This window comes from Indicator indicator, chromosome 12 (genome assembly GCF_027791375.1).
Source record: "Indicator indicator isolate 239-I01 chromosome 12, UM_Iind_1.1, whole genome shotgun sequence".
Lineage (NCBI taxonomy): Eukaryota > Metazoa > Chordata > Aves > Piciformes > Indicatoridae > Indicator > Indicator indicator.
Window position 1 is genome coordinate 7,476,890 of NC_072021.1, and position 71,423 is coordinate 7,548,312.

General features: G+C 44.3%; 2 protein-coding genes and 1 non-coding gene across 3 annotated transcripts; 2 read left to right on the forward strand and 1 right to left on the reverse strand.

The window, feature by feature from the left end:
- Positions 1-2,895: 2,895 nt before the first annotated feature.
- RDH10 (retinol dehydrogenase 10) lies at positions 2,896-30,204 on the reverse strand. The gene is made up of 6 exons (XM_054385392.1): positions 29,916-30,204; positions 29,245-29,480; positions 6,829-6,927; positions 5,339-5,484; positions 4,927-5,058; positions 2,896-3,037 (listed from the first exon to the last, which is right to left on the reverse strand). The coding sequence occupies exons 1-6, from the start codon at positions 30,202-30,204 to the stop codon at positions 2,914-2,916; spliced, it is 1,026 nt and encodes a 341-aa protein (XP_054241367.1). The 3' UTR covers positions 2,896-2,913.
- A 2,047-nt stretch (positions 30,205-32,251) lies between these two features.
- RPL7 (ribosomal protein L7) lies at positions 32,252-39,696 on the forward strand. Its single transcript, XM_054385375.1, has 7 exons — positions 32,252-32,280; positions 32,759-32,861; positions 33,523-33,689; positions 34,715-34,852; positions 35,664-35,773; positions 36,815-37,025; positions 39,637-39,696. Exons 1-6 carry the CDS (start codon positions 32,267-32,269, stop codon positions 37,021-37,023), a joined length of 741 nt encoding a protein of 246 aa, XP_054241350.1. The 5' UTR covers positions 32,252-32,266; the 3' UTR covers positions 37,024-37,025; positions 39,637-39,696.
- A 20,672-nt stretch (positions 39,697-60,368) lies between these two features.
- LOC128970467 (U12 minor spliceosomal RNA) lies at positions 60,369-60,516 on the forward strand. The gene has a single exon (XR_008489190.1). It is a non-coding gene; the product is annotated as a U12 minor spliceosomal RNA (small nuclear RNA).
- The last annotated feature ends 10,907 nt before the right edge of the window (positions 60,517-71,423 follow it).

The following is a 71,423-nucleotide window of genomic DNA, read 5'->3' on the forward strand; positions in this document are numbered from 1 at the left end:
CTTTTCCAACCAAAACTATTCCCTGATTCTATTGCAGGGTATCAGCCACAACCTTGAAGAGACACAGTAATTATTCTCATAGTTTCTGATCACAGTGTTGAAGGAAACTCTCAGCAGGACATATTATTTGCAGCAGTTTAGGGTAATCTAAACAGGGGAAACCCCAGATCCTACCCCATCTCCAGTAACAAGTCTTGTCTTCCTGCTTCATTAGAGTCACTCATGCAACTGGGAAGACATTAGGTCAACAGGAAACCCTCTTGGACAGGTGACCAACTTCTTAATGTACTATCTTTTTAAGGTGTGACTAGAGGTGACAGAAGTTTCAGGGTTGTTTCTAAAACAGCTCATCTGTGTCTGTAAATACTAACCATTTGAATTTGTTTTCATGGAGGCTTGAGCTGGACTGAAGCTCAGTTTGCCATTCTGCAAGACAAGCCCTACTCATTTCGTAAGGTCTGGACCATGGCTGTCCCCAAGGACGTGGTATGGAATAACCTGACAAACTAGAATAGCACAAAAGGAGATACTCCCCAGAAGCACTTCAGCTCTTCACACCAGAGCTACCAGGTATCTGCCAGCTCCTTTCTCTCTCTGTACCCAAGTGACTTTTGAAGAGAGGATCTGAACAAGTTTTAGCAGCATGCTGACAGAACACACCTGTCAGGAGCCACCACTCAGCCACACAGCTCAGGAGCTGAGCTGGACCATATATCTCTGGAAGGGTGGTAAACAGAAACCAGGGTGACAACACATTCAGTCATTACAGCAGAACTTGGCAAGCCCTGCAACTTTAAGTCTGTAACCAATATAAACTGGCATGGTTTACAGAAACTTGGTATACAGGGCAGCTTCTCTTTTATTTTTTTTTTCTCCTGTCAGGCTAATGAGTGTCTTGGACTCAATCTCCAGAGGTCCCCTTCCAACCCCTAACATCCTGTGAGAACCAATATATCAAACTTCAAAAGTGGCTTCATAGTCTGAGACAGCAACATTGAGACATCTTAGAAAACCAAATATGCATTAAAATGATGCTATGTGGTAGCACAAAATGTGCTCTGCTTGGGCTCAGTGCCTTTATTGTATGAACATGGGAGTTAATTTGGCCCTGGGGAAGTCACTAAAGCTTTTTCAAAAGAGCATGGAATATGGAGTAAGGGTTGATGTAGAGAGTTTCTTCTACTTGAGGTGAATTTCTAAACAGGCCTTTAGTTAACACTACTCTCCACACAGACACTGGTGGCCTTCATTTTTCATGTATGCTATGCATAGATGCAGTAGTAAGGATAGCTGCACTGAAACTGGAGTTAGCTTTTAATTCCCTAAAGCTGCAGCCACACCAGGTCATTTTTATGTAGATCTAAATGGAGTTCCATAGAAAATCAAATTCATGTTCTTCAAAAGCTCCTTGGCCAGTTACTTTGTTGATGAGTTTAGGAAATACAGAAAATTGTCAACTCCTAAAGGCTGATTTCAGAGGACTTAGTGATAGATGTGAAATGACACTGGAAGCCATGCAGCTGCCAAGAGTGGAGACAGGAACTGAGCAGTAAATATTTGAACGGTGTGAAGACTGAGGAGCTACACACCAGGCACAAGTAGTTTCCATCAGTTTGCTCTTTAAAAGGAAGCATTCCAGTCACAGCTTTAAGGAAAAGGTGGCTCACTTTAATAACCACAGGCACTGGTCACTATTTAAACAAGACATTCTAAAAAAGTAATCACAATTTGTCCCATAGTAGTTTACAAGTGGATGGTATACATCAAGATACAGAGGTAGAAGTTCACTTTTACAATGCTTCACTACTACAGATTACCAAATTCAAGGCACGAAATTGTTTGCTTTACAAAAAAATACTGTAAAAATGTCATTTGCTGTTCTACAATGTGAGTACAACTTAAAGAAAAATCTTCACACTCTTCTTTATTCTGCATGTAGAGTTGTATCAGGCATTATTCTATTTTTCCTTTGCTAATAATTGGCATTTGACCAGCACTTATATGAACAGTTTGTATTTCAGCTGAGTTGCTTTGTCTTTTAGGCACAAGTCCAGTTATAGAAATGTAATACAACAGCTTCCCTGGGGGAGTGGGAGAACTCTGTCAGGAGTAAGTAGGAAGAGAAACATACAGTTTGTAACTCCAGATTGGACTCTGACACATGGAAGGAAACAGAACAGAGCATATATGACTTTAAAAAAAAAAAAAAAATCATCAGTTTAAACTATAGACTGCATTCCTAGAAAAGCAGAGGCCCAGGACTAATTTGCTCTGAGCATATTTGAGACATTCACTGGTCTTTGAATCAGCAGAGACTTACTAATTTCTTTTTATCTTTGCTGAAATAGAACACACAGTCACTACAACAGAGTGACATCACAATTTGGCCATGTGTCCTTCAGAGTGCTTGGGTGAACGAGTGAAGAGATGCATTCAGAAACTTGAATTCACTAAAAGGTCATGAGCAGTAGCTGAAGAATCAAGATATCCCTCCCTTCCCAAATAACAGAGGGAAAGACAAAACTTCTGAAACATTGCTTTGTGGAGCTGGAGAGGGTGCTTAGGGGCCTTGGCAGGCTGAGGAAGAGATCTCACACAGTGCATCTCTACAAGAAGTATCATGACTGGTTCCCTGTACATACAGTGATATTCTAAAGGACAATGGTGGCACCTACATCATAAATTCACTTTGCTTATCTATCACATTTTCCAAGTACTAGTCAGTTTTTATTTACAGTATATAAAAAAAAAAAATCATTGATTTTTTTAGAGTTCAGTACACAGGTTTAGGACCCAAGAGAATGCCACAGTAAGATGTTGGCATTTGCATCTGTTAGATGCAAGTGCACTTCACCATTCAGTCATGTAACATGATCATATTCACCACACCACCTTAGTCCACCCAAAATAGTGTCAAATCCCATTTTTTGCTTCGTTGTTGTTTGTAGCCTGCTTCCTCTGAGCGATGAAAGGGTACATACACTTGTCTGCTCCCAGGAATCGGTACATGCACACCACTGCCTCGAAGGGCAGAATGCTGGCAAAGAGAGGTCAGCAAATGGTTAGAAGACAGCACAAACAAACCTCTGCTTACATGATGTACTCACTCTCCTTAAAAGACACAGTCACTCCTGGGGAGGCTTCTTAGAGATTTCAGTGATTTTTATTTCATGGGGGTACTTAGAGAATTGCAATTCTAAAGTCTTAACCACACAGGCAAGCAGAAAGGAGGAAGAAGCTACTTATTCACATGCCTCCATCTTACACTAGATTTTCTGCTGCTGCTTTACAAGCAGTGTGGTGGCCTGTCTTAAATGGGGATGGGGGCAAGGGAATCACAGAAGGCCTAAAAAAGCAAAGCATCAGCAGAGGTCATCAGACATTTCAGATATTCTTTAATGTGGGATTACTGCTTAATGCCATTCTTTGATCACCAGATGTCTAACAACCTTGACTTATATTCTAAGCTCAATCATCCATCCTCAGAAAGTGAGGTCTGAAGTAAAGACAGAAATTTCCATTTCCCCGTCACCAGATAAAATTCCAAGAGGTGACCATGTGATGGGTGTCTGGCTACAGACCCTCCTCTCCTTCCCAAATCCATAAAATATTACTTCTGTTTCAAGTGTAGTGCTCATGCAAAGGACTAAGATGGGATTTCCTCATCCCTGGAAATAGAGGCAGACATTCAGTGGAAAGCAGCACACAGAATTTAGCCATGAGTACTGACCACTGAAGCACTGAGAAGTAGATGTCATCAGTACAGGTGTAGCCCACTGCCAGCAGTACTGCTTGTACAGTAGCCACTGGAAGGCCTTTGATCTGAGTGCTGCTGCCTAGGGCATGGATTATGCAGAAGCTTTGATCTCCCTGTTGGAAGTGAAAGTGTTGAACCAAGACAAACCTAAGTGCCTTTGATGTGACTGCTGCTGCATAAGGCACTGCTTGTGTAGAGAGCACTGAAGCACTCTCTGAGCTTCTAAGAAGTTAGTTCTTAAAGATGCTGACAGTGGCCTTGATTTGCTGGAGAAGTGACATGTACATAACTCTCCTCCAGGGAAATGCTGAGCAGTGAAGGCTCCTCTAGTCTTTGGTGAGCCTGTCCACCATAGGAGAGAAGAACCACTGCCTCGCAAGGGGAATAAAAATCAGTTTCAGCAATCCTTTGCAGAAGGAAAAGACAATGCTACATTTTAAAGGTTCCTCCTGCAAGCCAGAGATTTAAAAGGATAACAGAGCTGTGAATCTGTTCTCTAAAGCAGACTGCAAGTGATGCTGTATCAGCAGGTCTGAGCCAGCTCCTGTAGCATCATGCAGCACTGAACTTTTTACCTGCTTACTAAAGAGAGTGTAGTAGTTTTAGGCTGTGCCTAAAAATTTTTCTACAGATCTTGAACAGAAAGTGATAGAATGTAAATAAATTACCATTGGATGTAAAAAGGAAAATAATGACAAGGTCTAAATAATGCCATTGGACAGATATCTAACATAAGGTTAGTAATGTAAACTAACTTTCTGGTTTTTTCCCCACTTCCTTCACTAGAGAGTCTGCAGGCAGGGCCTCCTACACACTGGTTCTACAGACAGAGCTAGAGGTTACTTTGCTGGAAGCTGCCTCGTTCCTCAAGAGAGACCCAAACAATGGAAATAAAAGTCCGTTGAAAAGAAAATAGGAACTTAGAGAATGGAGAATACCAGAAGGATAAACCAAGATTGCGTAATACATGAGATCTCAGGTTTGTGGAGCCTCCCAAGCAAGCAATCTACACTCATGCAAGCAAAGAACGACTTGTGAACTCTAATGAAAGAGCACCGATGGCCTGTGTGGGTGGGAGGCTGCTTGTATCCAGAAAGGGGCCATGTCTCATATATTTGACTGGTGTTGTGCAGGTTGTACTGCCAATGAACTGGCACTTCAGCTCCTACCTTTTCATGAAGGTGACCATATACATGAGGCGAGGTGTGCAGATCATTGGCTGGTCTGTAAGGATAGCTCTCATAGCCTGCTTCACACAGTATTCTGGTTTCAAGGGTGGAAGGAAAGGTTCAATTTCTTTTCTGAAAGAGTTGATTAAGACATATAATAAGACACAAAGAACTACAGACTCAATCAAGAGCTTATGAACCACTTTCTTTGGAATGCCTCAGCAGGGACAAAGACTTCCAATTTTTCAGATTCACTCTTAAGTCACAAAGAATGAATTCAGAGTCTCTTTTCAAGTTTAACACTGACATATTAAAGCAAATCTAATTATTAATTTAATACTTTCATGCAATGGTTTAGTTACCTGCAAGTACTTTTATGACACTACAAACAGAAAAGGAGAATTTTACTCACCTGATCCTGCATCCTCTAAACATTCCTGTATCTACAAGATAAGGGCAGACTAAAGTGGTTTTGATTCCGTCCTTTTCAGCAGCCTTCAATTCATGGCTCAAAGACTCATGGAAACCTACAGCCCCAAATTTGCTGGCACAGTAATCCTGTGTTAGTAATGAGGAAAGGGAAAACATGGAACTTAAAAAGGACATAAAAAATGAACTGTGTTCAAAGCCAAAACATAGCTGGGGTGATTCTGCACAGGTTTTCAAAGCAACAACTAAAAGGTACCCAGTGACTAGAGCATCACATGAACTTGTTTATCACTTTATTTTTGAGGCAATTATTACATCAGGAAAGCTGAAGGTAGGAGGATATTACCTTGGATTCAAGTCTTTAAATCAGGCAGGCTTCACAGGGCAAGTTACTCCAATTACCAGCTTGCTTAATATTAAATGGTGCAACAAAGGACTGAGACACCCAATCCTACCTTGAGTCAGATTTGAAAAGGTTGGAGAGCTGGCAGGGCATAGATGTAAAAATCTTAACTGCTTTGTTTCTCAGGTTAGTTTCAACAGAAGATGCCATGGAGATTGGAGAGCATTATTTAATTTTCAGAAGCGCATACAGCTTGTATATCACAGAAAAACATTACGTTCAGCAACATGAAAAAATATCTGCATAGGCAGCAGCAGCTGAGCTGCTGTTGGAAGTCCAGCTCTGCTGGTGGTCACATCCACAGACTAGGGAATTCTTTGTAGCTTTCTGAAGACAGTAAATACTCTCCAAAGCCTGAAGTTACACCAGCTTCATTCATTTGTTACGAAACACTGCAGCTTAAGGTTGTGGACTGAGCCTTACCAATCTGCAGAGAAGCCTGTGCTGCTGGGGCTATATGACCATTATTCTGTTAGACACGTTAATTTTCACTAACTAAATGCTTTTTGTTCACACTTGTATTTGTGCTAATGACCCAAAAAGCAAGATGAGAGGCTCTAATACCACTCTAGTTTTATGTACCCAACAAGTTTCACAAACTGGTGTTCTCAAAGCAATGAGAACAATCTAATGCTTTTAACTGAGTCCAGTAAAGCACAGACCCATATATTCTGGAAGAAAGTATGGAAGCCATTTCCTCACAGAAACACAAAACACTAATTTTGAAAACCTTGCCTTCAGCCTCAAACTTAGTACTGTACATCTTGACAGGAGTAGGTAGGGGGGGCACCTCTCAGGTTCCTTAAATATATCAGGCAATTCAAAGATCATTTAGCATTCTGAAATCCTTAGCCATCTCAGGCTTCCTTTCAAAGTAGCAAGTCTACATGCAAAGCAGGTGAATACTGTGTCTGCTCAAGACCTATGGATCCCATCCAGGGAGTCATGTGTTGATATGGTACTTGACACCCTAGCTTCCAAGTATCTTTTAAGATTTGACTTAATTTTCTCTAGCTGATCATACAAAAACCTCATCCTAAGCAAGAAGTGCTACTTATAGTCCAACAAACCTCCACTCCTGCAGTGCTGAACAATCCCAAAGAACTTGCAACTGTCACAATGTGTCCATGATTCATTTCCAGCATCTTGGGAAGGAACGCTTTAGTGGTCTAGAAAGTCAAAAAACAAACCAACATAATAAGACAAATAAGCCACCAACATTCTACACTTTCTGTTCATTATCAAGGATTGTGAGGTATGATCATTACAAAGCCTTTCAACTTCCAGGTTTGCCAACAGAAAATCTGCACCTTCTTTGTGAATTCAGACAGCAAAGATTGCAGCTCCAGAAATCCTAAGGTTAAAGGATCAGTTGAATTCAGACATATTTATTCTTCTGCAAGAGATTAGTTATCAGAAAGTGATAATTTGAACCTAAAATTGAAGTAATTTTTTTTTCTTAAGACAGAAAAAGGAATGCAAAGTGTTAATTGCACCATGCAGCCCATCTCTTAAGAGAAGTGCTGATTATCAGCTCCAGCTATTGGCAGCACAGTTTGTAAGTTAGATATGGCTACTTTTATCCCATTAACTTATCACCCTGGGAATTGTACTTTCAAACAAGTACAAGGGGAAGACCGTTTGCTGATGTTACTTTTCACATGTAATGCAGTATATATCTGCTAGTCTAAATTACTTTGTCTTTATTAGCATCCATAAACATTGCTTTGACTAGAAAAGACATTTCTATGATCAATTATACTTTTCTATTATCAATTCCTTAAGAGCTTCAAATTAAACCAAAAAGCAAAAGCAAGTTTCAAGATGAAACTACGATTTTAGCCTTTTATGTTTTAGTTATAACAAAGTTTGTTTCTGTTTACAAGCCCAAGATTTAACACCTTGAAAAATTAGATTTTAAGCAATAAATTGAAAGTATTTGCTAGAAAATCACTCCTGGTAGAATCCCTGCTTTTGTCATATGGTTTCAGAAGCTGACTCAAAACTTTCCTTTTTCAATAAGTATTAAACAGAGCACCATATATGCTAAATAATAACAATAATAATAAATTAATGAAGTAGTGAAGTCGTATGAGCAGTTCAGATCTCCCCCAGATTCCAGGTTGCCAGTGTACTATGAGATCATTTCTAAATTGCCAAAGAACTTCAGGCAATGTTTTTCAATCACAACCATGCCCAGTTACTATATACATCTCTTAATGACAGAGCTATTCTTTTCTGATTTGCTGAGTACCATGAATGCTGGAGCCTCCCAGAAACCTGGTCTTCCCATGTAAATGGGATCCAAACAGAGCACACAAATGCCCCGTCAGTATTTGCTGCTTGCTTGGTTGCTGGTCTGAGTGGAGTCAGCTTCATTCTTAAAAAGACATGCAAGTTGCAGCTGAAGACATCTAATTCCATTCTTATGCTGTCTGCATTTTCCAATCACAGACGTCAGGACAGTTTTGCTCTAATGATTTTCACATGTTCTTGTACAACATTTTTGCCTGCAGGTGTTAAATGACTAATCCAGACCTCCTGACACCACACAAAAGAGTGTTTTCACTGGACAGCTGGCAGACGAGAGAAGATTAACAGACCTCCTCACTCCTTGCCTTTTCTACCGTTGATTCACAGAACTCCTAGATTCTGTCATAACTGCAATAAAGAAGCTAATTACAAAAATAATCTGAGAGCAACTTGCCTTGCACTTGTTTGTTTACTCATGGCAGGGATTGCTAAACCTCTTATAGAGAGCCTCGGACAAGAGTTTTATTTGCTGTTAAACTAAGCTGTGCCAGTCACACCAAGTTTCAGCCTCTCTTCACGTGTTGCATGGCAACAAAGGCCAGTCCTCAGAGGGCAGTGCCATCTGGAAGGGTGAGAGGAACTTGGACAGCAATGAATTTCTGCAGTGCGGTGTTTGTCTGCAGCCTGCCTCAGACAGCAGCACAGCGATGGGGTACGCTGCCCGGACACTCCATTCTATCTCTGCAAGAGCTCCATGCTCCCAGTTCAGTCCTGCTCACAATTTACTCCCCTCTGGAGCATTAGTCAGCTCCACCAGCAGTTCCCACTCACGCTTCAGCTATCTGTCCACATCACATCAGAGTGACTGATTGCCACCTCGCACTGCCAGAAAGCTTGATAATGCAAACTGAAGCCCTGGCTGAAAACCACAGCAACTGAAGAAAGGAAGGGGCACTCATCTTGGAGTTTGTCTTGGGGGACTGAAAGAAGGGGAAAAAGATTTATTTTCCAATCGCTTCCAAGACATGAATCAGTCTTTTCTTTCAGCAGAAGTAAACCAAGCTTTGTTGGACTGCCTTCTCTATTAGCTTTACTATTCCACTGCCTTTTTTTTTTTTTGTTTTTCACCTACATTTTTCTATTTTTAAATTGTGAGGAACTAGAATGTCCATTAACACCTATATTTATCTAAGCTGAAGAAGATAATTTTCCCAGGCATATATATATTGGGATGTGGAGAATAGCGAGAACAACCGCAGAGCAGTGGCTTTCGGAAAGCCTGCTCAGATAAGCTGCACTCCATCACAAAGATTACTAAAACTGAATTTTTAGAGCTTGTGACATTTTCAGCCAAGAGGAAAGTGGCACATGATGAACCATTCCTGTTGAAGACACTTTGGGTGACATCTTTGGCAGTTCAAGTGCAGACTGAACAACTCCCAGCAGCAGGACTTCACATAAGTCAACTCTTAAAAAACCATTTATTGCCCCACAGGAAAAAACACAGCTCCTGTGCTCTGAAAACAATTAGCAATTCATGGAAATCTTTGCATGACACTTCAGTGTTCTGAAGCAGCCTGTTCAGAGCAGGCCCCTGTGCTTTATCATGAGATATCACCCTGCAAATCCATTTAAAACCTGGAGCTGAGGCAGTCTATAAAGATAGCACAACTGTCAACTATCAACATCTCAGCTACTCAGATCTCAGAGAAAGTAATTTTGGTTGCTGCCATTCTCCAACCATCTGCAACAGCTGGGAGTCAGTACTGGAAAACAAGCACAGTCAGAGGCAGACACACCCTATGAGGGGATGCATTTCCAGCCTCAGAGTGAAGACTTGCCCACTGCTCCTCCCAGCCTCCTCTTGCTGGGAAAAACAACCCCCAACTGAACTTACTTTCTCTCATGGTATAAGCAATCCCCAAAGAAAGCAGTGTTGTTACTGAGCCTCCTTCCTAGATTGAAGCAGCTTCCTCCATACTCTGGTCCTCAGTTTTTCTGCCTGCCACATAAACTAGGCTAGTTTCTTGTTTCTAGTTTCTTTCAGCTTCAGCTACATCTGCCTACCAGACCTGAAGTCTTCTGTGTGCTTGCTGCGCTGCTGAGAAAGTAGTTAAGAGTTTGGCCAGCTCAGGGCAGGATGCCTCCTGGGTGGCCTTCCCATCTGGAGTTTGTCTGAACAGGTAGCACAGCCCACATCAGTCTGAGGTGATGCATGGACATGCTAATCCTCCATTTAAAAAAAAGTATTAGAAGACACCGAGCAAGAAAAGTGTTTTGACCACGGCATTAAAGGTCATGAACCAGGCCCCCAAAATAATTCAAATCAACTCAAGTGATTTAATCAAACTATCTGCCTTCTAGTTTCATCCTTTGGCTTCTGGTTTTACCTCTTGCAGCTGCAGAGGAAAACACATAACCAAAACATTTAAGTACTTGAAGTCAGAGCTGAGCCTCTTATTAATGACAAACATAACAGACTTCGACACTGAGGAGAAACTAGTAAGCAGAATAGCGTGGATCAAAGGAATTGTGATGAATCAGGGAAGTGTTCAACATCACAAAATTGAAGTTAAGCACTCTCTTCACTCAAAATGAGCTTTATCTTTCCTTTTTTAACTTGAGCATCCTCTTCACTCAAAATTAGCTTATTTTTTTTTAATTGGAAAAAATGGACTTCCCCCAAAAGCATGGTGCAAACATGCATATTCCAGCTTACATTTCTATCCTAGAGAAGCTACAGCAACTAGGCAGGCTAGCCTAGAACACAGGAAGCTGTTCTGAACCGAGAGCAAAGCCGTATTTCCAAGATAGTTTAGCCTTTAAGTTTTTTGGCGCCTGCAGATCAATTCCTAATCTTCTAAGCATTTCCCCCTATGCTTCTGAATATCCCAGCTAGAACAAACTATTCCCAGTAGCTGTAACCAAACATCTATTTCATGTGCACACAGCTTTAATGACTTACTTCTCACAAGTGTGAAACTGAACAAGCATTTTCATGTCACTTCATAGCTTTCGTAATCTGTTCTCAACGTTTTGGTTTACGGCAAATTAACTTCTAACAGTCTAGCACTTCTTCCCTCCCCTTCCCCAAATTCTTTAGTCCCATTCCTAATGAAGCAAAACTCAAAAGATTGTGCAACACAAAGAGCAGCCCAGCTGCAATGTCAAGACAAATTAGTCTAAATACAGCAACTGAGAATATGAAGAAATACTGTGTTTGGGAAAGTGATTTTTTAATTAAATTTTGGATTAATTATTCTCAAGGAGGAATGCAAGTGCCCAGGGAAAACAATGTCAGCTGTATGCAGTTCAGGATAATGGGTACTGAGTGCAGAGAGCACAGCAAAGTGTGTGCTACCTCTTGTTTATACCAGAGAAAGCAAGCAAGCAGGTACCACACGTAAGGTCCTCTAAGTTTCGGGTTTTCAATACAGTATTTTTTTTCATCATTTCTGCTTTCTCTCCATGGTCAACAGCCTTTTTAAAGTATTTTGACCACATAAGTAAGTTCCTGTACTGTCAGGCAGAAATTTATGTCAAAAGAAAAGTTCATTGTCCATCCAGCCCCTTCAGGTAAGGGGGACAGAGCATGTTTTGTTTCCAACCCAAACATATTCAAGTTAGAGGTTAGAATATCAAAAATCTGCCTTCTCATCCACCAAAGCATGCAGTTACAAGCCTAGATGTAACCATTTAGTTTCCCTCTAACTTTTTTTGGTTCCAATGAGAAATAGAATGACTTGTCATTTGCACTATCATCTCAATGACTTTCCCCGTAAGATCTCCACATCCTTCTTAAAATCCTTTTCTCTGAAATATTAGGTTAAGGTGAGATTAGTAACCATGCTAAAACTATGAAAATAACCGCTACCGAGTTGAAAACTTGAGAGGCCACACAGCACAAAGGACATGGCTGCCTGTAAGAGTCTGAATACAGAAGGCAAAAAGGAATCTACAACTACTGTTGACCCTGATAACATAAGGGACCAAAAGCATACTTTGAAGGACCTTAGATGTCTCTGCTGACTGTTTTAAGAAACTCTGGGCCCCTTCTGGATAATTAGCTACTAAGTAAATATTAGAATAGCTACGGAAATCAGTACTATTTCTGATCTTTGGTTTCTATTGTCAAGAAGTGATAATGAAAAGTAGGCTGGAATTACCCAGTCTTCCTCAAATAAAGAATTAACAAAGAAAGTCACACATTTCTCTGGACTTGTGATGGGTCTACCCACATCCTTTGGCACCAAAAAGGGCCAGGAGATAAACATAACATCCCCAAGCCAAACTTCCAGAGACAGCTGTATTAAAAGCATCAAAGAAAACTATTCAATGATTGCCCTCAAGTGTGCCTTGCACAGGCCCTGAATTCAAAAGTGCTAGCTAGACCTTCCAATATTTCATTTCAAAAAGAGACCCTTAGTTAGCTCTTAGCAGGCAACACAACCTTCTATTTCTCTATTTTATGTCCTTCACATAAAACCCCAATTTTGGGACCAGGGGGATTCCTTTAATATTGAACTGCAGCAGTAGTTAATGCTTAACATAGAGGCACAGCAATAATGCTACAGTTGCCTTGCAACCGAAAGCCCATGGAAGAACAAGATAGACTTAAACAGAAGCCTGTAATGATGATGAGTAACAAGGAAGCAAAGCCACACCCCCCAGCCCAAATACTTTGCAAACGAAGGATATCCAAAGTCAAATTACAGATCTCAAGATCTACCCAAGTTAAGAGGTGAAGATAATAAAGTTAACACTTTGAAGAATTAAGTCACAATGAAATGCAACATAACTTAAAACAGTAGTTGATTTACAGGGCATCTTTTTTCTTCTCTCTAATTCTACATTAAATACTGTTTTGAAGTGTATGAAGTCTTAATAAAACACAAAACACCAAGTGATTAAAGTAATGGCTTAATTTATTATGAATTCACATGAGTAATTAACATTCCTGTTTTCTCCACCTCATGACTGATGCATACACAAAATCCCCTGCTTCTCAACAAAGCATTTAATCAGCTGAGCAGCACCAGGGCTGCACAACACTAGATTAAATCTTATTTACTGGAATTTGCAAGTGCGTTTGTTAGCAGTAACAAACATCTGTCATGCCATTAAGTAAGCCACAGGCCATATTTACATTACTACCTTGCTTAGCATTTGTACTATTTAGGGTGCAGTTCCAGAATGCCTTCAGTTTTCAAAGCCAATAGTTACCACTGTTTCCTGTGAATGGTTCAGTTATTGCGCAGGTTCCTCTTACATGTAGTCAACACATGTTGAGTGGTCAGAAGAAAGCTGAAACTGAATTAAGTAGTTTCCTTAATCAGAACCTAGAGCCAGAAAGCTGTTTATAATGGGTAGACAGTTAAGTAATGCTATTAAAAAAAAAAAAACCACAACACAACAAAACCAGAGGAAGCTAATACCAGTAGTTATCTCTCAAACATTAATAATTGATTTCCACTCTTTACTACTCAAACTACTTATGCCATGCCTAGGGCAACTAAATATTACCTGGCTAAATTTCCTTTTGGAGAGTTTGTTAAACAAGGTTCAGCTGAAAAAGGGTTGAGCCTACAGAGAGTGGGATATGAAGAGCTTAGGGAAGGACATTGCAACAGGAACTTTTGTTTCTGTTGCCCTATGCCACTACATTGTCTCTTCCTCCCCTTCTATGGGATTCTTTTCCTGTGATCTTAGGTAAGTAAGACTGGAGTAAAAGGCAGCTTGGTTCTCCTATCTAAAGTGTAGGTTAAGTACTCAGGAATGCTACCTAAATAATACAATTCCTGCTTCAGAAATTTTCCTCCTTGACAAAATGGAAGAAGTATCACTAGCTAAGTTTTCTTGTAATATGCTGCTAATCAAACTCCCAGCTCTCTTACAGAAAGCTTTTCGGCATTCTCCACCATTGCATTGCTCTAGGTTTTGAGTGTACTTTTAATCAGGACAGGGGCTTAGGCACATATAACACAGCCAAAGTTGGCCTTGATTTCTCTTTAAGAACATTTCATTTCTGTTTAGAGAGGCCACTACTTCATATGCATTCTAGGCATGAAGAAGTTCAAGTATTCCAGCTGAACTCCCCTTGTTATTTCTCTACCAACAAGTGAAAGTTGGAACCTTCTGGTTACTGCTATGTACTCTCCAATATTTATGCTTCTGAGAACTTCTGTACTCTCTCCTTAAGAGAAAACAGATTTTAGATTTACATGCATTTAAAATTATTTTTACCCTCAATTGAGGGTAAACTCAATGTCAAGCCTATCACATAAAGCGTCTGATCTTTCTAATGACTATGTCACCAGCCACTTCTGTGGAATCATCTAGCTGCCTTTAACAGACATGCCATAAGGCAACCAACTTATCTGCTTTCATCTGCACTTGCAGATAACACTTTGCTGATGTCTAACTTCCTATCTATGCAGTAGTACATATCATTGTTTCAGTCACTGATTGTACATTTGGAACTCTTGCCTCCAGGGTCCACACATCTTACTATGGCTATGAAAATGAAGCACATTCCCACAGGTTGCCCAGAGAGGCTGTGGAAATCTCCACCAGCTCTAGGTAGCCCTGATGACCTCCTTCCATTCTTAACCATCCTGCGATTCTCCACTTAAGTACACCAACTCCCTGTTCAACAGCCCATTCCTCCTCCTCTTGCAGAGGAAGACAGTCACAAACCAGCAGAGACCTTGCACTCTTTGTCTCTGTGTTAACCATGAGTTTATCAACTCATGATCTTAACTAAGTGGGAAGCATGCTGATTCCTTTGCCTTATCTCTTCTCTATCTCCCCCTACACTGTAATAAATTATCCTGCTCCATCTGAGACAGCATCTGTTCTGCTTCCATTTCCCCTCCTCCTTTGGTCTCAAGCTTTTTCAGCTAGACAGAAGGTCCAATGAAGCAGTGCAGAGCACCTAGGTTAATTTCTTGTGGAATTAACACATTTTCAGCTAAGTTCAGAACATACGCATACCCCACTGTTTTCAAAAATTAATGATGTTCCCCCAGCTGTAAGATGCCTTCCAGTAACAGCACTCCCTGGACAGCTTCTGAAGGGTATTCTGAGCCTTCACAGACAATTCTGCCTGCTTAGAATTATAATGCCTTTTACACAGCTTGGACAAAGCAATCATATTGTATCCTTCACAGCTAGCAATGAATAAGGAAGATGGCATCTCTGCTGGAGCAGTGTGGAAGTGTAGAACATAAGTTGCCAGTAATATTTGCTGTGGATTTCAAATGCCAAACTACTCTAAAAGCTGAAAAGGCTTAGTAGTGGCTAAGATGGCATGGAAGAGAGCTGCTGGAGGCCTAGCTGTGCTTGTCTCACATGGCAAAAGAAGCAAGGGACAAGCCTAGAGTACAGTGGAACTCAGGAACAAATATACACATGCCAAGCTCTGCAGTCAGCACAAATTTAAGGCATAACCAAGCATGAGAATTGAAGCTTGCAAAGTACTCAGGCTCAAAAGCTGACCTGCTTTCTGTCCAAAGGAAACTTATTATAGTACCTGATATTTAGCCTCCACACATATCAATCTCATTATACTCTCAGACTACCACAGCTACCAAATGACAATTAATATTCAATTTAAAGCAAGTATTACATGGTTGGCAGCAGGCACTGCAAAGTAACACACAGTTTAAAAAAAGTAAATCCTTCTGCTCTGATCTACCATGTCAGCATTTGAGCTTTCCAAACACCCAAGTTTAACACATTGCTCCAACACAGCTGTGACAGTTACACTCCTGTAAATTCAGGCACTGAAGTTACACCAGTATCACCATCAACCTCATAGTCTTCTATCTTTGCATTTCTTCAAACGTCAAATCCAAAACTAATGGTCAAGTGCTGTAAGAAGTTAACACTTACGTACTATTTCCACAAAAGCCAGTTTAAACTCTGTTGAAGTCAAGCCACTAGAAATTCTGCTTTGTTTATATATACCAACAAATGGCCACACAGCGTTTCAGAGCTATGTTGACACTAGGATAACAAACACATTAGTCCCTCATCTTCATTAGCACAAGCTTGCAGCAAATGTCCAACCATTTGGAGACCTGTTTTTTATTGCCAGTTATTTGTTAATCTTGACAAAAATGAAAACAAACCCCTCTGAGTCAGTGAAAAATTCAAACAACAAATTAATTTGACAAATATTAGATAAGAGCTCAGAATAGCCTGTTCAGTGACCAAGAACACAATTGAGCTTTTAAATATACATTTTTCTCTAGCTTGCCATAAGCTTAGTCATCCTCTGGAATATTTAGTAATACTTGGTATTTTAGTCTGCATGTTTCTAAAATACTAGTAGAGAATGTAGCCAAACTACTTAAGGAAAATATGAAGTCATCATTTATGCTTTATGATCTATGTAATACACTTTTCAAGAAGTTGCTAAACAGAAGACAACTGTGTCACGTTTTATAGACACCTTAGGGCAAGTACCTCCACAGAACTGCAACTGCAGATGAAAGCTGACTGAGTCAGCTTTTACTTATCCTCTCCAGCTCAGTCACTAGGTCATTGATTTGAATTAATTATTTGGTAAAAAGTAAAGTGAGTATGTCACAAAAGGAATGAGATTAGAAGCAAAGCTTCCTTTTCCATGTAACAGTCTCCCTCAGTGGAAAGAGAAGAATAAAGAAGACACTATAGTTGAATGGAAATTTAGCTTCCAAGTTCTCTTAGGAAACAGTAAGAACCTAGAAGGCTGCAACTTCTTATGAATGGGCAGTAACATTTTTAAATTGCATGAAGTTTAGAGTTTTTTTACAAAACCAAGGTGTTTCTTTTTCACATTTCTCCCCAAAAAGAGCATGCAGAAAACAGTCTTAGCAGGTAAACTTTTGCTTCATATGCCAAAGGCTAAAATGACAAAAATTAACTCCAGCTAATACAGTGATCAAAACAGCAACTAACACAATGTTCAAAGATTCTGCTTGCACAGGCATTTTAACCACACACCAGTGAACTGCTCACTTTCTTGGGGGTGAGTTTTCAAAGACAGAGATACTTCTTTCCATTGCCTGCCTGTGGCAACTATGCTCATTTCCCACAAGCTGAAACTTGGCCCTGGCCTGGTTTTTCCACACTAAATTGATTTCCAGAGAAGTCAGACTGCAGTAGGCACAGGGATCACTGCTACGACAGCAATCATGGTATTGGTGGCAGCCAAATAAACCAGAGTTGTTAACATTTTTTGATGTGTTCAGAAAACTAACTTACCTTTATCTAGGGGGTTTTAATAGTGTGCAGTCAAAACGCTGCTATCTCTTTAGAAGCTGGGTTGTTAACACCAGTGGTGGATTTGCTATAGATTGGAACAATTTATGACTACTTAAAGAGCCTGTACAAACCTATCCCAGCAAATCTCTGCAAGAATGAGGTTTCATTAGACAGCTACAGAGCTCTTGTTCACAGCTGTATGATTCTATCCCTATTCCTCCTCACCCTTTCCCTAACACACACACCCCACACACTGGCTAGTTGAAGTCTGAAATGTTGATGAAGTGGTTCTAAACAGAAAAACTAATCAACTTGTCTGAAGCAGTCTCTCTCCAGCAGAGATACATAACAAAACCCTTCACAAAACAAAACACAACACAACAAAACACAACACAACACAACCCAGAAGGGAAATCAAAGAGTGAGAAGCACTGGGAAAGAATAACACTTCACAGCTGATAAAGACAGAAGTCAAAAATATTTAAAAAAAACAGTTGGAAAATGGCAGAGGTAGTTGCAGAAAGCATAACATCCATCTTTCTTCAACTTGTCTAGGCAGAATAATTGATGACACCGAGAGCTACAGAAACGATTTCACACCCACACAGAACAGGACAGGTCAGTTAAGACAGGTCCTAGGCAGTGAAGCAAATTCTGGGTTCGGGGGACACATAGCACAGTAGGATTACTTTTCTCCACATCTGAGCACACAAACATGCCTGCCCTTGACAAGTCTGCTATAGTGGCTTGGCTATTACGGAAAGTTAGTAGCTTAATAAGATCTTATTAACTTAGCTGCTTTTCAGCTAATAAAAGCATATGCTCCTTGTAAATAGAAGAATCTAACACTTCTAAACTCCCCTGCCCTCCTAACCTCCACAAGACAAGAAAGGACACACATCTTTCAGACTACTTGACTGAAACAGTGAAAAGCCACTCTGCACTTCTAGTGAGCTCAGGCACCACACAGGCAAAGACTTTTCATTTCATTCAGGGTTCTCCTGTACCCTCAAAAACTTCACAAAGAACAGCACAATATCAGATCAAAGTCAGTGCACAAGGGCTTTGCTTATTCAGTCAACCTACCTCATTCCATAAGAGCAAGAATTTAATCATCACATTGATCACTCATTCAGGACCATTCCTTCAGAGTAGATTAGCAATCTTGAAAGCATTCATAGGGTTTGATGGCATGTCTCTGTTCATCAGAAAGAGTCACAGGAGACAAGTGCAGTTCTCCCAAGGGCCTTACCTCTGCACGCTAGACTGCTACTCCAGTTCTAGTTTAGGTGGCTGTAGAACTACAAGCCACTAATAATTGATTAATACTTCAAATATGTTTCAAATAGTTTGGATGTCTTGGCATGGTCTCTTCATAACAACTTTATTTTCTTTAATGGTCCTTTCACATTGCCTTTCTGTGAAGCATGTTACTGTTTGCACCTGAACTCTTCAAGGTTCACATAGTTTAGTACACAGAAGGAACTGGCTGATCACACTTTATCTTCGGCACTAATCTACAAAAAAAGCATGGGTCACAATCAGAGAATATTTGCTTTGTGCTCTTTGAGACTCTAAGGTCTGCGCACCTTTTAAATGGTGCAGGAAATTAATTTCCAAAGCATGCCTAAGAGAAGCTGGGGCAAAGCCCTGGGTGCAACTGAAGTGTTTTACAGAAAATACTCTGAATGGTCCTCTCAGATGCCTTAAACTGATGGGGATGAAAAAAAAAAATAAAAAAAAAAATCAAACACTACATCATTTAAGAGAAAGCCAAGAAATGCACGAATTCAGCATTCTCCACCACACAAGGAAGATGCTCTATCACAGAAAGTACACGTAGGACAGTAGGATGTTCAGAGAATCTTTGATGTTGTTTTCCCACTGCTCCGATGGAAGTGTTGCCAAATAAACAAGTCAAGAGTACTATAAACGGTTCTGCTCCGACTTCTCTATAAGCAAGTACTCATCTATCAAGATACATTAGACAATGGAGAACCATGGCTGAACAGTCTCAAGGGACCTCAAGGACTAGAGCTAAGTAACTTGTGGAATAACCAGACTTTGGTGGGCATCGCTCTGGAATCCCAGTTATAGGTGCTTGACTTCATAGGATTCCTCCACAGGGTAACTGAATGTGCATTTTGTATGAGACTGACACCCACCTCCCACCCCATCCCAACATGTGTAATGATCATAGAATAACAGAGTGTCAGGGGTTAGAAGGGACCTCCGAGATCAAGTCCAACCCCCCTGCCACAGCAGGATCACCTAGGGCAGGTCACACAGGAACATGTCCAGGCAGGTTTTAAAAGTCTCCAGAGAAACAGACTTCACAACCTCACTGCACAGCCTGCTCCAGCGCCCTGCCACCCTCAAAGGAGTGCTTCTCCTCATGTTGAGGTGGAACTTCCTCAGTTCTAGCTTCTACTTGTTGTTCTTGCCCTATTATTGGGCACCACTGAAAAGACTGGCACCTTCATTTTGACACTCATTCATAAAAACCCAAAAGATAGCTCACTTCCATGTGAGTGTCTGAAGCAGAAATACCAACATCACAAATCTATCCATGCCTTTGACTTGAAACCAACATCTTTTTCCTTCCAGGAACAAGTAACAGACGTTCATCCACTGATGATTCTTCCACACACTTCAGATGAGCATGCTGCCTGAAGGGTCATTTTTGTCTTCCCTATGTCTGCTCTGAAACTGATATAAGATGACTTCTACAGCCAAAGCTTGGACATACAGGTACCTGAACTCATTGGTCTGGGTTGGTGACCCCCAGGAAACGTCAGAAAAGCGAAAGATACTGGAAAGCCACAATAAGGTCTCCTTGGAGCCTGGAGAAAAGGCGGCTCTGAGGAGACCTTCTTGTGGCCTTCCAGTACCTGAAGGGAGCTACAAGAAAGCTGGGGAAGGACTTTTTAGGGTGTCAGGTAATGATAGGACTAGGGGGAACGGAACAAAAATAGAAATGGGTAGATTCAGATTGGATATTAGGAAGAAATTCTTCACCATAAGGGTGGTGAGACACTGGCACAGGTGGCCTAGGGTGGAAGCCTCATCCCTGGAGGTTTTTGCAGCCAGGCTGGTTGTGCCTCTGAGCAACCTGCTCTAGTGTGAGGTGTCCCTGACCATGGCAGTGGGGTTGGAACTGGATGCTCCTTGAGGTCCCTTCCAACTCTGACAATTCTATGATTCTTTGAAATGATCACTACAGCTACACCATGACTCCAAGTGCAGGAGTGTTGCTGGGATGTCATGACAGAGTGGCTATTACTGAAACTTGGTGGGATGATTCCCATGACTGGAATGTAGGGATAGATGGGTACAAGCTCTTTAGGAAGGATAGGCATGGAAGGAGAGGAGGAGGTGTTGCCCTCTATGTCAGTGACCAGCTGGAATCAGTGGAGCTCCACCTGGGGAAGGATGATGAGCTGGTTGAGAGTGTATGGGTTAAGATTAAAGGCAAGAGAGGGGAAGGAGATGCTGCTGTAGGGGTCTGCTACAGGCCACCTGACCAGCAGAACCAAGCAGATGAGGCCCTCCACAGGCAAATAGAAGCAGCTTCCAGGTCACAAGCCCTGGTCCTCATGGGTGATTTCAACCACCCTGACATCTGCTGGATGGACAACACAGCAAGGCACCAGCAATCCAGGATGTTCCTGGATTGCAGAGATGACAACTTCCTCCTCCAAATGGTAGAGGAACCAACAAGAAAAGGAGCTATGCTGGACCTTGTTCTCACCAACAGAGAAGGGCTGGTGACCAATGTGAGGCTCAAGGACAGCCTTGGCTGCCCTGACCATGAAGCAGTTGAATTTAAGATCTTCAGGGCAATCAGAAGGACGTATTCAAAGCTTACGACCCTAGACTTTAGGCGTGCAGACTTTGATCACTTCATGGATCTGCTGGCCAAAGTGCCCTGGGACAAAGCCCTAGAGAGAAGAGGGGCCCAGGACAGCTGGTCAGTATTCAAGGACCACCTCCTCTGTGTCCAGGAGCAATGTATAGCAACAAGGAGAAAAGCAGGGAAGAATGCTAGGAGGCCTGCCTGGATGAGCAAGGAGCTGCTGGACACACTGTCACTTAAAAGGAAACTCTACAAGGAGTGGAGGAAAGGACAGCTGGAATGGGGGGACATAAGGAAGCTGCCTGAGCAGCAAGAGACCTGGTTAGGAAAGCCAAAGCACAGTTTGAATTGAATCTAGCCAGGGAGGTTAAAGGGAACACTAAGAATTTCTACAGGTATATTAATGGTAAAAAGAAGACTAGGGAAGGTGTGGGCCCCTCAGAAAGGAAATAGGTGGAATGGTCACAAGTGACATGGAAAAGGCTGAGGTTCTCAATGACTTCTTTACCTCAGTCTTCACTGCAAGGGCCTCCAGTCACACTCCTCGAATAGTCATGGAAGCTAATGGCAAGAACCAGAAGGAAGAACTGCTCATCATAAGTGAAGATCAGGTTGGTGATCACCTGAAGAACCTGAAAGTGTTCAAGTCCATGGGACCCGACAGGATACACCCACAGGTACTGAGAGAACTGGCAGAGGAGGTTGCTAAACCCCTCTCTATTATATTCCCAAAGTCCTGGCACTCTGGGGAGGTCCCCACTGACTGGAAAAGGGGAAACATTACTCCCATTTTCAAAAAGGGGAAGAAGGAAGAATCAGGGAACTACAGGCCAGGCAATCTCACCTCTGTGCCTGGTAAGATCATGGAGCAGATTCTCCTGGAGGCAGTACTGAGACAGAGGAATAGTGAAGAGGTGATTTGGTCCAGTCAGCATGGGTTTACCAAGGGCAAATCCTGCCTGACAAACCTGGTGGCCTTCTGTGACAAGGTCACAACATTAATAGCTGAGGGGAGAGCAACTGACGTCATTGACCTGGATCTGAGCAGAGCCTTCCACACTGTCCCACACCACATCCTGGTCTCCAAACTGGTCACAAATGGGTTTGATGGATGGACCACAAGATGGATAAAGAACTGGCTTGATGGCTGCACCCAAAGAGTGGCTGTCAATGGCTCCATGTCCCAGTGGAGGCCAATGACAAGCAGAGTCCCTCAGGGATCAGTCCTGGGACCAGGCTTGTTCAACATCTTTGTTGGTGCCATGGACAGAGGCATTGAGTGCACCCTCAGCAGGTTTGCTGATGACACCAAGCTGTGTGGTGCAGCAGACAGGCTGGAGGGAAGGGATCCATCCAGAGGGACCTGGACAGGCTGGAGAGGTGGGCACAAGCCAACCTCATGAGGTTCAACAAGACCAAGTGCAAGGTCCTGCATCTGGGTCGAGGAAATCCCAAGCACAAATACAGGCTGGGCAGGGACTGGCTGGAAAGCAGCCCTGAGGAGAGGGACTTGGGGGTGCTCAACAGGAGCTGTCAATGAGCACTTGCAGCCCAGAAAGCCAACCAGAGCCTGGGCTGCATCTGGAGAAGTGTGGCCAGCAGGTCAAGGGAGGTGATTCTCCCCCTCTGCTCAGCTCTGGTGAGACTCCACCTGGAGTACTGCGTCCAATTCTGGAGCCTCTGTTGCAAGAGGGATATGGACATGCTGGAAGGTGTCCAGAGGAGGGCCACCAGGATGAGTAGAGGGCTGGAGCACCTCTGCTACGAGGAACAGACTGAAAGAGTTGGGGCTGTTCAGTCTGGAGAAAAGAAGGCTCAGTAGTGACCTTCTTGTGGCCTTCCAGTATCTGAAGGGGGCTCCAAGAAAGCTGGAGAGGGACCTTTTAGGCTATCAGGTAGTGATAGGACTGGGGGGAATGGAATGAAGCTGGAAGTGGGGAGATTCAGGCTGGATGTGAGGAAGAAGTTCTTCACCATGAGAGTGGTGAGAGCCTGGAATGGGTTGTCCAGGGAGGTGGTTGAGGCCCCATCCCTGGAGGTGTTTAAGGCCAGGCTGGATGAGGCTTTGGCCAGCCTGATGTAGTGTGAGGTGTCCCTGCCCATGGCAGGGGGGTTGGAACTGGATGATCCTTTCGGTCCCTTCCAACCCTGACTGATTCTATGATTCTAGGTTACAGACATGCATCAATTGCAAGAAACAGGTTACAAAACTAAGAACTGCATGCTGGTGACAACTGTGCTTGTACTAGGCAAGCTCCTGGTAGACCATAAAATAAATCTGTGAGGAAAGTTCTGAGCCAGTAGTCTTAATCCCACTCAAGTTCCAGAAATAAACCAAACAAGTTCAGGCTGGGTGGAAAACAGATAGAGAGCAGTAATGAGGAGAAGGACTCGTGGGCGCTGGGTGATGAGAAGCTCAACATGAGCAGGCAATGTGTGCTGGCAGCCCAGAAACCAACCCAGTAGGGCAGGTAGCAGGAAGGGGATTCTACCCCTTTTCTCCACTCTGGTGAGACCCCACCTGGAGTCCTGTGTCCAGCTCTGCAGCCCCTAACACAAGAAGAACACAGTAGTCTGGGTCCAGAGGAAGCCACAAAGATGATCAGAGGGCTGGAGCACTTCTGCTATGAAGACAGGCTAGAAGAGTTGGGATTGTTCAGCCTGAAGAAGACAGGCTGCAGGGAGACCTTCAAGCAGCCTTCCAGCATTTGAAGGGGGCTACAGAAGCACTGGAGCAGGACTTCTGACAAAGGCAGGAAGTGATAGGCTGAGTGGTGATAGTCTCAAACCAGAAGTTGGATTTAGTCAAGACATTGTGAAGAAACCCTTCCCTATGAAGGTGGTGAGGCACAGAACAGGTTTCCCCAGTGAAGGTGTGGGGGTTCCAACCATGATAGCATTCCAAGGCAGGCAGGATGTGGCCTTAAGCAACCTGGTGCAGTAGATGTCCCTTCCCATGGCAGAGGGGTTAGAACTAGATGATATTTAACATCCCTTCCAATCCAACCCATTCTGTCAAATATATGTGCACCCATTTATTTTCTGAAATTTGTGTTGAGTGCATGCATTCCCTCAAACTGGCAAAGAGCAGCTTTCTGGAGCATGTATCTGGACGATGGCATTTCCTCTGTTTATAGATTCCCTCTATATTATTCAGAAATCAACCCAAGAACAGATGGGCTGCAAAGCCATACCAAAATGCTTAAAAATTAAGTACAACTAATAGGACTATTTCTATAGCTAAGAATATAGCTGCTTTCCCCTTCATATCCACCACCTAGCATGCTACCACAGCATACCAAACACATGCTGTCCAGGGTCACTCACTGGTGCCATGCAGTTCAAATCATTTTGTAAGGGAAGAGTTAGTTTTCAGGATATTTTTATATTACATGTAAATACTTCACTGGAACTTGATACAACTCACTTTTCAAAGAAAAAAAAGTCAAGAACTTGTAGATTAAACTTTGCAAGTAAATTCATCTATCTCAGGAAAAAAAAAAAAGTAGCTATTTCCACTTATCCAAAATGTTAAAGATAGCTGGCTGGCCTGTCAGTGGAATATTGTATCTATATTTAATCATAGGTACAAGAATCAGAGACAAAGACATAAAAAAAATCAAAGTGAATGTCAACAGACCACAAGACTCAGTCTGGTATTGGTTGAAGTAACAGAACTTAAGGTGTCTTTTCTTTTGTAGAAGATTCAGTAAGCATACAAATGCAATATTCCATGTTTAAACTGAAACTATAGGCATAAGAAAGCTTTATTTAATAACAGGGAGGCTGAAGAGACCAGGATACCAATAAAGTATTTACAGATCGTTATCTATGAACCACTATTATTTTCCAAGGCTTTAGCAATCTTTTCAGCCTAATAAGTATAACAGCTGCATAAATGGGTATTTAACTCAGTAACTCTCCATTAACTTTCTTTCCCAGGTACATTTATGAATGCCCTAATTACTTGAGTAGTATTTCCCTCTTTCCTCCATATTTGCCTTTTCCTGCATCAGTGTTAAGCCACCTCAAAGAGCTCTCAAAAATCAAGTACTTTAAGTAAATGAATATAACTACTCCAGTTAAGGCAGCTGTGCCGAGCTCCTCAAACTTGGACCCCAGTCACTCACTTCATGGATTTTTATTTATTAAAAATATGACAGAGCTGTAGCTGAATGCTTTTGCTTCCCCCTTTTGGCAAGTTGGAGAGAAGTCCTCTAGGAGGAGAGATTTCAGTTGAAAGTTTTAGAGGATCCACATCGCAGGGAAATGCAGATCACTGTTCTCTCAGGTCTCTGCACTGAGGGTCTGCTATATAAAAGAGCCTTGATGCCACACAACTTCACAGATCCTGATCATCACATAGTCCCTGCCCCTCCATAAGTCCCATTAAACAACCAAATCTAGGATTTCCTATGCTGAAGTACAATATTGATACCTGCTTACCCAGTAATGATGGCATTATTCTTCCACAAAAAAAAAAATTAGAATAGGTAGGCAAAGTCAAATTGCCCTGAAATAAGCTTGTACAGTAGTTTTATTAAACACAGTTCCACAATCTAAAGCACAGTATCTCAATACTTCACTTAAGCTTGATTGTAAGACCACAAGAAAAACAGTGTTGTGTTCCTATGGTTGCTTAAAACTTAAAGCAACAGCTTTAGCTTGTACTGTGATTTAGCATTTCTCAAATCTAAAACTCGACATGTCCCAGAAAGATCATTACCTCAACTGCAGAAGTTCATCTGTAGAAACTGACAAGTGCAGCTGAGCAGGTTCTTATTCTCCCAACAGCCTGGTAGGAAAGAGCACTATACTCCTGCTACAGCTTTATGCATCTGCAAACTATAGCAAACCAGAGCTGGCTTGTTTCAAACCAGAATGGATTTTGTCCCTATGCTTTGAGTATCAGAAGCATTCAAGTTATCACAGCATGAAATAACAGGCATTTAATACTGCAGTGGATTTTATGCTGTGGAAATTGCTGCATGATGCAGTGGTAACATGTTTATACAGAACACTCACAGGAAGGATTATACAAATCATGAATGTCAGCAAAATGGAAAGCATCTGTTTAGGCTGTGGCACACTGCTACGGCTCTCTTGATTGCCGGTCTGTGATATGGTGCACAGCCCAACTGGAGTCACAACAGTAAACCAGTGACAGGCTGTCATGACACTGCCTACTGCGGAAGTGGGGCAGCCTTCAGATCATAGCTAACAAACAAACTCACCTCAGCTGCATTCTGCACAAAGCAGGCAAGCAACCTTAGTTCAGACATTTCAAGGGCATGATACTAGAGACCCATTTTAGGGATTTATGTAGAAGCACACTAAGGCTTGATTAATGATCAAGGAATGAGAAAATTTCCCCTGCCACATATTAAAAAAACCACAACAAGCCCAAACCCCAACAAAACTCCAGAAGGTACAGACACTCAACTACTGAAACAACGTTACATGGAAGATTCATGTCTTTGTAAAATACATTTACATGTTTTTGGATGAAACACCCTCCAAGAATAGTTAAAAGCCTACATAATACTCTAGAGCATTAGCTTTGCTTTTGGACCACCAGTTCAGCTGACACAGAAAAGACTAGCTGTGTAAAACTTCATACATGTAGGCATGTTGTTCTATTTAAGTTAGCATTGCCTTGCATCAAAAAATGTTGGCTTCAGCAGCCCATTCAGATATCTTATGAATTAGCTACTATGGCTTTTAACAGAAATCCACCCATTGTTGGTCAAGCTAACCGTTTTTGGGATCGTGAAGGGGAGCACAAGGAAAAAGACTTTGCCAACAGCTAAAAAACCAAAACAAAAACAAACAAAAAAGGAAAAGCAAAGCAGGACATGGGATCTGCAGGAAGTGTACATATGAACAGATCCTCAATTACATAAAGGGTATTGACTTCTCCTTAGACACTTAAGCCAAGATCTCAAGTTCCACAGTTCAGATCTAGCTACACCATCTTATAAAATTCATAGAATTGTTTCAGTTGGAAAAGACCTCTAAGATCAAGTCCAACCATCAAACTAAGACCACCTTGGCCATTAAACCATATGCTAAAAGTGCCATGTCCACACATTTCTTGAACACCTCCAGGGATTGCAACTCCACCACCTCCCAGGTAGCCTCTTCTAATACCTGACCACTCACAGCAGAGATTTTTCCTTATCTCCAGCCTAAACTTGTCCTGGTACAATTTCAGGACATTTCCTCTCGTTCTATCACCTGATGCTAGGGAGAAGATACCAACCCCCACTTCACTCCAGCCTCCTTTCAGGGACTTGTAGCAAGCAATGAGGTCTCCCCTCAGCCTTTTCTCCAGACTAAACAACCCCACTTCCCTCAGCTGATCCTCACAAGATTTTTCAAGGCCCTTCACCAGCTTTGTTGCCCTTTGTTGCACCTCAATGTTCTTCCTGGAGTGAGGACCCCAAAACTGAACTCAGTATTAGAGGTGTGGTCTCCCCAGTGTTGTATACAGGGGAGTACACACTGTTGTGTACACTGCTCTGGTCCTGCTGGCAGGAGTTTTGGGGGATTTTAAAGTCACCTCACATTGTAACATTTAGAGAGAAATGAAATTGTTGTGAAAACCTAGTCAGAGCAATACTAGACCCTAGATTTAGTTTTCTGTTACTGTAAGTCTCAGAACAGACAGAGTGCTTTAAAAAGGTCTCTGAAACAACATTATAAATAAGCATATGACTTAGGCCTGAAGGAAGAACAGCTGGAGAACTTAGGATCCTCCCATATTTTAATTAATGGTGATGTCATAATTTGGAGTTCTTGGAAACTTTGTCAATTCAGCATTTAAGCCACATCAATAACACTCAAAATGTAGCATACAGCCATGCTTAAGCATCAATTTAACTTTTATGTCAGGGAACACACAGAGCTCTTGCTGTAAGAAGCATATGAGCTTTCTCAGAACCTTTCAAACCTGCCTTAAAATATACTTCCAGTGTTTGAAAGAGTTCCTAAACACACTAGCTCATGTGCACCAAAGTTTAAAACACTCTCTGCAAGCTTTACAATACATTGGAAAAAGGCTGCTCTGCCATTAAGTGCTTCACAGTGCAGAGTGGAAGGGGCTCCTTTAGGGTTATGAAACAGCATTTAATTTCCACATAAAAAAGTTAGGTTTGGGAGGGCCTTTTATGTTTTGCAAATCAAACATTTTACAAAATTTTACTAAGAAAAGGTAAGACCAGCCAAAAAAGGCTTAAGCTGAAGTATATTTCACATTACTTAATCCTTTGATTGTTATGCAAGTGTATTTCGTAACCTTATTTGAAGGCCCAAGGAACAGTTTTAGTACTAACAATGGGCTCAGTCTGACAGCTAATGCCAACCCATGTGTGCATCATGCCCTCCTTCAAGACTCCAATTTATGTAATTCCACAATTTCATAGGCTTAAAAATAAACCACACAGGAAACCAAGGGTTCAAAAGACAAGAAAGATCACAGTCTGTTCCCCTTGATTAACATCTGCTAGTTATGGAGACATCACCCCAGAAACCGTATTGAAGATTTTCTTATATCTACTCGCAGCACCCAGAGAAAGCTATGAAAACAAATATGCAGGACTCCTGAAAGTGTTTTGGGCTTGATTTCTTTAGAAGTCTTTTTTGCCTTTCCTCCCAGCCTCCAAAAGGAACAATTTGCCTCTAAGGCAATTCAAACAACATTTCCAGCAGGGATTTTAAAGTGGTGAGTTTTTTTTTTCCCTCAGAAATGTGTAAGTTTGCTGTTGTAATCATCATTAAAATAGCATCTTAAAGCTGCTAACATGCTGTCAGAAGACTACAAGGAGGAAGACTGAGGAGTCATTCATTAACAGTAATAAACTTTAAGCAGACTTGGAAGTTACACTTGCAAAGGATTTTATACCAAAGGCAGCAGAAAAGGTTACAAGAATTAAAATCTAAGATTTCACAGTTGATTTAAAACTATTTGTTAACAATTTTAATACCCCAAAACGTTGTTAAACAGAACAGCAAGTTAAAGATATAAAGCCCTTGAAGCACTGAGTTTGCAAACTAAAGACATGCAAAACTCAAGGATACAGGAGTTAAGTGACAGTAGAACAAGAAGTGGCAGAAAGTTTATAGTTACCCAGAAGTGTGCATGACAGTTGACCATCATGGTCCTCTCAATAAGCTCATCAGGACATTCCAGAAGATGATGCCCGGAGACCACGCCAGCGTTGTTAACCAGGACAGACACCTCACCAACCTCCTTGCGGACCCTCTCAGCTGTCAAGTAGACGTTTTCTCTTTTGCCCACATCACAGGTGTACGTGTAAACCTGCAAGTTGCAATGGGGCAGCACATCTTTTTCTCCATCTCCAGCTACTAGGGAATAGAAAGATAACAGGACAGGGGAAGAAAAGTTGTTACTCGTACATGCAAGTAAGTAGTCAAGTGAGAACAGCGAATGTGTTTCCATTACAGCAAAACACCTATTTACTTCGGTGTCATCATGTCATACAAAGACTCGTTTATTTCCTATTGCTATCAAAGCGTTTTAAGAAGAGGGAGAGATTTTAAAGCCGCCGTTGAAGCCCAGGGCTCCACGAAGCAGGTCTCTGCTCACCGCTCCCTACCGGAGCCCCGGCGGGCTAAGATACTGACACTATCCGCTACAGGTGAGAGCGGCCCGGGCTGTGTCCCGCCGACCAGGCGGCCTTGGCTAACTCTTCCCCGCGCCGGGACAGGGCCGGCGACTTGGCAGGTGAGAGACGAAGGCCAGCGCGCGGAGCCCGGCCCAAGTAGAGTGACGCCTACCTCTGGGAGCGGCGGCGGCCGCCTCGGCCATCTCCCGGTAGATGTATCGCACCATGCCCGCCGTCTCCTCATTGCTCTGCGTGTTGATGTCCCAGAGCACCAGCAGCGCCCGGCGCCGGGCAAACTCCAGCGCGAAAAGGCGGCCCAGGCCGCTGCCCGCCCCAGTGATCAGGCACACCTGCCCCGCCACGCTCTTCTCCTTGGGCCGCACCAGCCACTTGGCCGCGGCCAGCACGAAAGCCCACAGCACTCGGAAAGTCACCACGAAGAGCTCCAGCAGGATGTTCATGCTGCTGGGTGACCCGCGAGTCCCGGCACGGCCGCCCGCGAAGCCGAAGGGGACGGACGCCGGCGGCGCGGAGTTTCCCAGTGGCGGAGGCGGCTCCTCCTCGCCGCCCAACTCTCCCTACCTAGGGCCGCCCCTACTCAGGACCTCCTGCTGAGGGCAGGGAGACAGACTCCTCTCCCACCGCCGTTGGTCCCAGCGCACCGCCTAGGGCAGGGTTTCTCCCCCTCTCCGCGCCTCTCACACTGGGAGCCGAGCGCTGCCGCGGCCCCGCACCCTTCCTCAGTCACACACGCAAGCAGGGCGCACAGACACAACAATGCCCGCCTGCTGCTATCAGCACCTCTGCAGCGAAGAACGATCTCCCCGCCACTGGCATTGAGCATCTTGCGCGCTCGACCCCCTATATAGGGCGGGCCGGGCGGCTGGGCCCCTCCCCGCGCCGGCACAGCCCGCCCCGCAGTCCCGGGACCCCCGCCTCCGCTCCGCCCCGCTGCTGGGGGCGAGTCCCACGGCCGCAGTAGGCCTCAGCGGAGGGCAGTGGGCGCGGTCGTTCCTCTCTACCACTCAGGGGCGGGCGGCCCCCGGCGGTGCCAGCGGCCGGTGCTCAGCAGAATCCCGCCTCCCGGCCGCGCAAAACCCGCGAACTGCATATCCCGGCGTGCGCAGCGGCCTGCCCGCCAGAGCGACGTCTTGAGGCGGCTGAGGAGAGCGGTTGTGGGCGCGCTGCTTGCAGGCTTTGCTGGCTGGAGGGCAGGCCTGCGGCGGTTTTTACAATGCCGGAGCACGGGTCGGAAGAGCACGAACGGGGTGCCCCCAAGTGCTGCTGGGCTTGCCCACCTCGGGTTTCTGGTGTTGAGCTGCGAGAAACTGCTGAACAAAAAGCACGGTGTGGGTTTTTCAGTCTGTCAGCCAGATACGGACGCTACTAATATCTGACCGGCTGCTGACTGAAGCGGGAGCTCAAGTGTGTTCTTCTGTGAGGGAACTGCCGCTTGCTGCAGGCGGGCGTTCTGCGGACACCAGACACAGCGCCGGGAGCAGCCCACTCCTGGCACCCGCCAGCCCCAGAGAACAAGCAGAACGTGCCCTTGCGAATTCCCACACGGTGGTGGGCAGGCAGGGCTCGTTCCGCCGCCGCTGCCCACGAGCAGCGCGCTGCGCTCCCCTCCCTCTGCAGCCAGAAGTTGCTGGGACGTTGCAAACGCTGCCTCTCAGGTTCGGCAGGAATTCAAGCTCAGGAGTTTTGGGAGAAAGCGCTTGGTACAACCTCTTCCTTCCGTAGATAGCTTTATTGCACGTTTACCTGTTGATTTTAATGACTCCCTTTTACAATAACTTTAATGAGAGCAGGTAGCACAGTCTTCTGTATTAGCACAAAGTAATACTATGTTACAGAAATCAGTGGGGGCAGAGCTGGGTTCCACAGCATCCTCACAGCTCTTCAGTACTGCCTCGCACCTCTGCGAGCTGTCAGCAGGCAGCCAAGACCCATCGACACCCCAGAGGCTGGCGATCCTCCGTGCCTGGGGACCGCTGTGGCGGGGCTGCTGCCTCGGCGCGGGACAAGAGTCAGGCCCAGGAGCCACAGGAAGGAGCCCTAGCAGTCCCAAATAAACAGCCGCAGTGCCGGGACGGGCTACCGGTATGGCTGTTACTGCAGAGCAGCCGGTATCAGCGGAATTGCCCAGCTCTCAGCCGCCCTTCCCGCCTCGGTGCTACAAGCGCAGGGCTTTTCGTACGGGTGTTAAGGTTGGCATAGCGCCCGTCTTACACGAGATGCCCGGACGCCCCACCACTGCAGAACACCTGCGGAGAAGGCCGGACTTGACGGCGAAGCGGCTCCGTCCCGGGACACAGGCCGTCTCAGTCCCACCGGACGGAAAGCAGCTCCCGGGAGCTCTTACCTCAGGCACTCACTGGCCACCCCGGAGCCCGCTCCGGTCAGGCAGTGCCGCGGACGCCCAAATCCGGGGTCCTAGCGGCGTCCAGGACTCTGCCTGTGCTGCTGAAGTGTTAAGTGGGCCCTGCGCATGCGTCCGCTCTCTCTCTTCCGGTGCTGACCATGGCAGAGAAGGAGTAAGTGGCTGCCTCACCTGGTGATAATCCGCCGCCATCATCGGCTGCAGTGATGCCTCTTCCCTGTTTCTCCCCCTGGGATATTGCCTATGGCTTTGCCTAGTTGTTAGGCCTCTGGCGGCGATACGAGAGGGGACGCAAGTGGCCTGGGGCCGGGAGTGGTGGGACGATAGGGCCAAGCGCGGCGGGGATATGGATCCGCCGGTCCTGTCCCTTTCGTAGGCGGTGGTTGCTGCACCGGCCTCCGGTGGGGTGGGGAGGGAGAGCTGGCTTCCAGCGCCGTTTCCGTGGGTGAAGGACCTGGAACCGTGGCTCATGTTGACTTGACGGGCGTTGAACTTGTCTCGGTAAACTTGCTGGAGGTAACGAGGCCTTCGAGTGTCTTGTTGAGTGTTATCGTTGAAGTTTGTCGGGTGTACCTTTACAGCCTTGTTTCATATCAGCCGAAAGAGGTTTTTTTGTTTCTGTTTCAATTCAGAGCAAAGAAGGTGCCATCTGTACCGGAGAGCCTGCTGAAGAAGCGGCAGGCGTATGCGGCTATAAAAGCCAAACGTCAGAAGAAGATTTTGGCTATAAAAAAGGTGAATGCTTCGTGGTTTTCCAAAATTGTCATTATAATTAGCTGCTACTGATTGCAATGTATTGCAGTACAGGAGTGTACAGTATTCAGGTTTGGTACATCGATGTTTTTATAATGTGTTGGGCTTTTTGCCACTACCAGACTAGTTCTGGATAGTGTGTTCAGTTGTCTCTAAGATTTCAGTTGGCCTTCTACAAGACAAGAGGTTATGGTCTCTGAGAGTAAAATTGATGCATGCTAAATTGTTCAAGGTAAGGGAGCACTGCTATGCAACAGTCTTGCCAGTTCTCTAGAGCATAGAATCACAGAATTGTTTTGTTTGGAAAAGCCCCTTAAGAGCAGAGTCCAACTGTTTGCTATCTCTAGTAAGGCTGGTTCTAAACCATGCCCCTCAACAGCACATTTCTGCTTCTTTGAAACAGCTCCAGCAGTGGGGATTCGACCACCTCCCTGGGGAGTATGTTCCAGTGGCTGAGAGCCCCTGCAGTAAAGAATTTTTTTCTCATACTGAACCTAAGCATCGAGAGTGATGCTAAACTCCATGATTCAAACAGATGTTTCCTTTAATTGGTATTACTTGTGGGAAATTGTAGAGTGTGCTGTGTTGTTTAAAAGTAATTCTCTTGCGTTAAAAGGCATTCTGTGCTTTTGTTGATTTTCAGTTCCGTAAGGCACAAAGAAAGCTCATCTATGCCAAAGCCCAGGCATACCACAAGGAGTACAGACACATGTACAGGCAGGAGATCCGCATGGCCAGGATGGCCCGGAAAGCTGGGAATTACTACGTCCCAGCAGAACCCAAACTGGCATTTGTGATCAGGATAAGGGGGTAAGAGTGAATACAGATGTAGACAGCTCTCTATTCAGAAGGACTTCGTTGGCTTCACTGTTACCTGTCTCTCTTGGGGGCTTAAATGTCTAGCTAAAACCCAACCTTCCTTCCTCTGGTGGCTTGGGAAGTTGCTGACAGTGTATGTTGTGTGTGCACCAGAAGGCTTAATTAAGAGTAAAGCTATGATGATAGCTGTGTCTGCTGTGTCTTCAGGAATCTGTTAAGAAGAAAGCACAGCTACAAATATCACAGAAAGGTAGGAGTTGGAAGGGACCTCTGGAGATCATCGTGTCCAGTTCCCTTGCTAGGGCAGCTTCACCTGCAGGAGGTCACACAGGAACACATCCAGGCAGGTTTTGAGTGTCTACAGTCATGGAGGCTTTGCCACCATTCTGGGCAGCCTATTCTAAGGCTCCATCACCCTGAAATTAAAGGAGTTCTTTCTCATGTTTAGATGAAACTTCTTATGTTCAAGTTTGTGCCTGTTACTCTTTGTCCTGTCACTGGGCACCACTGGGAAAAGACTGGTTCCATCCTCCTGACACCCACCCTTTAAGTATTGATAAGTGTTGATGAGATTCCCTCAATCTTCTCTTTCCCAGACTAAAAACACCTAATTCTCTCAGTCTTTCCTTGTAAGAGAGATGTTCCGGTCCTCTCAGCATCCTAAATATGTGGAAATAGGTGTTCTGTTCTACCTTAACCTTCATCACATGACACGCCAATATTCCCCAATGTTCTACTAAGCTGTGTTTGAAGCATTGCTATAACTGTCCAGTGATGAAATCTTAAGGAAAACAGAAGGTGTGATTGGAAAAGTTATGTTCAGGAGAGCATAAAGATATAAATTGTTGTGGTAAAGGCTTATTTCAGTTCTTTTTATGGAAGTAGATCTGATTTAATACCAAAATGTACAATGATGTGTGTAATTGGTAAAGGGGTGGTGTGTTTTGTGTGGGAACCCGATGCCTGCTGTTTTCTGACATGTAGATAACTAAGGCTTTCTTTCACGTGTTTTCCAGTACCAATGGTGTCAGCCCCAAGGTCCGCAAGGTGCTGCAACTCCTTCGGCTGCGCCAGATCTTTAATGGCACCTTTGTGAAACTCAACAAAGCTTCCATCAACATGCTGCGGATCGTGGAACCCTACATTGCCTGGGGGTGAGTGAAAGGGCTGCTGTCAGTGCCTTTTGCATTTGGCTGCACTATGCTTGCAGGTTTCCCTGAGTTCAGATTTTTTTCTGTATGCTTTTCCTGCTTTGAAGTCAAAACGTGATTAAGGCAGTGCTTTATAAAGGTAGGTATGATGGCACTCATATTGGTGTTCTTGGAAACTTGATGTGAGTAACATTTGTCTCTGTGGCTGTTGCATTTACATTTGGGTTGGAAGGGACCTGAAACACCATGGGCAGGGACACCTCCTACTAGATCAGGTTGCTCAAGGCCACATCCAACCTGGTTTTCAACACTTGCAGGCTTGGAGCCTCCACAGTTTCTTTGGGCAACCTATTGTATCTCACCACCCTCATGATGAAGAATTTCTTCCTAATGTCCCATCTCAATGCACCATCTTCCAGTTTGAAGCCATTACCCCTCATCCTTTCATTCCTTGCCTTTCTCAGAAGTCCCTCTTCAGCCCTCTTTGATTACTGGAAGGTTGCTGCAAGGTCTCCCTGGAGCCGCCTTCATAGTAGAGGTGCTCCAGCCCTTGGTGGCCTCCTTTAGACCCTCTCTCAGTTCCATGTCCTTCTTGTGCTGGGAACTGCAGAGCCGGACACAGGACTCCAGGTGGGGTCTTGAGTGGAGCAGAGGAACAGAATCTCCTCGCTTGTCTTGCTGGCCTCACTCTTTTTTCATTTCAGCATCCCACGTGCTGAAACAATGCTGCATTGTCTCCAATTTCATTGGGAAGTGGTTAGCTTGGGATGTGGCTTGCAATGACTTAATTTTTTTTTTTCTTTGACTGTTGCAGTTACCCCAACCTGAAGTCTGTGCATGAACTGATCTACAAGCGTGGCTATGGCAAGATCAACAAGCAGCGCATTGCTCTGACTGACAATTCCCTGATTCAGAAGCGCCTTGGTAAATACTGCTGCCCTTAAAGTCCAGCCTGTGGCACTGAGTGATGAACACAAGGCTGGAGAACTGGCTTGTTTGGTTCTTCTGGACCATAGTAATGCTTGGTTAATATCTTTACTTCTGTGTTCAGAGCTTACTATAACAAAGCAAGCTGGAAGTAGTGGTTAATATGAGGAAGTATTGAAAACAGTGTAAAGAATCAAATTACAGCATTTTAAATTTGTAATGTTAAATGTAAACTTCATCTTCCATAAGCCAGTAGCTCTGGCAGTAGTGAATAGGTGCTGCAGCCGGAAAGAAGCTTATTATACATAGCTCTGAAGTTTCAAACTGAACATTACATAGTGTTTATGCCTTAGACCTTCATGATCCAGTAAACAGGGTTCTTAAACTTCTTGGAAGAAGTAGCTATTAAAGGTGGTTAGTTTAGTTTTAGTTGAAGCATGGTGGACATGCTAGGTGTGAGGCAAACGCTGATGTCTCTTCCTTTTTCAGCACTTGAAGTTAGACTGTCATGTTTGTTTCTTCTCCAGAGTAATAGGTAATCACATTCTAAAGGTATAAGTATCTCACTGCAATCACTTCCCTTTTTGGCACTGTGTGTTCAGAGCAGTTAGCTCCCAAGATGTTGCTGAAGACTGGAAATGTGCAGTTGCATTATTCAGCAGCAGGAGGAATTCAGTGAGTTTCCCTGAGATAAATTCAAGTACAGTTCAAGTGTATTGAATCTAGTTTTGCCTCAAAGAACATAGTGCGATTCACTAAGTGAGATTTGGGGGTGGTTGTTCCTCATTGCAGCATAGAAGTATTCAGCAGTTGAAATCAAGGCCTCTTGCCAAATGGAACAAGTAAATAACGTTGAGTTGGCTGCAGCTAATCCATTGGCATTGGAAAAGTCAATGATGGGGTGTTGTGGCAGTGGGTGCTTTCTGACTTCCTGAAGCTTATCAAAATAAGTAGGTGTGGCAATAACACCTTCATGATTTTTATCTTATTGGCCAGTGGCTCTGTGGCCTTTCTGAAAACAACATTCCTGAATTTTAGGAAAGCTTGGCATCATCTGCATGGAAGATGTGATCCATGAAATTTACACTGTTGGCAAGAACTTCAAAGTTGTGAACAACTTCCTTTGGCCCTTCAAGTTGTCTTCTCCTCGGGGTGGAATGAAGAAGAAAACCATCCACTTTGTGGAAGGTGGGGATGCTGGGAACAGAGAAGATCAGATCAACAGACTCATAAGGAGAATGAACTAAGGGTGAGACATTACCAGCAGTTAATACTCTGATCCATCTCTGCTCTGTGGGCTGTTGCCATGATAGGTCGAACATTCAGGTTTCATCTGTATTAACTCACGCTTGAGTGGTACCTACAGTATAAAGGGACTTGGACAAGATAGTGTGCTGATTTTATTTTTGAAGTCATACTAAAGCTTCAACATTTGTGAAAAAATAAAGTCTTAGTTATAGATGATGTGTTTAGGAAGCATAGACATTACTGACAACATTTTTCATTTACCAGTAGTTCGCTTTAAAACCTTACTTGGGTTTTATTTTTAATTTATATTATTTCCTTTTTTGGGATGGGAAGCCTTGAGATCTTAGCTAAAATTTTCATCCCTCGTTCATGAATTGTTAATATGATCAAAGTCTTGTGGTTGCAAGTACCGTGGTTTGGTTTTTTTTCAGATTGTCTGATTTCTGCTATAAAAGCCTGTTTAGGATTGGGACAAATTAAATTATCGATTTAGATCATTTCAATGGTCTGAGTTTTCAACTTGTTCAAGCTTCAAAAGGATTCATTGTGAGCTTTCGTGTTAACATGACCGAGATGGTAATTCTGAAAGACTAATTTGCCCATTGAAGTAGTTTGTCTTTTAGAAATGAGAAGATTCATTAACACTTGGAGCAGTTTGACAGTCGCAGCCAAACCCTGAAGTTAGTATCTACTTCAGACACTCCATCTTCTTGTCACTCTTTGAGAGAGGTCTCTGCTACTCAAAGCCAGAAGTGTTTTGGTTTTTTTCATAGTTCTCCTATTTCCTATTGCTTTTTTCTACTTCTTTTACACTCTACACCAGCTTTGGTGTTGCCTAGATCTTACTTTCAGTCATGGATAAATAAATGCCTTATTGGTGTGACAGATGTGCTGGGATTTTACAGAAGTTCATTGTGTCAAGATGCTGGGAAAGAATAACAGGCAAAGATCCAATTTTCCTCAAACTGATTTTTTACAAAGGCAGGAGGGTTTTATCAGTTAGCTTGGTTTTGGTTTTGTTTGGGTTTCTTCTTCTGTGGTGTTTCTGGTTTGGTTTTGTTTTTTAGAACTGAGATGAAGAGTTTACATAGGAATTCCCAACTTCCAACTGTTGGTTAATAAAATAGTGGGTATTGATGGAACTTTGTAGGCTAAAGAGGTGTGGCTGATGTTTGGAGGAGTCCTCAGAGTTGCATGTTGCTTTATTGTCTCCATCTGTGAAGCAGCAGAGATTGAAAGCACTGTTGACATGGCAGATGGAAACTTGTGCTTTAGGAAGAGAGTTGCTTACTGAGAACTATGTTCTTGTGAAGCTTTGTATCTCAGTTGAGGGAAGCAGTGGGTAACCCATGGAGGCAGAGTTGCTGTAGCTGCCTGGGGTGATGTTACATTACTCAGACCAGCATTCTTGTAGAAAATCTGCTGCTGATGGCAAAACTCTAACAAGTTCAGTGCTGGCAGATACTTCCCTGGGGTTAGTGCACAAGGTTTCCTAACCAGGATTGAGCAACACAACTTTCACTTCATGCTGCTCTCTGGTTTATGAGCATAAGATGGAAACTGCTATTTTTTATTTAAACCCAGCAGTTTTCCTGTCCGTGCAGATTTTTTTTTTCTCTCCCATCCTCACTGACCAAATTCAGGAGTGTATTGATGGTCTTGCGCTTTTGGGAGTCTTCCTAAGGAGGGGAAGCTTCTTGTTCACTGTTGCAGTGGCTGTAAGCGCATGTGAGGAGGAAGTACATTGGCAGAGAAACTAGGGATACTCAGCTAGTTGGTTGTGCGTTGCACTGCATCTTTAGCTCAGCATCCCTTCTAAGCAACAGACATTGAGGCTTTACTTCACCTTCCAGTTTGGGAAATGATGCTGCAGTTAGTTTATTAATTTATCCTTATAAGCAGTTAGCTGTTCTGCTTGGGCTGCATACAAACATACCTCTGGTGTAAAGCTAAGGTAACTGTTCTTGTCTCCTTCACTTTCTGTTCCTGCTGCGACTAGAGTACTTGTTTAAAATATAACCTACATGTAGGAAGTTAAAGCCCTTAAGTGGTAGTCTCAATTACTATATTTTTTTTTAATAAATACCTCCAGTAGCAATTCCTTCATACAGTTTGGGGACCTAGAACATAGTACTTGAGACCTAATTTTGACAATTCAGTGTAGGCACGATACTGAATTTCATTAGCTTTCAAGCAAACTTTACAGGAACCTGGTCTCAAGTCTGTTTCTTGCTTTCATGTTTGTATGTAAACAGTCCCTAAAATGTGCTGAAAATAGATTTACTGCAGCAAAAGTTAGATACACACAATGCCCAAATATGTCTTTAAATCTCAAGCTCCCTCTTGCTATGCTTTTAGACAGATGTGGAAATGGGTACCAATAGTTCAAGGTACCAGTGTTCATCTTGTCGGTTCTGGCACTTAAACACTGTTTTGATTGAAGAGATGTCATACAGAAGTTAGCCATTGGGTTTAAGATTACTTAAGTGATACATCCAGTGAAATCAAATTAGTATTTTCATCTTAAATTCTAAACTAGAAATGTATTAATTTTTCAGGTGACAAAGTCCTTTCTGTTCTACATGTCTAATGATATGTCTTTTCCCTTTCAGATTCAGTTGCTCAGCTGCAGTCTTTCAAGTTCTGATCTGTTAATAAAACCATCTTGCACAAAACAATGTCCTGTTGATTGGTCTCTCTTTATCATCCTCCTTAGTGGTGGTTGCTAAGTTCACTTTGGAGTAGCATGGTTCAAAGAGACTTTCAGTTTGCATTAGCAGCATATAGATACACTACTTTAGTTCATCTGAAGGGATTCATGCAAGTAACAGATTGGGTTATTTTCAGTGCCAACAGTGGTTTTTGTTGTGGTTAAAAGTCCAGTAAATAACAAACTGAACTGTGCTGCTAAGTGGACAGGATTTCTATTTAGTTGCAGTGCACCTCAGAGCTGTGTGAGAAGATTTTTCTATGTAAACACAACAGTAAATAAGTGCTTCACATGTATAGAACATTACTGGGTTCAGTTTTGGGGCCATCGCTATGGGAAGGACATTAAGGTCCTGGAATGTGTCCAGAGAAGGGCAAGGAAGGTGGTGAAGGGTCTGGAGAACAGGTCAGGTGAGAAGCCTGGAGTTGTGTGGAGAAAGGGAGACTGAAGAAGGACTTGCTCTGAAAGGAGGTTGGAGTGAGGTGGGGGTTGGTCTCTTCTCCCTAGTAACAAGTGGCTGGATGAGAGGATGTGGCCTCAAGTTGCACCAGAGGAGGTTTTAGGCTGGAGATTAGAAGAAACTTCTTCACTGATGGGATTCTCACCCACTGGAACAAGCTGCTCAGGGAGGTGGTTGAAGCCCCGTCCCTGGAAGTTGTTTAAAAGAGGCAGAAATATGCTGAGGGACAAGGTTTGTTCCAACTGAAACAATACTGTGATTCTGTAATCCGTTTTCCATCTCTGAACATCTTCTAAAAACTAAATACTTCACAAAAAAGCAAATTGTTTTCCACAGTCTTGCTAATGACCTTTACACTGCTTGCAGTGTTGCATTTCAGGTACTGCAGCAATGGAGATCACAGGACTTGAGAGGATGTGGATAGTGCATGGGTCTGGAAGGGTGCAGGGAAACCCAGAAACAGGTAAAAAGCATCACTTGGGTTGCATTCAAAGGGACTTTTTTGCTGTGAGCACTTCACATGTGGTGTGACAAACGTCCAAGTCACCTTTGAGGGGGAATGTTACTCTGAACTAGAGGTAGGCTATTGACTTAATCACTGAAAGATGGTAACAGCAAGGCTAATTTACTAAAGCTTGTCAAAAGCTAGTTTTGTTTTTTAAATCTCTGGAAAAGATGATAGTAGCTTAGCTGAAAATGATGGTGTGCTCTGTGTTAGGACATACGCAGAGGAGCTGTGTCAGATGGGTTGGTGTTTCCAGATACTTCAACAACTGAGTTCCAAAACTTCAAGTGATAATTCTATTTTGGGTCAAGCTCCAGAGTCTAGTAGCACAGCTCCTTGTGTCCAAACACAAAAGTACCAACAGCTGGTAACTACACTGAATCAGCAGCATCTCACAGCTCTTCAGTGCAATTGTTGAGACTGCTGAAGTATGCTTGGAAAGGGTTTAGTGAGTGGATAAGGTAAAATATACAAAGAATTTATTGAGTAGTTTTGTGAAGTGATAATGTGATTCATGAGGGAAAAAAAACTACTATCAAGTTGCTAGATGAAGGGGGAAAAAAAGTGAAAATTACAATAATCATTTTGCACTGAGTTCCAGTCTTGATCTTGTAAGAGCAGAGTCTGAGTGCTTTCAGCTCAATACTTCACCAGTGCACAATCAAATTAGTCTACCTGGGGGGTGACCAGAGATGAAATCTGCTGACTCCAGGATCCTCACTGGTTGGTTTCAGCTCTGTTACTCTGCTGCAAGGTTTTCAGTTCGCCTTTGATTCCTACCCACCTTCTAGTGTGTTTTCACCAGAGAAGCATTGCCCAGAGGCACTTTGCGCAAAAGAAGACCTGCACTAAGGCCTTAAGAGAAAGCGTGTTTTCTGTGGCACTCCAGAAGCTCATTTTTCTTGCCTGCTTCTGCAATGCACTTTCAGGTAACAGCTGCAAAATGTGACTGCCTAGTGCAGGAGCCAGCATGGGGGTGTTGCTGTGCTAAAGTCAGCAATCACAGAGTTGCTGCAGTTGGAAAAGACCTTTAAGATCATCGAGCCCAACCATTCTCTTAACTGCCAAAGCTGGTGCTAATTCTGCAGAGCTGGGCACCTTTTATGCCAGCGCAGCTTTCAGGATTCTCAGTGCTGCTCTGTCCATAGTGGACACTTACAGGACTGGCTCAGGATCCAATATTAAGCTCAAAATTTCAACTAGGAATGAAGCACGGTCCACTTAGTACATGAACAGTACATTTTGAAGCATTTGTGAGGTAATGTGAGTTTAAAATGTAGCTGATGAAGGCAATCGCTTGATGTTCAACTATCGATAATACAGCTCCTTGTCAATGCTCTCTGCTAAAGCTCAGGTTCTTGCTGTTACTTTCTCACTGTCCATAGTTGCTGACACCTGAATACAATTGCTGTGAACTCCTCTTTCAGAATAACCAACATGTTTTTTTTCCTCCTAACTGAAGCCAGAAGCTTTACTTAATAGCCATTGGAGAAGCAACAGGAGATGGAAGCACCCACAGCTCACAAATGCTTCAGGCATGCTAAGGCTTTGAGGCTTTAGAGCTAATTGGAGTCACTCTCTGTGCTGGTGTCCAGCTCGTACAGCCTGCCTCACTATCACTGAGTGCAGAAGCCTACATCTGACACAGGAGCGGGAGCCAGCCTAAGAACCAGTGTTTTGAAAGAAAGTTAGGAGACTTGATGGATAGTCAGCTGAACATAAGCTCCCACTTGGTCAAATGGAATTCTTGGATGCATTAAAAAGGGAATATCAAATGGTAGGAGGGAGGTGATACTAATTTTGCTTCAGTAGTGTTCATGCTAGTGCCAAGTGCTGTATCCCTCTTGTGCCAGAAATCAAGCACATGCTTTGTCATAACTTGGAGAGCTTGCTTTAAAAGCAGATGTGGTTATGAAATGATTACCTACCTATAATTACCTCCATGGAGGAAATTAGTTTGATGATAGAGAAATCTTTGATCTTACAAAGCTGTAATAGATGAAATGTTTTGAAATGAAAGCCAGATAAATTTGGGCTTTAAGCAAACAATTACAAGGGAGAGTAATTAGACGCTGGAACACTGAATCAGTGGTGTGTCAGATGCTTTCAGTGGTCATTTCTAAGTTGAGGTTTGGGTTTTTTTCCTTTAAAGTGTGTGCAATACTTCTAAAGAGATTTGTAGAGGGGAGTCCCAGGGCCTCCCTTACTCAGCAGAAGTTACTCAGCAGAAGTTACTAAATGCTGGCTCTTTGGGTGCTTGGGGGATACAAATGAGAATCAAGAAGAATCAAGAAGGTTGGAAGAGACCTCAAGGATCATCGAGTCCAACCTGTCACCCTACACCTCATGACTATCTAAACCATGGCACCAAGTGCCACGTCCAATCCCCTCTTGAACACCTCCAGGGATGGTGACTCCACCACCTCCCTGGGTAGCACATTCCAATGGCCAACCACTCTCTCTGTGAGAGACCTGGTTGAAGATGTCTGGTCACCCAGAGTGAAGTTGAGAATGGCAGTGGGTGGATGTTAGGCACTTCACAAAGGAACTTGGACTCTGCAGTTCACAAAGTGAGCTATGACCCCTACACCTTGGCATAAATGGTGCTCAGGAGAGGGCTGGTAGGGCTTCACACATCTGTGGGCTTTGCTGCTTCTCCCTGTTTGGCATGCAGACTTCACAGCTCTCTGCTGAGGACTGAGACCCATGTGGTTTTTAGAGAATTAAGCAGAGCTTACTGTCAGTTCTGAGTCCCCAGCAAGCAAGACATTTGCATTGCGTCATACAACTGGTTTGCTCACACTTAGGAAACTAAATGCACGGGGTTTGTTCAAACCATTCCTGCCATCTCCAGTTTCCTTTTAGCAGAACTGTGGGTGAGAGTCCCTGCACATTGCTCCTTACTGAAGCTGTGCCAAAGTGTAAAGCAGGGCAAAGATCCTGATTGTGGCTTAGGCTAGGAAACTGCAGAGCAGACAGTTACAAATCTGAAAACAGTCTAGCTCAGAAAGGTTTTTAGTCCCTCAAATCCTGGGTGAAATGTTTTGCTCAACTAGTTTCACTAGGTGTAAGTTGTGGAGATTTCTTTGTCTTCAGGGATCTTCACACTGATTGTGCCAGTTCTGTCTTGCTAAGTCCCCATTCTGTCATAGTTGTGTTTTCTGAAGGCTTTTGTACCACGCCAACTACTCCAGGCATCTAGGATCCCAGACATGTCTTTGCCCTGATTAAACACAAGTTTAGGTGTAAGTAGGCTCTTACATGGTGCAGGTTTTTGTGACTGAAAAATCAAAAACTGAGTTGCTGAACTGCAGGGGCTAAGACAAAAAGGATGTTCAGAAACTCAAAAGCTTCCATTGTTTCCCAGTCTGTGTAGGTGATCACACCACCCATGATCCCGGAAAACAAGAAGTAAGAGCAAGTTTTCAGAGTTCAGAGCCGTAAGCAATTTTCCCTGCATTAGTTTTCTGAAGATAAAAAATCCTCCACAAAAGCAGGTTTTTTTTATCTGCTAAGTATTTCTTCATATAAACTACTCATTGCATTAAATATATTTTATTATGAAATAGATACTTGGTTGGAGGAAAACAATGAGAAAAGGGAGGGTACGGTTGTACGGCTGTGGGGTGTATCTGGGGAAGGAGCCATATGCAAAGTAAAATTTAGGGTAGAGGTGGGAAAGGAAGCAGAGTGGGGGTCAGCAGCAGTGTTGCTCTTCCCTGGCAGTGCAGAGAGGTGCAAATCCACTTCAACCAGTTAGCATACCATGTACTTTCCATGCTTTCAGTCAAGCTGCTCTGGCAATCAGAGCCATTTTGTACAACTTAACTGGAGTCTGCCTGGAGATGTCTGGTAGCAAGAGTGTGCTGCCCAGGCACTGCAGTGCTGTCAGGACCTCTACACGTGGGACATTACCACTCCTGCTGTGCTGTGTTAGGAGCTGTGCAGGGATTGCTGCCCTCTGCCATATCCAATGGCATCTTTTAGCTACAACATTATGCTCTCTTTTTATTACCCAGTAAACTCCAACTGGTTTTGAAGTCCTGATCACTCAGAGTATCTCATGTGTAGGACACCATAGCACTGACTGATAATTGCATCTTTAAATTTTGATACTAATACTGTATGTAACACAGCATTATAAAAAGACCTTCAAGACACAGAGATCTAGTGAGCCAAGAATAAGAAAATGGGATTCTGGGAAGGCTGTAAGCATCTCTAGTTTTTAGTTTGAAGAAGTAAAAAGACCTTTTTTCCCCCCCTTTTGAGTTCTTTTCCCAAGTTTTATTTAACACAACTGAACTCTCAGACAGCAAGTTGTAACTAGCAGATAGTAACATTAGCACTTCTTTGCACCCACACTAATTTTATAACTTTAACTACTTATTGAAAACTGAAGGTTGGTTGGTTGTTTTTCTGTAATTTTTCTGCTATTCCGTATACTACTGAAATACGAATTTGTGAAAAGAGAAAGAAAAAGGGAGTGAGGCTTTTTTTTATATACCAGTGAGCATAGGAAGGCTCTGCAGAGGGATCCAGACAGGCTGTATCGATGTACTGAGGCCTATGGGATGAAATTCAACAAGGCCAGATGCTAGGTTATGCACTTGGGATGTTCATGGGGTTGTTGTGACCCAGGCTTGGGGCAGAGTGGCTGGAAACTGCCCAGGAGAGAAAGACCTGGGGGTGCTGATAAAAAGCAGCTGAAGATAAGCCAGCAAGTGTCCAGGTAGTCAAGAAGGCCAACAACATCCTGGCCTGGATCAGGAACAGTGTGGTCAACAGGACCAAGGCAATGATTGTCCCCCTGTACTCAGCAATGGTGAGGCCACACATTGAGTCCTGGGTTCAGTTTTGGGACCATGACTACAAGAAGGACATTGAGGAGCTGGACCAGGTCCTGAGAAGGGCAACAAAGCTGGGCCAGGGTCTGGAGAACAGGGCTGCTGTGGGGCAGCTGAGGGAACTGGGGGTGTTTAGTCTGGAGAAGAGGAGGCTGAAAGGAGGTTGCAGTGAGGTGGGTATTGGTCTCTTTTCCCTGGTACCAAGTGACAGCACAAAAGAAAATGTCCTCAAGTTGCCCCAGGGGAGGTTTAGGTTGGAAATTAGAAGAGACTAACCCTGGAGGTGTTTCAAAGAGGCAGAGATGTGGTGCTGAGGGACATGATTTAGCACCAGCCTTGGTAGAGTTTGGACTCAATGTCTTCAAGGTCTTTTCCAACTGAAACTATTCTGTGACTATGAAATGTTCTACCAGTTTTTACAAGAGCCTGTTGTGGGAGGAGGCATCAGGACTGAAAGCAGCATAAGTAGTCTGTGCCAGGTCAGATGTTTTTAGGTGGGCAGGGGAAGTGTTATTAAGAAGTTAAGTTACTTCTGTTGTAGTGTCTAGGTCTGTAACATTTTACTGTAGAAGACCAAAGGAGCCAGGATGGAAATGCTGCATTTATTTATAGTTAATTGGTAGATGATGTTACCTTGATTATTATTATGGTTTAGTTTCACTAGCAGTGCTTTGAAGCTTCTACATCGTTTTCCTATTTCACCTTTCAGGGCTATCTCTAAAAGTATTGCTCTCACGTAAGTGTTTGAAGGACATGAAGGGGCCCTACAGGAATGCTGGGGAGGGACTGTTTAAAAGGGCCTGCGGTGACAGGATGAGGGGCAATGGCTTGAAATTGGAGCAGGGGAGATTTAGGCTGGACATCAGGATGAAATGGTGAAATACTGGAACAGGCTGCCCAGAGATGTGGTGGCAGCCTCTTGCCTGGAGACGTTCAAGATGAGACTCGGATGTGGCCCTGAGCAGCCTTGCTCTAGTTGGAGATGTCCCTGCTGACTGCACGGGGGTTGGACAAGATGACCTTTGAAGGTCCCTTCCAACCCAATGTGTTCTGTGATTCTGCACTCTGTGACAGGTTTCAGTTCTCATACATCAGTCTGCAGCAAAAATGTCCTACACTTCTTGGAAAGGGAGCTTTTGTGAGTAATAGCTGTGCCTGCTTTTGAACTCAGCATTCCATATGGTTTGAGTTATCCCACTGGCTATAGTATATTCTGGTCTATTGACATCTATCACAGATGTTCAATAAATTTAGACTTACTATGAATGCAGAGATTCTTTTCCCTGCCAAAATGTTCATTACTTTGGGCAGGCACAGTAGCAGGACAGTCCCATAGTCTTGTTAGGACTAAGCTGGTAGGTACCCTTCAAATACCATTACAGGTACCTGTCTGCAAAGGGTCCAGAGCCAGGTCTGAGTCAGCAGTTTTCAGCTGGAGGGAGCTGGACTGGACACATAAAGGGGCAATGTCCTTGAACTACTCCCTTTTAGGTCTGCTCTTTTTCATATAGTCAAATGATTAAGGCCCCCTTTTGAAAGTCACTCCCTAATTCCTTCTTTTTGTTTAAACTGGCTTCTTTTCTTAAAACTTTTACCCCTGGGTTCTATGAAAGTTTCAGCTGTGAAAAAACAGTGAATGTAACAACACTTTGACTTCTATCTCTTCCCCCAACATAGAATCATAGAATTGTTTTTGGCTGGAAAAGACCTTTAAGATCGTTGAGTCCAACTCAATGATCTTACTCTACCAAGTCAGGTACTAAACCAGGTCCCTCAGCACTGCATCTCTGACTCTTTGAAACAATGTCAGGGATGGCGATTCAACCACCTCCCTGGGCAGCCTGTTTCAGACCTTGCTGTGTGGTGGGTTTGAATACGCCTCTTGGTTTGAATACTCTTGAATGCCTAGATTGTTACTGGCTTTGTTCACACTCCTGTCACTTTCTTCTCTCACAAAACCTGCAGGCTTGAGCAAAAGCAGCTGTATTTCTGCCTGAATGATGCTTTTCAGAATGTAAACCTTGATTCTACTACTTAGGGTTTTACTCTGAGTGTTCCTGAACCAAGATTTTGTGGTGGGAATAAACTCTTAAGTTGCTCAAAAGCCAGGCTGGCCTGATGGAGTGTACCTAGAGGAGGGCAACAAAAATGATCAGGGGCTTGGAACACCTCTGCTGCAAGAACAGGCTGAGGGAGCTGGGGGTGTTCAGCCTGGAGAAGAGAAGGCTCCAGGGAGACCTAAGAGCGACCTTCCAGTACCTGAAGAGGGCTACAAGAAGGATGAAGAGAGAGACTGTTTACAAAGGCCTGCATTTATAGGATGAGGGGCAATGACTACAAACTAGAGAAGAGCAGATTTAGATTGGATGTTAGGGACAAGTTCTTTGCTATGAGGGTGGTGGAACACTGGAACAGGTTGCCCAGGGAGGTGTTTGAGACCCCATCCCTGGAGATATTCAAGATGAGGTTCAACAGGGCTCTGGGCAACCTGATCTAGTTGAGGATGTCCCTGCTGACTGCAGAGGGGGTTGGACTGGCTGACCTTTGGAGATCCCTTCCAACTCAAGCTATTCTATGATTCTTTCAAAGTGATTTTTTTTTTTCTCTATGATAAGCTTTCACTTCTGTAAAAACAGTAAACAGTTCAGATTTTCTTCCTATTTTGAATGTGATGTGTTTTAACAGTATAGATAAATATGTGTGGGTAACAGTTGTTTTGCATGGGAAGGGGAAAGAAACCTGTAGGAAAGTCTGTGTATCCTTGAAGAAAAGCGGGACTTTTCTCCATCTGGGAATCAGGATGATGAAGTTCTCCCTCCACAGACTATTTTTTCCCAAGGATTTCTGTTACTTCACCATCTGCAGTGTCTCCTCTTGAAGTGCTGAATTCAAACCTATGTATTCATAGTACGTTAGTACTATGAGTAGCTTCTGGGTCTTTCAGACCTTCAGGATCCTATTGAGATGCCAAAGTTAATGGTGCTGACAGTTCTATCAGACAGAAAGGCTCCTTCTGCAGTAACGTGCTGTGAGAAGGTTCCTCATGGTAACACACCCATACAGAGCTACACAGAGCTGAGGGCTACAAAGAAGCAGCTGCTGTGGTGTGTCAAAACTGGTTTATTTCAAGCAATTGTGCTTAGCCTGAGATCCAACAATACTACCATTAGCTACATGAAATGTCATCAAAATTGCACCCAGAGCATGTTGGGGCTTTCACGACATTGTACGATTATACTGAGTTATAGGTGGTAACATGGGGTCATGGTATGGCGGTGCTTAGAGGAAGTTAAATAAAAAACAGGATGTAGATGGGGAAGCATATGTAAATAGTGTGGCTATGTTAACCAATCGGCTTCATGGAAGGGGCGCGTGCAGTACGCATGGACAAGATGGCCTAGCCAATAGAAGGACGCATGCTTGCGGCATGAAGGCCTGAGCGGAAATGTTTGGTCTCTATAAGCAACTACTGATGGTTCAATAAAGTTGGATTTGAACTTGCATCACGTTGATGTGTCGTTCTTCCCGCTCACCTGTATGGCTCGCGGCAAGAGCAGGCTTTGGTTAGGTAGATAAAACAGCCCCCAGCTCAAAAGCTGCCCCTTATCCAGCCGGAGTCTTCACAAAGGGGAGGCACAGTTCCTGTAATCGGGGTATGGGGTTGGCTGCTGCTGCATATCTGTGAAACAGGATGTGTCAGAGATTGTCTCTAAGCATGTGGAGGAAAAGAAAGTGATCAGGAGTAGTCAGCATGGATTCACCGAAGGGAAATCCTGCTTGACCAATCTGATAGCTTTTTATGAAAGCATAACTGCACGGGTAGATGAGGGAGCAGTAGATGGTGTCTAACTCAACTTCAGCAAGGCTTTTGACACTGTCTCCTGCCTGTAACAGGCAGGTTAGGAAGTGTGGGTTAGTGAGGTGGATTGAGGACTGGCTGAAGGACAGAGCTCAGAGAGTTATGATCAGTGGTGCAGAGTGTAGCTGGAGACCTCATGAAGGTCAGGGTTCAGGACTGGGTCCAGTTTTGTTCAACATCTTCATCTACGAAATGGATGAAGGAGCAGAATGTCCTTTCAGCAAGTTTGTTGATGGTACAGAACTAGGAGGGATGGCTGTCCCACCCATCAGGCTGTGCTGCCATCCAGCATGATCTGGACACAGGCTGGAGAGCTGGGCAAAGGGCAACCTCAGGAAGTTCAACAAGGACAAGTGTAGGGTGCTGCATCCGGGCAGGAATAACCCTGTGCACCAGTGGAAGTGAGGTGTGACCTGCTGGAGAGCAGCTCTGCAGAGAACACCTGGGAGTGGATAGCAAGCTCACCATGGGCCAGCAATGTGCTCTTGTGCCCAAGATGGCAAAGATATCCTGGAATGCATTACAAGTGTGGCAAGGAGGTCGAAGGAAGCTGTCCTTCTCTACTTTGCCCTGGTGAGGGCACATCTGGAGCATTGTGTCCAGTTTTGGGCTTCAAGAGAAATCCCTATCTCACCGGAGTTCTGCATCTGGGCATCCACTACCTACGCAAAACCTGTATGACAGTCTCATGGTGCATCCTCCAATACCTGCCTGCACATCAGTGATTCTCTGAACAGTCAGCACCAGTAATTGCCAGTCACACATGTGCCCTGTTGGTGCTGTATTGGTGTGGGATGTCTGGCTTGCAGCCATTGCCTTGCACACTATTTTAGAAGAGCATTTACATCTCGTGTTGTATGTAGAGACCAATAATCCCAACACTTGTTGCCCAAGTCCCTATTGATATCTAAGGGTAGATCAATGCTTGAATCCATTCTTTTTCTTGAGAAGAGGAACTGCAGAGTGCAAACATACCGCTGAGTAAAAATAACTCTCAGTTAGGTTTATATGTTATTCTTAATTATTTTCATCATGCCTGAACTTGTTCCCCTTGATCATCAAGGTTGAGAATAACGTCACCTGGAGCTCCATTCTCTTCACCCTTGTCCCTACAGGGCTGAAGTAGTCTTCTCAAGGTCTGCTCTAGCAGTAGAGTACCATCACTGCCCACGTGGAATCATAATATTCCAAAGACCAGATTACTCAGCACTTTATCCACAGTGTTTCAAATCCAGGCCCTGGGCAGATAGCAACATTCTTGAGACTGCAGATCCATGCAATAGATGGGCACTTCTATCTCACACAGAAGGCAATCCCTAAGGATTATTACCATGGCTTCCCCTTTCATCCCTGGTTCCCATTGCCAGTCAGGCCTCACTGACCCAGATGCCTCCTCTGCCCAAGATTGCTCCTGCTCTTATCAGAGCTCGGTTGTTGCTCTCCAGCTGTGGGGTCTTTGATGACTCCCTGCCCCATGGAATAAAGAAATAATATACATTGAAAATGCCTCTTTGCAAAAGAGAGGAATAATTTGTTTCGGGACACACAAGTACAAGTACGAGAAGCCACTTCCCATCATCTTCAGACCACATGTTTCTGGAGGACTCACTTTTTGTAAATTTATATTTTTTTCTCCAAGCCATATTTACACAGGAGAAATGTAATTAGAAGTTAGAATAAAGAAGGCTCTAAGCCAGCAAAACAATCCAGCAGAGCATCAGAGCTTTAGTGATTCTTGCTGCATTTCTTGTACCAAGCAATAAACAACTTTACTGATGTTGCACCACAGGGAGGATTGCAAGAGCAACAACAGAGATCTTGGGCTGATGTTAGTGTTTTCCATGACAATAGTTGGCTTGAGGTAGTCTTTCTAGCAGTCAGGTCTTATTGCAAGATCCCATCTATTACTGGTGAGAAAGAAAAAAGAACACCCGCAGACACTCTTTTCTGGGAAGTGGGCACAGTGATGGTCTGGTTTTCTTCCAGCAAATGAACTACCAGCAGCTAGATTTCAGTCTGCTGTAGAGATTTCTCACAGGCAGATTCTCCCTCAGTGGCATCCGAATCACTCCTTTTGCTTATTCAGTGTTTTCTTCTACAAACTGCATTACACAGAAAATACTCAGTACTTAAAAAATATACCTAAAAAAAAAATGTACATTTTTGTACGGAGATAGACGATGACCTGGAGGTATCTAGAGTAACAAGGGCTCCATTACTTCAAGTTATGAAGAGAAAAGCTTTGAAAATGTGATGTCCAAGACAGAAGTTATAAATAGTGTGACACAAATACCTCTGAGTAACTCTGCATGGAAGTGGTTCAAGTTGAGCTGAGTTTTTTGTGATAGCTCAGGTTTAACATTGCTACTTGGAAGTAGCTGCTGCACAGAAGCCCTGCTGGCTCTTCCTCCTGCTCCCGAGTGCTCTGAGATTTATTAGTTTAAGCAGAATCCCAGAGAGGTTATGCATAAATAAGCCTTCTGGGAACCTAAAGACCAAGGCAGAAGAGCACCGAGGGCTTTCTCAAAGTGACTGTCACCTGGAAGTCCATCAGGGTGGATGCTGAGACTGACCTGTTGGAGCCCAATGCAACCAAAGCAGGCTTATGCAGAACCTTCTGCAGTGTTAAAGCCTTCCTCTGCAGTGTCCTTCTCTAGCTGTTCATGGAACCAGCTCAAGGGACAGCAAGGCTAAATCTGTGACCATAACGGTGCTGAAGGCCAAACAACTGTATAAGCTCATGTAAGTGCTGCACCAGTAGGCACAAAGACAGATTGGCTGGCACCAGCTCTGCATCTGGGACATGGTTAACAGCTGCACCTTCAATACCAGAGCTGTTCACTGATGGGTATTGCATATTTGTGTGATGACCTTTAAACTATTATTGACACTTCAACTGAAGTTCATGCATGTAAAAGCTACAAAGCCAAAAGAACTCAAGACCTGCACATTCTAGGAGAGACCAGCAAGTGCCATCTGTGAAAGCAAGACACACTGAGGTCAAATCTGTCAAATCGTCTGTTAATTGTCTTTAAGTAATCTCTCTGTTTTGCAGATTAACTACTCTACAGAGAGGTAATAGACTCACAGAATCATAGAATGGTTGGGGTTGGGAAGGACCTCGAACGTCATCTAGTTACAATATCCCTGCCATGGGCAGGGACACGTACTAGACCAGGTGCTCAAGGCCACGTCCAACCTGGCTCTGGACACTATCAGGGTTGGAGACTCCACAGCTTCCCTAGGCAACCTGTTTCAGTATCTCTCCACCCTCATGGGAAAAAATTTCTTCTTAATGTCTCATTTAAATCCATCTTCTTCCAAGCTCAGAGCCATTACCCCTCATCTTGTCACTCCTTGCCATGTCAAAAATCCTTCTCCAGCTCTCCTGTAGCCCTCTTCAAATACTGGAAGGCTGTCCCTAGAGCCTTCTCCTCACCAGGCTGAACAGCCCCAACTCTCTCAGCCTGTCTTCACAGCAGAGGTGCTCCAGCCCTCTGATCATCCTCATAGCCCTCCTGTGGACCTGCTTTAACGAGTTCCATGTCTTACTTTCCCATTTGAGATTCTAAGAATTCTCTCAGAATGGCTGCAAGGTTTTTTCAATTGCATTCTGCAACCAGCAGTGATCTGTGATTCTACTGGAAAGAGAGTCAAATGTCTATTGTCTGGTTGTTGGACAGCACAATTCTTACATGTTTTCCCCCAAGGTTATTTATTGACCTCAGAAATAACCACGAAATTTCTAAATCATTCAGGCAAGAAAATTGCTTAGCAAACATCCACTGAGTTGTTACAGAGATTTGTCTGAACTGCAAAATGTTGAGCACCTGAAGCTCCTACAGACTTCTTCAGAAACTAGAAGCAACCTTCTTCTATTTTATTTCTTTTTGCCTGCAAAGACCACACCCCCATGGTGAAATTCAGCATATATATTTGCCCACAGTTTGGAACTGTGTGTGGAAGGACCAGATTATCTTCCTCAGCCAGCTAAATTTAGGGTGAAGTATTGACAGCTCTTCAAAGGTCTGAATGGCTTTCAAAGCAACTGTCAGATCTGTCAGGTTTCAGTTGTTTGCATATCCTGACATTTCTCTGCAGATCCTGCAGCATCCTTTGCTTAATTGCAGGAGCTAAAGAAATTAATCGCTCCATAGAGCATCTCTTAACATGTTTTCAGATCAAAGATACAACCCAATTATTTGTGTTGATCGCTTATCAAAGGTATTTGTTCATTGTTTTTTTCCAACTAGTCTCATCTGAAATACCATGTTGAGCCACAAACAGCTACAGTCTAACGGGTGTGTATCAGTTGGAAGGTGGATGTCAAATTCAATTCCTCCTGATTTTCAGGCTGAATGGTGCTGTAGGTAATAAAGAAAACTCACAAGATGTTTAGGGTTTGGTTTGGTTCATTGTTTGGTTTGGTTTTTAACACTGTCTGAATATTTACATCACTTGGTTTGGAGAGCTAGACTGTTGCCCTTACCATGTGGTGTTCCCCAGGGCTCAGTACAGGGGCCAGTTCCCTTTAGTATCTTTTTCAATGATCTGGATGAGGGGGATCAAGGACACCCTCTGTCAGTTTGCAGATGACACTAAGCTGGGAGGGAGAGTTGATCTGCTGGAGGGTAGGAAGGCTTTGCAAAGGGATCTGGCCAGGCTGGATCCAGGGACTGAAGTCAATGAGATGAGGCTCAACAAGGACAAGTGCCATGTCCTGCACTTGGGTCACAACCCTGTGAACATTCCAGGCTTGGGCCAGTGTAGCTGGAAAGCTGCCTCGCAGAAAAGGACCTGGGGGTGCTGCTTGACAACCAGATGAATATGAGCCAGTGTGTGCCCAGGTGGCCAAGAAGGCCACCAGCATCCTGTCCTGAATCAGGAACAGTGTAGCCAGCAGGAACAGGGCAGTGACTGCCCCCTGTACTAGCACTGGGGAGGCCACACGTCAAATACTGTGTTCAGTTTTGGGGCCTTCACTACAAGAAAGACATTGAGCTGCTGGAGCGTGTGCAGAGAAGGGCAAGGAAGCTGGTGAAGGGTCTGGAGAACAGGGCTGGTGAAGAGCAGTTGAGGGAACTGGGGTTGTTTAGTTTGGAGAAGAGGCTGAGGGGAGACCTCATTGCTCTCTGCAGCTCCCTGAAAGGAGGTTGGAGCCAGGTGGACTTGGTCTCTTCTCTCTAGTATCAGGTGATGGAAAAAGAGAAAATGGCCTGAAATTATGACAGGGGAGGATTAGGTTGGACGTTACGAAAAATTGCTTTGCTGCAAGAGTGGTCAGATTGGAACAGGCTGCCCAGGGAGGTGGTGGAGTCCCCATCCTTGTAGGTGTTCAAGAAAGGTGTGGCCATGGCAATCTGGGACATGGTTCAATGGCCAGGGTGTTGGGTTGATGGTTGGACTGGATGATCTTGAAGGTCTTTTCCAACTGAAATTATTCTATGATTCTATAAAAATGGATGGGAAGAGGGGGAGCACACACAGAGTATGCCACTACTAACCAGAAAGTGCGGATAAAGAAAGTATCATTAATAGTTCGAAGGAAGATGGTGGATGCCAGTCAAGAACTATATGCCAGGAATTGCTTTTTTAGCATTAAGGGTTTGGCAAGTGAGACATCCAAAGACCTGGAAGCACTCCAGGAAATGTCAGATTCCTAGCTATGCATAATGTCAAGTACCACTTCACTAGCTTTCACTGGTCAATTTAGAGGAACATTGGACTCTCAGACAGCTTTTAGACAACTGGTGGCTTTTGAAGAAGGATAGGGCAGTACATGTCCTGTGACAGTGGGGGACTTCAAAATGTCAGCTTTCTCTCACCACCGTTTTTGTGCCTGAGTAGGAACTTCATGTCAGAAAGATTGCTTGCTTAGTTTGTAGAAAATGGGGATATGGTCAGGATCAATTCTTAATACTCAGGTTAAGAATATTCACAGAAGCTCACTGTAAAAATATTTTCACAGAGGGTTGCTCACTGTAACTGATGCACAGACAAATACATTGCAGAAGTAAGTTTCAAGCTCTACAGGAAATTCAAGGCTTACTCCCTCAGTTCACTTAATTTTTTTTTTTTGAGGGGGGAGTGGGGAGGCAGGGAGAAGGGTGTGTATGTTCTTTTCTTTGGTGATGATTAAAGATTTGACTTCCCACTTGAGATTCTCTGAATCCCCCCAGCATGGCTGCAAGGGAGCCATTATTACATTCTGCAACCAGCTGTGATTCTATTAGAAAGTAAGTCTAATGTCTGTTGTCTGGTCCTTGTACAGCACAATTCCTGTATTTTTTCCCCTCAAGATATATTTCTTTCCATTTTCACTAATGATGTCATCTCCAGAGAAACTTCAGAAACCCAGCCTGCCTCACACAGATCAAGTTGTGCTGGTTTCTGCAGATATTTGGGAAATAAAAAGAGAAACCAAAATAATCCAACCTTAGCAATTCTCCTTCTCAGCACAGTTTTCCTGGAAAACTCAAGGTACAGACCACCTGCAGACTGACAGAAGGGAGCATTCTCTTGCCACCTATGCCATCGGTGAGGTAATCAGAGCTGTGCAAGAGGTGGGGAAGCTCAAAGCTCCAAGTTTACTGCAGAACTACACGTGGTGAATTTTACATGGGAGAAACGATGCCACCCAGTGGAAATTCAAAATTAAAGAAGGAAAAGTGCCGGAGGAGAAGCAGGGTGAGGGCGGAGGGGAGGAGGGGGTGCGGGGGGGGGAGATAGACACATAGATTTTGCTGATATTTCAAATTAAGAAATGGACCTAATTTAAAAAACAACGACAACAACAACCAAAACCAAACTACAACATCAAAAAGACAAACAAACAAACAAAAACCCCAAACAAGACCAAACACCAATTTTAGCTAAATAATTTACTAGCAGAAGAGAAAAAAATTACGTGAGGAAACTATGGTGATCCTCACAGCTGATTTTCATTGATCAGGGGGCTGGAGCACCTCTGCTACGAGGACAGGCTGAAGGAGCTGGGGGTGTTCAGCCTGGAGAAGAGAAGGCTCTGAGGAGACCTGATAGTGGACTTCCAGTACCTAAAGAGGTCTACAAGAAGGATGGAGAGAGACAGTTTACAAAGGCCTGCAGTGTTAGGATGAGGGCAATGGCTTCAAACTAGAGGAAAGGACATTTAGATTGGATGTTAGAAATAGGTTGTGCACCATGAGGGTTGTGGAACACTAGAACAGATTGCCCAGGGAGGTAGTTGAGGCCCCATCCCTAGAGATGGCTCAACGAGTCTCTGGGAAACTTATGAATCAAGCTGCTTGAGTCCTAGAATGTGCAGGAGACTCCTGTACCTTTTGCCATTAATTTCATGCCAAGGACACCATCCCTGTGAGCAGAGTTGCTGTGTGATCACTTCCTACTTTATGTTCATCAAAAAAATGAGTCAAGTTAATATGAAGTGGTGGGTTTCTGCTAAGCTGGCTTATTTTGATCATCTGATCTGATCAGTGACCAGATGAGCAGTTAGGTGACAGAGCATGGCAACCTTCAGCAGAGGAGACAGTGATACTGCAAGTTGGAGGTAAGTGACTACCCAGCCCACAGAGCACCTGATGACTTTGTAAGGAGAAATTATTAATGCAGAGAAATACACTCAGAAATAGACAGCACTGGGTTCTCATCACCAAATTCTCAGAAGGAATCAAAGAATCATAGAATATCCCAACTTCAAAGGGCCCATAAGGATTATCATGCCCTGTTGCTCACAAGACTGACTACCTAAAACTAAACCACCTGCACTCTGACAGGTTTGGTGCTGTGACAACTGCTCTGGAAAGCCTGTTCCAGCAACCAGGGTGCCTCTCAGTGAACCTTTTCCTAATGTTCAGTATGAATTTCCCCTGACTCAGCTTCCTTCCCTTTGCAGGAGTCCTATCACTGGTCATAATCACAGACTGCATTGGGTTGGAAGAGTTCCTCAAAGGTCACCTTATCCATGTACCCTGCAGGCAGCAGGGACACCTCCAACTAGATCACACTGTCCAGAGCCACATCCAGTCTGATCTTGAATGTTTTCAGGGATGGGGCCTCCTCCACCCCTCTGGCCAGCCTGTTCCAGTATTTCACCACTCTCATTGTGAAGAACTTCCTCTAACATCCAACCTAAATCTGCCGTGCTCCAGCTTGAAACCGTTGCCCCTCGTCCTGTCACCACAGGCCCTTTTTAACAGCCTTCCTGTAGGTCCCCTTCAGATATTGAATGCAGCTCTAGGGTCTTCCCAGAGCCTTTTTTTCTCCAGCTGAACACCCTCAATTCCTTCATCCTGTCTTCATAGGAGAGATGCTCCAGCCCTCTGATCACCTTGTTGCACTCCTCTGGATCCAGCAGGTCCATGCCCTTCTTTTGTTGGGCGCTCCAGAGCTGGACACAGTACTCACAGAATCACAGAATGTTAAGGGGCTGAAGGGACCTCGAAAGATCATCCAGTCCAACCCCACTGCCAGAGCAAGATCACCTAGACCAGATCACACAGGATCACTTTTCCCAGCTTGCTGGCCACACTGCTTTTGATGCAGCTCAGGCTGCCATTGGCCTTCTGGGCTGATGTGAAATGTAAATTCTCGCCGAAAATTAGCGGCAGAGATATTTATAGAGGTTTTATAAATATTTATTTACACTATATTACAAGTTATTTACAACTAATATTTACAGGTTCTATTATTCAGTTGGAAAGAATAAATTCTGCAGAATGTATATATATACAGGCACTTTAAACAGTTTGAGGAAATCTAGAAGTTTAGAAAGTGAAACTAATTCAGAAAGAGGTGGGGCGGGGGAGTGAGTGCTTGTCGGGGATCGGCACGCCTACAAACAGTTTGCACAAACTACTACAGAAACTCTGTGAAGAAATATTTAGCTTACTCACTAACTGAAGAACTTCACGAGGTCTGTTCTTAATACTGTTTTGTATTTCCGGAAATTGTAGCACGGATGTACCGTGATAAAGCAATTGAAATGGCGCCGACTGCGTGATGCTGTGCCGCCTGGTTGCGGCTCCTCTCGGAACAAAAGGGTCCTGAGAGTTTGCCGGTGAGCCTCGGAGGCTTTCGCAAGTCAGTTCGCGGTGTGCTGTGTAAAACAAGCTTGCCGCTCTGGGGGAAAAGCCTTGTCGCCGCGGTCGCAGCGCACGGCAAAAGCGGCTTCTCTGCGAGGCTGGGGAGACCTTTTCCGCGATCCACGGGGATCAGCCTGTGAGGTGCCGGTCCTGCCGAAATGATGTCCCCTCCTCAGGGCGGCTGTAGCAATCCAGGACGGGCAGTGTGCTCGGCCGGTCAGTCGGGCAACAGCGGCGATCTGCGGCGATGCCCTCGGATAAGCCGGTTCGAGTCCCGGGCAAAAGCGGATCTCTCGGCAGCGCAAGGCGCGAGGCAAACACGGGCACGCACACGGAAACAGGCACAGGTACAAGCACGGAGCACAGAGCACGGGGCACGGAACACTGGTTTACCAAAACGACCCCTATTTAACATTTGCCACACGAACACTGGTCCAGTGAGCATCCTTGGTAAACAGAGCAATTAACCGATGAAATGATGTTTCACCAAATGTAGCATGAGCATGACCCGTAAACAAAGCCAGCACAAGCATGTCGCCTGAGCTTTGTTTACCCCAGCGGGCCCAGGGAGATTGTTTACCTAAACTAAATGGAGCCAAAACTTCCCCCCTACACACTCCAGAAGGGAGAGGGAAGAGGGGGTTCAAGCTGAACATGTAGGGACATGTCCTGCCACTATTTGGGATGTAGTCTTGGGCATAGGCATCATTCACCACATGGGCTGCAAGTGTCTATTGCTGGCTCACGTCCAGCTTCTCATCCACCAGCACTCTCGAGTCCTTTGCTGCAGGACTGCTCTCAATCTCATCGTCCCCCAGCCTGTACTGACCTTGCATTTTGCCTTATTGAACCACAGAGCAGAGATCAGTACAGAATCACAGAATGTCAGGGACCTCCAGAGATCGAGTCCAATGCCCCTGCCAAAAGCACATCCCCCTCCTCTGCTCACCCTGAGGAAGCTGCAGGCTGTGCTGAGATGTTCTAAAAGTGAACCTCACTCCATAAAATCACAAGTTCTGTCATTTCTCGTTTCATGCTTTATGTCTTTACCAAAGCACTCCTCCAGCTACTCTCCAAGGAAAAGCACATGAATGATCTTCCTGATGCTTCCTCACCTCCTGAAATAGGAGTGGATGTGTCTATCTACTCCAAGCATGATATGTGATACTATCAGTAAATGCAGCAGATAGAAACTGTTCCACAACACTCCAAAGTAAACATCTTGATCAGTAACAGGCATCAGAATAGGTTTCCTAAACCCCTCAGGAACCATCTTGCTCATTCTTTTTCTGATGGCTGATGCCATAAATTTCCACAAGGGCTCAAATGAGTTGTGGATCACCATTATACACTATTGATATTGATGGGGGGCTTGATTTTATATTTTTAAGCATAAAAATTGATTTGATAATGTATCTGGACTTCTAAACCATAGGAGGTATTTGGTATGGTTTATGATAATGTGCATGGACTCATCAAGCACAGGAGGTATTTGACATTTTAAATTAAAATGAAACTGACTTTATCAATAAGCTTTTCATCTTACAACTCCCTGTTTCTCTGTATATCTCTTTACTCTCTGGATAAATCATTTTAAGGAAGCATGACTGAGCAGGTGACTGCTGTGAACAGACGGCAAGTAGAAATGATCTGCACTGGTTCAAAACGACAGCTACAGCCTTCCATGAAAGCTTTCTGCAGTGATGAAGTGTTCTCTCTCATCAGTACAGACTGGCATTAAAAACACTGGAGAAAGATTCAGGATGGTGGGATACTGGTGTGATAACAAAGAATAAAACAGAAGTTAGCAAAGAACAGTCTTTGTGGTTTCAGCACAGAACAGTTAAAAGCTTTCAAAAGTCACTGAAATAAAACCCTAAACTATGCCTTAAACTTATGAGTAAGGAAAATAACGACCCGGGTGATGCCCGGGTCCTCACTGCTAATGTGAGAGGAATTTTTGCGCGGGTACAGGTCACCCCAGGGTGGCCCGCGTACTTCACGGGATGCCTGGGAGCTGCAATCTGCCATATTTTTTTATTTTTTCCCTCAGGCAAGCCACGAATGTTGCACCAGGACACTCTGTGGAAATCAAGGGGAATTGGCACAAGACGAAGACAGGGCCAGCCCAGCTGAAGTGCCTCTACGCAAATGCACGCAGCTTGGGCAACAAACAGGATGAATTAAGGGCCACTGTGCTGCTGGGATGTCATGACAGAGTGGCTATTACTGAAACTTGGTGGGATGATTCCCATGACTGTAATGTAGGGATAGATGGGTACAAGCTCTTTAGGAAGGATAGGCAGGGAAGGAGAGGAGGAGGTGTTGCCCTCTATGTCAGTGACCAGCTGGAATCAGTGGAGCTCCACCTGGGGAAGGATGATGAGCTGGTTGAGAGTGTATGGGTTAAGATTAAAGGCAAGACAGGGGAAGGAGATGCTGCTGTAGGGGTCTGCTACAGGCCACCTGACCAGCAGAACCAAGCAGATGAGGCCCTCCACAGGCAAATAGAAGCAGCTTCCAGGTCACAAGCCCTGGTCCTCATGGGTGATTTCAACCACCCTGACATCTGCTGGAGGGACAACACAGCAAGGCACCAGCAATCCAGGATGTTCCTGGATTGCAGAGATGACAACTTCCTCCTCCAAATGGTAGAGGAACCAACAAGAAAAGGAGCTATGCTGGACCTTGTTCTCACCAACAAGGAAGGGCTGGTGACCAATGTGAGGCTCAAGCACAGCCTTGGCTGCCCTGACCATGAAGCAGCTGAATTTAAGATCTTCAGGGCAATCAGAAGGACGTATTCAAAGCTTACGACCCTAGACTTTAGGCGTGCAGACTTTGATCACTTCAGGGATCTGCTGGCCAAAGTGCTGTGGGACAAAGCCCTAGAGAGAAGAGGGGCCCAGGACAGCTGGTCAGTATTCAAGGACCACCTCCTCTGTGTCCAGGAGCAACGTATACCAACAAAGAGAAAAGCAGGGAAGAATGCTAGGAGGCCTGGCTGGATGAGCAAGGAGCTGCTGGACACACTGTCACTTAAAAGGAAACTCTACAAGGAGTGGAGGAAAGGACAGCTGGAATGGGGGGACATAAGGAAGCTGCCTGAGCAGCAAGAGACCTGGTTAGGAAAGCCAAAGCACAGTTTGAATTCAATCTAGCCAGGGAGGTTAAAGGGAACACTAAGAATTTCTACAGGTATATTAATGGTAAAAAGAAGACTAGGGAAGGTGTGGGCCCCTCAGAAAGGAAACAGGTGGAATGGTCACAAGTGACATGGAAAAGGCTGAGGTTCTCAATGACTTTTTACCTCAGTCTTCACTGCAAGGGCCTCCAGTCACACTCCTCGAATAGTCATGGAAGCTAATGGCAAGAACCAGAAGGAAGAACTGCTCATCATAAGTGAAGATCAGGTTCATGATCACCTGAAGAACCTGAAAGTGTTCAAGTCCATGGGACCCGACAGGATACACCCACAGGTACTGAGAGAACTGGCAGAGGAGGTTGCTAAACCCCTCTCTATTATATTCCCAAAGTCCTGGCAGTCTGGGGAAGTCCCCACTGACTGGAAAAGGGGAAACATTACTCCCATTTTCAAAAAGGGGAAGAAGGAAGAACCAGGGAACTACAGGCCAGGCAGTCTCACCTCTGTGCCTGGTAAGATCATGGAGCAGATTCTCCTGGAGGCAGTACTGAGACAGAAGAATAGTGAAGAGGTGATTTGGTACAGTCAGCATGGGTTTACCAAGGGCAAATCCTGCCTGACAAACCTGGTGGCCTTCTGTGACAAGGTCACAACATTAATAGCTGAGGGGAGAGCAACTGACGTCATTGACCTGGACCTGAGCAAAGCCTTCCACACTGTCCCACACCACATCCTGGTCTCCAAACTGGTCACACATGGGTTTGATGGGTGGACCACGAGATGGATAAAGAACTGGCTTGATGGCTGCACCCAAAGAGTGGCTGTCAATGGCTCCATGTCCCAGTGGAGGCCAATGACAAGCAGAGTCCCTCAGGGATCAGTCCTGGGACCAGGCTTGTTCAACATCTTTGTTGGTGACATGGACAGTGGCATTGAGTGCACCCTCAGCAGGTTTGCTGATGACACCAAGTTGTGTGGTGCAGCAGACAGGCTGGAGGGAAGGGATCCATCCAGAGGGACCTGGACAGGCTGGAGAGGTGGGCACAAGCCAACCTCATGAGGTTCAACAAGACCAAGTGCAAGGTCCTGCATCTGGGTCGAGGCAATCCCAAGCACAAATCCAGGCTGGGCAGGGACTGGTTGGAGAGCAGCCCTGAGGAGAGGGACTTGGGGGTGCTGGTGGACGAGAAGCTCAACATGAGCTGTCAATGTGCACTTGCAGCCCAGAAAGCCAACCAGAGCCTGGGCTGCATCTGGAGAAGTGTGGCCAGCAGGTCAAGGGAGGTGATTCTCCCCCTCTACTCAGCTCTGGTGAGACCCCACCTGGAGTACTGTGTCCAGTTCTGGAGCCTTTATTACAAGAGGGATATGGACATGCTGGAAGGTGTCCAGAGGAGGGCCACCAGGATGATCAGAGGGCTGGAGCACCTCTCCTTTGAGGACAGACTGAAAGAGTTGGGGCTGTTCAGTCTGGAGAAGAGAAGGCTCCGAGGTGACCTTCTTGTGGCTTTTCAGTATCTGAAGGGGGCTACAAGAAAGCTGGGGAGGGACATTTTAGGATATCAGGTAGTAATAGGACTAGGGGGAATGGAATAAATCTGGAAGTGGGGAGATTCAGGCTGTATTTGAGGAAGAAGTTCTTCCCCATGAGAATGGTGAGAGCCTGGAATGGGTTGTCCAGGGAGGTGGTTGGGGCCCCATCCCTGGAGGTGTTTAAGGCCAGGCTGGATGAGGCTCTGACCAGCCTGATGTAGTGAGGTGTCCCTGCCCATGGCAGGGGGGTTGGAACTAGATGATCCTTGTGGTCTCTTCCAACCATGACTGATTCTATGATTTTTTTCCTTCAAAACCAGCTTCTTATATGGTCACATATCCCAAAATCTTCTGGACACCAGGAAGAACTTGTGTGGAGTTGGCTGTGGTGTATGTTGCTTGCACTGTAACACCAACTTACTGTTCCAGCAAGAGCAGAGGGTGCTTAAAGACAGTTTTACTCCATTAGATATTGAGGAAAGAAGATCGCAGCACAGCAAATGGTGGCAGAGCAGCCATTAAGGGGAATTTACATCACTCTCAGACATTAAACAAATAGAACACTGGCATGTTAATGGAAAATTGTTTAAGTTAATAAAAAAGAAAAGCTATTGAAAAACTCATAATCTCAAGAAATTCTTTAAGCTCTTAGTGATGGGAAACAGAATCATCTGGTGGAATGCAAACAAATGTTTCTGTCAGCTACAAAGAGATCTGGTCTCCATTACCAAGGCTGTCATGACATCTTGTATTTGCAAGGTGGACTTTTGAAGAAGTCAGGTGTGTTTGTCAACAATATGCCTGAACAGCAGGTACCCCCTGGATCAGGACTAGCCCTCTGCTGTCTCCACACCGTTTTAGATAGAAATGACTCTCTAATTTTTCATCATGTTGCCTGTGTTGAAGAAAGTTTTGCCTCTGACCCACAGTAACATGTGGCCCTTGCAGCCAGAAATAAGTCAGATCAATTAGGGCCAACCTCGTCTTTTCTGAAAGTTCAAGTCTGCCTGCACTGATTTCAACTCCAAGGGTCCACAAAGCAAAGGGAAGCAAGGAAACTGCAGATTTCTGAGGTATACCAGAATCAGGGAGAGCTCTCGACTGTTTTAGTGACATGCTGTAGTGAAGGCATCACATGATCAGAATTATGCCCCCAGATACCAGCTAACTTGTCCCAGCATGTTCTGGTAAGTCCGCCCTTCCATCCTCCTTTCAGGAGAGGAGAACAAAGGCTCAGGCGCCAACCTGTTTCCTAAGGGGTAAACAACTGGCATGCACCCATCTCATGGCATGCCTATGCTCTTGCATAAGGGCATAATTCTAGCTTCACCTTTTCCAGAGGTCAAAGCAGGTTGTTGACCAGTGTGCCCATTGGCCAGATCCAGCCTCGAGAATCTATAAGTATTAATCCATTTGTTTACTGCTTTGCTCTCTCCTCTTGCCTTCTCTCGCTATGTAGCTCACGCTGTGTAAGCTGTAAGCCTTTTCACATGCAAGCACACTGGAAGCCTCTGCGAATATGGAAACCAGCCCGCCGAGCCTGCTCAAGGAACCAGCAAATAGGATGACCCCTTTGCTGATACAGAATCTCAGCGTCTTACGCCTGAGAGAGGGTGACATCAAGCCCAACGAAAGGACTGAGGAAGCCCCAAGAGAGGGTAAGCTTTAAGCCCAGTCGAAAGGACTGAGGGAAGCTCCGAGAGAGGGTAAGCTGTAACCCAGAAGGGGAAGGACCAAACCCAAACCAGGCAGTCCAGATTCTGCTGCAAGCTAATTAAGTAGCCATAAGCAGCCAAATAAGCAGAAACGCATCTTGTGTAGCCCCCGCCGTTTGCGGGAGAGAAAAGGAGCCGTAGGTGCTCCGCAGCCCCGTACCAGGGCAAAGCACCCGGGATTTCCCCGAGGGAAAGAGAGAGCAAAAGATAGCCTCTCTGTTGAAGTCAAAGGCAACGACTGCAGCATTGTAATTTAAATGGAAAGCAGTCGCCGAATCGGCAGCGACAGCTCACTTCGAGCCGAGCCGAGGGGGAAAGCATCGCTACGCCGCACCCCTCCACCGAAACCCGCCTACTGGAAGCCACCACTCGATCGCGAGGGCTGACCCCTGAGAGACCGGTCCTGCAGAGCCGATCCTCCGTTCAGGTAGCTGCTCCACCCCCGCACATTGCGGGAGGACAAAGAAAGCCAACCACCCCTCTCCACAGACTGCGGGAGGAGAAAGCAAGCCTTGCCCCCACCCGCAGAGCCGGGAGGGAGAAAGAAAGTCACCGCCCGAACGGGACCAGCCTCGGGCAGATAAGCAGCGAGCCAGCATAACCCAGCAACTTGCCTCGCTACACAGAGAGACAGAATGTATCTTTCACGTGTACAACATTCAGTAACATTCTACTCAAAGCGCCCGCGCGTAGCCGCGTGATAGTTCTAGCTTAACTTGCCTCGTGATAACATTATAAATATCTCTATACATAGTTAGCAGCCGCAAGTGTCTTGTCGAGTCTCCATCTAGTGGACAAGCAGCGGAACTGCACCCTTTCGTTCCCTTAATTAGAAATTGACTGTAAATATTATAATTGGGTATAACTGTAAACACTGAACCAGTTATGGTCTATATTATTACAACCGTGCATCTGAATCAATATATATGAAGTGATTAACAGATGTTCATAATTATAATAATAAATAATAATTTTCATAATTCATATTTCATAATTCATAATTAATAACCACCATCCTCCATCCCTAATCCCCCTCTCAATGACACATGCATGCCATCACAGTCTTTGAAAAGTTCTGTCGCTATTTACTGGAAGCTTAGAGAGGGGATAAGAGTGGTGACAGCAACACAGGCAGCACCTTCCTCAAGATGTTAACATGCATCATGCTCCCTACTTGTTTAATTTTGAACACTCCCTCAACAAAACAAATGTCCTTTGTGATTTACATTAATGAAACAATGTCCCTCAAATCGGGCACCTGCATACATACAGAGCTGGACAAAATAAAGGCTCTGCCTCCCCACCAATTCAGCGTTATATTTTTAAAGAAATAAAGAACAAGAAGAAAACACTTGATGTGACAGTCTAGCAAAAGTGCAGCCACAGGTGAACTGATCCAAGAGAATCATAATGCTTTGGACTGGAAGGGACCTTAAAGATTATCCAGTTCTAACCCCCCTGCCATGGGCAGGGACACCTTCCACTAGACCAGGGTACTCAAGGCCCTGTCCATCCTGGCCTTGAACACTTCCAGGGAGGGGGCATCTACAACCTCCCTGGGTAATCTGTTATGGTGTTTCAGCAGACATTAACACTGACAGCTAACTCCAGTACATCTCATGTCAGAAATTTCCAAAACCTTTTTTTTGTTTGGTTTGCACTTTCTTCTTAATCTTCAAGCTTAACCCAGCTGTCCTTTCTACATGTAGCATCAAATTTAGTTATTATTAGCCATAAACCTAATGGAATGATCCTCATGAATTCCCATTTTGGGTTTGGGCATGTCCCCCAGGACACCCAAGAGATTTGTGGCATTGTACATAGAGACAAAATGGTGTGCCCACTACCACAAAATATTCTAGAGCAAGATCTGAAATTCCAGCTGCTATCCCTTGATCCACAACCTGGTGAAACACCTTGTTGGGTTGTGTATGGTGATCTGTTCCTGTCTCAGTTTTTAAGTTGCTGGGCATCACTTGCACTTGGGACACAAAGAGAAGTTTGAGAGAAAAAAGAGAAAACAGGTTCTTACTACATAATATCCTCAGATCATTGTGGTGGGTTGAAAATTCCCCCCCAGTATCAAATTGCCAGAGCAGCTCAGTCGGAATCAGATGAAGCTGTACTTACAAGCAAAACTACAATCTAAAATGAAATGCAATGAATATGTACAAAATATAAAATACTTACAATATTTACAGGTATTTACAATTTACAAACAGCACAAGAACCCACCTGGACAAACCAGGGGAGCTATTAATAGCTTCCCCTTCCCTGCTCCCTAACCCCAGTACACAACAGAGGAGAGAAGAGAGCAGAGAGTTGTTTGTTAGTACTTAGCCATAACAAAGCAATGCAGCCAAGGTCAGCAAAAACCAGGAGAAGGTCCAGCCAGAGCGAAGGAAGTGAAGGGAAAGATAGTTTACAGATCTAAGGTTTATGTTTATTATCTGTCTAATTGGATTATTTAGAGCTTATCATTAATTTTCTTTTCACATCCAATAGTGATTTATTTACATTCTACCACTTTCTGTTCAAGATCTGTGGAAAATTTTCCAGGCACAGCCTGGAAATCATATTTCAACAAAATACTGAGATCACATTTTAACAAAATATTGTCAATTTCTTGTTCTCACATTTAAAACCCAATCTTTGTACAGCATCAGCATAATGCCTCTGACTCATAAAAAATATTTTTGCATTAAAAAACATATTACTTTTCCTTGGCGTCAGCAATTCCTAGGGCCCTTTAGAAGAGATCAAATTCTGTTTGTCCCCTTCTTTGGTCCTGGCCTCAGAAGTCATCTGCTGCAAGATCTCTTACAGCTAGGATTGCAAGAAAACAACGAAAACATAGCTATGTAGTGACACTGGATTTGATTGCTTCTAGCGACACCACAAAGAAAAGTCACTGGTTACAAATTACTTTTAACAGTATTTTAGGCTCATGTTGTTTCTTCAAAACCGAGTCAGTAAAACCTCTTGGCATGCTTTTGAGCTACCCCAGAAGACACACTGCATCAACTTAACATGGACACTTGTTAAGATCATTACAGCCACACAATTTCACCTTTGCCTGAGGAGCTGTTAATTCTATTAATAACACATTCATCAAGCACATTCAACCACTTATCAACTGATCTGGCAACCTCCTTAAAGAGGAAAAAACACTACAGAAGCTTGAGTATGGGAACAAGTGGAAGCATGTCCAGAGAAGGGCAACGAGGCTGGTGAGAGGCCTTGAGCACAAGCCCTATGAGGAGAGGCTGAGGGAGCTGGGACTGTTTAGCCTGGAGAAGAGGAGGCTCAGGGGTGACCTCATTGCTGTCTACAACTACCTGAAGGGAGGTTGTAGCCAGGAGGGGTTTGGTCTCTTCTCCCAGGCAACCAGCACCAGAACAAGAGGACACAGTCTCAAGCTGCGCCAGGGGAGAAAGTTCTTCACAGAGAGAGTGGTTGGCCATTGGAATGGGCTGCCCAGGGAGGTGGTGGAGTCACCATCCCTGGAGGTGTTCAAGAGGGGATTGGACGTGGCACTTGGTGCCATGGTTTAGATAGTCATGAGGTTTAGGGTGACAGGTTGGACTCGATCTTTGAGGTCTCTTCCAGCCTTCTTGATTCTATGATTCTATGATTCTAAATGACTGTCTTGGTGCTGCTTGTAACACTGAGCTGTAAGTGCTATTTGAGTTGGCTGGCACATAGAAGCCACTGAGTCTTGCTAGAGGAGCACAAATTTGGTACCTACAATTAAATAGTATGAATGCATTAGCATAATGCAACTATGATAAGGACCTACATGCTGTACTGCTTTTTTAAATTTTAACTGGAGAGCCAGTTACCATAAAACATGGCCATAGCAGAACAGATAATGCAGGATTTTCTGGGGGGTACTGGGTGAAATCAGAAATGACGTCAAGAAGCAAGAAATGTAAGGCAAAGTTTGTATATACAGGGGAAGAGAGAAAAGCATTACATCCATGGTAAGCTCTAAGCTTCCCTCTCCTCCCTGTCCTTATTGCACATAGTTGTGAACCACAATTAGACTTCAAGTTAAAACAGACACAATGAAGAAATCCCCCTGAAGTGGTACCATTCCTTACCTCATTGTTACAGAAACACCACAAGTGTCTGTTTTATTCATTTGATATCATGGGGCAATGGTGCACCTTCTGAAACCCAAACCAGTGAACTTTCTAAATGTTGCTTGGAATTTTTGTACCAGTGACACTTGGAAAAACATCCAGAGGGAGCTGGGCAAGCAAATCTTGTGTGACCTACTCAAGGTGATCCTGCTCAGGCAGAGGGGGATTGGGCTAGATGATCTTTTGAGGTCCCTTCCGACCCCTAACATTCTGTGACTCTATGAAATCTCTTGAGAAGTTGAGAAATGGGGTTCTAGGGTACTGCCCAACTGCAGGGTTGAAATGACAGCCTGCAAAGTACTGTCCCTGTGTGCTGCCTCACTGTGGTAGGCAGATCATGCTTTATTTGGAAGTTACTAGGAGGGCATGCCTTCCCAACAAGTGATCCTTACAAGTTCCTTCTGAACAAGAATACATTTAGCATAAGAATTTAGACTCTGGAGTTACTGAACTTTATGAGGTTGGCTTCGCTTTGCTGTGGAACCCTTTGCTTAGAGTGCTTCAGAGGTCTGGCTTTGTAAACATACGTGAACAAACTTGCCAAAAATAGAAGTGAGATGCCATTCCATTTGTTAAAAATAATTTTCTATTGTTAAGTGTTTCAAGAATCTTTCGGCCACAGCAACAAAAGAAAAAAATTGTTTATTAGGTTATATATGTCACAGGGGGGAAATGAAACCAAACAAATATTATTCTGCACAACAAACTATGCACATCAAATAAGAGGGGAAAAGAAAATCTAATAAAGCTGTATTCTTACTCATCGAACAAAGAAGCAAAATCGTTGGAGATACTGCCCAGATATTCACATCCAGCCATCCCAGACTATTCCTGGAAGGCCTATGCATTCAAACAGGACAGCTATCCAGAATGCTAGTATGGCAGAGAAAAGTTGAATGCATGACAGAAATAGGTAGTGTAGGAAAGTCTAAAATAAAGGTGAGCTTACTCACATTTAAAGTTTAAAAGCTGAGGGTTTTTTCCATAAGAAATACATTCAGCCTCATGCCATTCTTCTCCCCAGCTGCAGTCTCAGTGTACAAACAGCACTAGATAAGCAGTGCCAGTTACATTACACATTTAAATATTTGCACATGGACTCACAAGCTTTTGTCAGTCAGGCATTTCAAGTGGGTTAGAAAAAGCACCAGGCACAAAAATGACAAGAAAAGAATCTATTCCAAAGATAGCTCAAAAATAACTTAAGAAACACATTTTAAAACAAGCAAATAGCAGGTTTAGAGGATTTTAGTGTCAGTTTGCAGTGTGCCTTCAACTTGCAAGTTTCTTAGATTTAGTTCTCCCACTATAATTGCTGAGACTGATTTTCACTAATTGCTAGCTTCTCTAGTGAGTTCCAGTAATCTTCCCACCAAAATCACTGTAATCTTCTCCCTACTGTTTCTTCATCTAGCAGCTAATCTAAGTTAGAAAGAACTTGTTCTGGATTTAAGAGGAATCTTATATAGTCATCAGGATAAAGAATGAGATTTCATGGTAAGGTTTACAAGAGGAGGGAGGAACCTTTTCCCATTTGCCCACAGTTCACAAGTTTACTTTTGATGAAACTGGAGATAATACCTATCATTTTTTCTTCAGGTGACTAGCTAAGAACTAGTAGCGTACTGCTGAAATAAAGAATGTCTTCTAAAGCTGTATATTATTAGCATTCATCTGGAGGGGGGAAAAAAAGCCTTCAGAGCGAGACACTAAAAGGTACAGAAATTTCATGGAAAGAAAATACAAGTCTGTGTTACTGGGAGAAGGAAGTAGGCGACTAATGAGTAAGGGCTTCATGTACTGAAGGCTCAAAGCTCCCATGAAGTCAGCATGAGCCTTAGCTGCCTGATGTATTTTAAGTCAAGTTCAGTAGTTTGTATTTATAATAACAGGAACAGCATGTGGGAGGCTGCCTGCTTTTAGCCTGTATCTAAGACTAGCAGTTGCTCTGTCATCAGATTACCCCTTCCCAGCAGAGAAGGCAAGTCAGGAAAAGCAGAGGACAACCACAGGTTGAAATGAAAATGGATAATGAAATAACAAAGCAAATGCAAACAAAGTGTAGAATCTTAGCCAAGTAAAGGTGCAGCAGTCATACCAAATGGTGTGACTCAGGAGCAGAAGGAAGATGAAAAGGAAAAGCCTCCAAGCAGGAGTCCCCACTTTCCTGGGCAAACTTTCTCCTTCACGCTGTGTGAGGCTCATGTTCTGTGACACACCTGTAGCCAGCTCCACTCAGCTGTGCTGGCTGGCTAAGAGCTGCTGATGGCCTGCAGCCCATGGTGGCCTGGCATTCTGGCCCAGCATAAATTAGAACAGGATTCCACCCTTTTTATCATTTACATCATACACCTATGTTTTCCCCCATCTCACTACATATTTATATGCACACAGGTATTA

What these genes read in the sequence shown, in the direction of transcription:
- RDH10 (XM_054385392.1), bottom strand. Translation starts at nt 30,204, where the DNA reads ATGAACATCCTGCTGGAGCTCTTCGTGGTGACTTTCCGAGTGCTGTGG. An exon ending in TCAGCACTGCAGGAGTGGAG is followed by an intron (nt 5,485 to 6,828) that starts GTTTGTTGGACT and finishes TTACTAACACAG; the next exon opens with GATTACTGTGCCAGCAAATT. An exon ending in ATGGTCACCTTCATGAAAAG is followed by an intron (nt 3,038 to 4,926) that starts GTAGGAGCTGAA and finishes TCTCTTTGCCAG; the next exon opens with CATTCTGCCCTTCGAGGCAG.
- RPL7 (XM_054385375.1), top strand. An exon ending in TTTGTGATCAGGATAAGGGG is followed by an intron (nt 33,690 to 34,714) that starts GTAAGAGTGAAT and finishes CGTGTTTTCCAG; the next exon opens with TACCAATGGTGTCAGCCCCA. An exon ending in GAACCCTACATTGCCTGGGG is followed by an intron (nt 34,853 to 35,663) that starts GTGAGTGAAAGG and finishes TGACTGTTGCAG; the next exon opens with TTACCCCAACCTGAAGTCTG.